Raw genomic sequence first — 72,089 nt, 5'->3', positions numbered from 1 at the left:
GTTGAGATGTACACTTGAAATATGTATGGTTTTGTGAACCCGTGTGACCCCAATAAATTCAATTTAAAAAAGAAATGCATTGGATCTGTAGATTGCCTTGGGTGGTATGGATTTTAATGATTTTAATTCTTCCTATCCATGAGCACAATATATTCTTCAATTTATGTGTCTCCTTCAATTTCGTTCTTACCTGTCTGAAAATTTTCTAAGTTCAGGTCTTTTACTACCTTGGTTATCTCTACTTATTTTATTTTTCTGATGCAATTGTAAATGGGATGGTTTTCTAAGGGTCCCTTTCTGATAGTTAATGATCTGTGTATAAAAAATACAACTGATTTTAAGTATTAACTTTGTGTCCCATTACTTTACTAAATTTATTGACCAGTTCTAGTAGTTTTTTGGTGTAATCTTTAGGGTTCTCTATATACAATATCATTTCATCTGCAAATGACAGCTTTACTTCCTTTCCAATTTAGATGGATTTTATTCCTTCTTCTTTTTTGATTTCTGTGGATAGGACTTCCATTACTGTATTGGATGAGAGTGTTGAATATGAACATCTGTCTTGTTCTTGATCTTAAGGGAAATGTTTGTTTTTTTGCCCATTGAGTATGATGTTGTCTGTGGGTTTCTCATACATGGCCTTTATTACATTGAGATATATTCCCTCTATTCACACTTTGCTGAGAGTGTTTATCATAAATGGGTGCTGAATTTTATCAAATGCTTTTTCTGTATCTATTGATATGAGCATGTGGGGTTTTTAAAAAATATTTTTATTGATTTCAGAAAGGAAGGGAGAGGGAGATAGAAACATCAATAATGAGAGAATCATTGATCAGCTGCTCCTGCACACCCCACTGAGGATCAAGCCCACAACCTGGGCATGTGCCCTTGACTGGAATTGAACCTGAGACCCTTCAGTCCACAGGCTGGTGCTCTATCCACTGAGCCAAACTAGCCAGGACAAGCATGTGGTTTTTATACTTGATTTTGTTTATGTGGTTTATCATGTTTATTAATTTGTGCATATTGTACCAAATTGCGTCCTCAGAATAAATACTGCTTGATCTTGGGTTATGATCTTTTTAATGTATTTCTAAATCCAGTTTGCTAATATTTCTGTTGAGAATTTTTGCTTCCATGTTCATCAAAGATATTGGCCTATAATTTTTTTCTTTGTAGTGTCTTTATGTGGTTTTCAAGTTAGGATAATGCTGGCCTTATAAAATGAACTCGATAGTCTTCCTTCCTCTTGAATTTTTTGAAATTATTTTAGGATAGGTTTTAGTCCTTCTTTGATTGTTTGTTAAAATTACCCTGTGAAACTATCTGATCCAGGACTTTTGTTTGTTGCAATTTTATTGAGTAACTAACTAGTGGCTCAGTGCACAAAATTCATGCACATTAAAAGGGAATTAATTAGAGGAAATATTTTAATATTGCTATTTTCCCTTTCTCTATAATAAAAATGTCAGAGATAAAAGAAAATTAGTAAAATGTATATGAAAATCTTCCTCCTGTCAGGGTCGGGGGCACGCTGCAGGATCCAGAGTCAAGTTCCTGCCCACCCACATGCACCTTGAAATCGTGTGAGACGCATACCCGGCCTGTCCCACCCCCATTGGGCGAAATCCAGACCCGGCTGGTCCCATCCTCATCAAGCCCTGCCAGGTGAGGGCAAAGCCTCAGGGCCCCTGTCAAGCCTTGCCAGGTGGGAAGGAGCAGCCTTAGGTTCTCCATCAAGCCCCACTGGGTGGGAAGCACAGCCTCAGGACCCCTGTCAAGCCCCGCTGGGCAGGGGGGCGCAGTCTCAAGTCCCCCGGCCTGTTGCCAGGTGGGAGGCACAGCCTTAGGTCCCCCCATGCACCCTCAAGTCCCCTAGCCCAGCACCGAGGCGGGGGACATGGCCTGAGGCCCCCCATCAAGCCCTGTTGGTTGGGGGGCATGGCTTGAGGTCCTCTTCAAGCCCTGTCAGGTGGGGGGTGTGGCCTGAGGTACCCCACCCTGGCCCAGCACCACACAGCCTCAGGTCCCTGCTGAATTGCTCATCATGGCTCCTTATGGGAACCCCACCTCCATTGTGGGCACAGCCATCTTGTGTTATGGGAACCCTTCCTTCACTGTGGGTGTAGCCATCTTGTGACAGTGTGATGAAGTGAGGGTCAATTTGCATATTACCTTTTTATTAAATAGAACTAGAGGCCTGGTGCATGAAATTCGTGCATCGGGGTGGTGGTCCTTCAGCCCTGCTTGCACCCTCTCACAATCTGGGATGCTTGCCTGCCAGCCTTCCTGATTGCCCCTAACCACTTTTCCTGCCTGATTGCCCCAACTGCTTACCTGCCTGCCTGATCGCCCCAACTGCTCACTTGCCTGCCTGATCACCCTTAACTGCCTCTGCCTGCCTGCCTGAGCACCTCTAACTGCTCATCTACCTGCCTGATCACCCCTAAATGCCTTGGCCTCTGCCCCGCCACCACAGCTTTGTCCAGAAGGACATCTGGAATGATGTCCAGAAGGTTGTTTGGCTATCCGGTCTAATTAGCATATTACACTTTTATTATTATAGATAGTTGCCTTGCTCCAAGCTGTAAGGACCTGCTTGTCATAGAGATAGAAAAGTTTTAATTTTTACTCTTGATTATGACAATTAACTTACACAGATGGCCAACAAAAAGATGACTTATCAAAGAGTGTATAGCAAATGGTGCTGTTAAGTTCTCTTCTGTGAAAATGTGCATGTTGCACATTGTATCTGCCTGGCTACATAAAAGAGTGAAGTTTCTGTCTGTCTTTGCAATCATATGAGTGAATTTTTTGAGACCCCCAACCCAGTTTGGTTTGGTGCTCACAGAATAATAGAGGTCTTTTTTTTTTCTTTGCTCCATTGGTGGAGATTTCCTAGAAGTTGCAAGATATCTTCCTTTTCATTTTTCCTCGACACTCTGACTTCACTTATATCTCTCACCTTTGCTTTCCCTCCAACCCCCACCTGCAACAGTAACTTGCTCCAGGTTCACTTTGCTCCACTGCCCTAGGACAGTGGTTCTCAATCTTCTGGCCCTTTAAATATAGTTCCTCATGTTGTGACCCAACCATAAAATTATTTTCATTGCTACTTCATAACTGTAATGTTGCTACTGTTACGAATTGTAATGTAAATATCTGATATGCAGGATGGTCTTAGGAGACCTCTGTGAAAGGGTCGTTTGACCGCCAAAGAGGTCGCGACCCACAGGTTGAGAACAGCTGGTCTAGGAGATCACACAATGCATCTGCCTCCAGAACTATGATTCCCAGTATTCCTGGTGTTCCCTGCACTCTTGGTTTCTGCTTCTGGTCCAGGGGCTGCAGACACCAAAAGGACTGGGAATTCCAGCCTGCTCTCCTGCTCTGCTCTCAAGCCTTCCTTCCCGCTCTCCCGCTCTGCTTTCCAGCCAGGCTTGGCATCCTGGGTTCCTCCAGCGACCCAGGACACCAAGTCTTCCTGCCGGCTCTCTGGCCAGCTCCATGGCTCCATCTGGTGCGGCCATCTTTGTTGCATCAATTTGCATATTCTTCCTTATTGGCTGTGGGTGCTGCCATCTTTATCGTGAAGTGATGGTTAATTTGCATATTATTCTTTTATTAGGATGCTTCAATTTAATTACTTTTAATCTGTCTATTGAGATTTTATGTTTCTTCTTGATTCTGTTTTGGAAAACTGTATGCTTCTAAGAAATTATCCATTTCTTTCAGATTGTCCAATTCGTTGGGATATAGTTATTCATAATGTTTTCTTATAATTCTTTGTATTTCTGTGGTGTTAGTTGTTACATCACTGTAATTTCTGACTTTATATATTTGCATTCTTTCCTTTTTTATGAGAATGGTTATAGGTTTATCAATCTTTTTAGCTTTTCTTTTGGCTTCAGTGGTCTTTTGTATTTTTTTTCTTTTAGTCTCTGTGTTAGTGATGGCAAACCTTTTGAGCTAGGAGTGTCAGCATTTTGAAAAACCCTAACTTAACTCTGGTGCCATGTCACATATAGAAATATTCATATTTTTTTGATATTTGCAACCATAGTAAGACTATCCTCACAGCTCTAGTCCATTCTGCACTTCCTCTGTCAGATCCATTGTGAGTGGCTGCAAAAGAAATTGTGCATTGCCTTTTGAAGAGGGTGCCTGCATTTCTAGCTGTGTGTTCCTGGCAGACAGAAACCTTGCTGCTTTTCACAGCCTGGTGTTATATGGGCACCTTTTCCAGGTCTGCTGTTGTCTGTTGTGGGCTGGGGAGCCCAGTTTGGGGTTTAAGCCCCAAACTTCTCAGGGGTAACCCCCTGCAGCTGAAATATCCCTCCAGAACTTTAGCTGCTGCTGTGGGAGCTCAGCCATTCCTTTCACACCTCTGCACTTCCTACAAGTCTCAATGTGGTCTCCTCTTTATATCTTTGGTTATAAGGATTCTTTCCAGCTAGACTTCAATTGGTTATTCAATTGAATTATTTATCTATATTTTAGTTGTAATTCCAGGAGAAGGTTATGGTCGCTGCCACCTAATCTGCCACTATGTTGGACCTCCTCACTGATTTTTTAAATCAAGATACTATGTGGGTTCCTCTTCCTGTTCCAGTTCCCCAGACTGTGTAGCCCAATGTCAGCCTTTACTCCTTTAAAAAAAATATATATATATATATATATATATATATATATATATATATATATATATATATATATATATATGTAAGGGAGGAAGGGAGAGGGAGAGAGAGATAAAAACTTTCTCAATGATGAGAGTTAGTCATTGATCAGCTGCCCCATTGGGATTGAGTTGCAACCTGTGCATGTGCCCTGACTAGGAATCAAACCATGACTTTCCTGGTTCATAGGCAGACACTCAACCACTGAGTCAAGCCAGCTGGGCTTTTCGGGGGGGGGATCTCTGTGGTCATGAGATACCTCTCTTTTGTGAGACACTTTACAACGGCTGTGGGTCCTGACTGGACATGTCTCTCTGCCTCTGTTACCTATCTTGCTGTGGCTTTTTAAAAAATATCCTCAGTTGTAAAGAACCTGTTCTAGTAGTATTCCAGTCATTCTTTGAAACAGTTGCTTTCTATATAGCTGAAGTTTTAGTGTGCCCATGGGGTAGATGAGCCCAGGATCTTCTTACTCTGTCATTTTGACCCCACCTTCAGGGGTGGTGAAACTTCTGAGTAAAAATGACAAATTGAACCCACACATTTGATTTTATTACCTCTTGAAACTGCACTAAAATAAGAGAAAATAGATTATTTTTAAAAGGCATAAATCTACAAGGAAGTGGGAAATAGGAGAGGAGATACAAGCAGTTCAGTTTTAGTTGCCACAATGCAGATGTAAAAGTAGAAACCAACATAGTGTGCTCAAGAAAACATAATCCTATGTTGGCAATTGGGGAAAGCTAATAACAAATAAGGTTTATGCTGAATAATTCTCAAAATTCTCAAGAATGTTGGCAAAATCAATGTGGACATCCTATAAATAATAGAGCAGGTTATACTGTGGTAACCAGAATCTCATAGGTTTAAAACATAGAAATATTTCTTTGCTCCTCACACTACATGTAAAACATAATTACTAAGGGAATAAGACTTATGGTGGGCTCCATCTTAAGACATATAGGGGAGGGCAACTGTAGGTCAACAGTTGTGAGTACACAAAACACAAACTTTATTCTTGTGTTATTATTTAGTTATCAATTACTGTATTATTTATTCTTATTAACCTACTTTTTCCCACCTCTGTACTTTCATTAATTGTCATAACAGGAATAAAAAAGTAACATGACAAATCATACATTTACATTTAAACATTCTGACTGAAAATGACATATTTCATTTGCTCACATCTTAAGGACTAAACAACTCACATGGTTGTGTTTAATCTTCAAAGGAGGTGGGTAAGTGAAGTGAGGCTGAATTGTTATTGTGCTGTCCTATTGTCCACAATAAGGGAGGCAAAATAAGTAGTATTACTTGAAAACTGTTTAATAAGTAGTTTTGAGCCCTAGATTTCCTCTCCACTCTATATTGCCATGGTTCTAGACAACTCTACTCTTCCAACCTGTCAGAAACATGGGCATTTATTTTGGGAGGAGGATAAAACAAAAGATATCTAGACTGAATAACGACAGGTATAGTTGAGGATAAGGCTATTGTACAACACTGAGACTACCTTCCACAAGCCTTCTTACTCCACTGTACTCCCAGAAAGGTAGCAGATAGGCCTTTGCTTTTTCAGCAGAGAACTGGAAAAGTATTTTGGGGACAATATTACCATATTTAAATGAAAGCTTATAACTATATTGGCAGTCCAGTGATAAAACTTAAAATAAAGTTCATGGCCAACAAATCACAAATTTGAACTTAGAGAATCCAATCATCAAAAAGAATTAAGAGCATACCACTAATAATTATGAGGAAGCTGAGAAGGCTCACAAACAGAAAATGAAATTTAGAGTAAATAGAGGTTATGCATGAAAAGATACAAACAAATAAGAATAGTATATTATACAAATTGAACGTTCAGAGAAGAAAAAAATCTCATGGGACTTAAAAACATAATCGCAAATAATTAAAAAGAATCTTGATAGAAAATTTTTCAGATAGTGAGGAATTCTCCTAGAAAATAGAACAAATCAACAGAGAAGTAGAATATAGGAGAAAATGATAAGAAAATTAAGAGGACCAAGCCAGAAGATGTAACACCCATATAATAGGAGCCCTACAGGGAGAAAACAATGAAAATAGAAACAGGGAAATTGCCAAATTATTAAAAAAATTTTTAAGAAAATATCCCAGGACTTAAAGTCATGGTTTTCTAGAAAAGGCCCATAAAATTCCTAGAACAGTGGATGAAAATAGATCAACACCAACTGAGATCATTTTAAAATTTCAGAGTGTTTGAAGAAGAGATGTTAAAGCTTCCTGAGAGTATAAAAAGGACACTTATAAAAAGGTCAGGAATTAGAATTTTTTTTTATTTCTCAATACACAACACTAGAATCTAGATAATAAACAAGCAATGCTTTCAAATTTTTGAAGAAAAAATATTACCAACCTTGAATTTATTTTTTTCTTTTTTTTAAGTTTTATTGCTTAAAGTATTACAAAGGGTATTACATATGTGTCCTTTTTTCCCCCGCCCTTGACAATCCCCCATCCTCCTCTACCCCTCAGTGTCTTATGTCCATTGGTTATGCTTATATGCATGCATACAAGTCCTTCGGTTGATCTCTTACCCCACTCCCTCCTGCCCCCCAACCCTTTCCGGCCTTCCCGTTGCAGTTTGACAATCTGTTTGAGGCAGCTCTGCCTCTGTATCTATTATTGTTCATAAGTTTATAATCGTCTCTATTATCCATGAATGAGTGAGGTCATGTGGTATTTTTCCTTCATTGACTGGCTTATTTCACTTAGCATAATGCTCTCCAGTTCCATCCATGCCGTTGCAAATGGTAAGAGTTTCTTCTTTTTTACAGCAGCATAGTTTTCCATCGTGTAGATGTACCACAGTTTTCTAATCCATTCATCTACTGATGGGCACTTACAACCTTGAATTTATGACCAAATTTATGGTAGCGTGAAAGTATTTTCAGATATGTAAAGTGTTATGGATTGAATTGTTTCCACCTGAAATTCAGATGTTGAATTCTTAACTGCCAGTACCTCAGAACATAAACTTATTTGGAAATAGAGTTGTTAAAGATATAATTTTAGTTAATATGGTATCACACTGGAGTAGGGTGCACCCTTAATCCAATCTGATTAATGTTTTTATAAAAAGGGAAAATTTTGACAAGGATACACACACAATGAGAATGCCATATGAACACAAAATCAGAAATTGGGGTGATACACCTATAGGAAAAGAATGCCAAAGGTTGTCAGCAACCTACCAGAAGCTAGGAAAATCCTTTGGAACATGATTTTCCCTCATAATCTTTAAAGGCCATACAAATTGCCGACCCCCTAATTTTGGAATTCAACTCTCTGGAACTGTCGGACAAAACATTTCTGTTGGTTAAACCACTCAGTTTGTTGTACTTTGTTATTGCAGCCCAAGCAAACTAATATTGAAGTTAAAAACAATTACCTACCATCTACCATTTGACATTAGCAACTGGAAGATGTACCCCACAAAAATTAAGTAATAAATGATGAAAATTTAAAGACATATGATATGATACAGGAAATTGGAAATACAACACATGGAAGGTCCAAAAGTAATCCTTATGATAATGGTGAAGGAAGAGCCCAGCTTTGCACCAAGTATTGAGAGTAACCAGTTTAGATTGGTTTAGTAAAATTCAGACAGACATCTCAAGATTTCTGCTGCTAGGAGACCATTTAGTTCTGTAGCCTGAGGGAAGAATCCCAAGGTAAGTTTAATCCAGGTTCTTCTGAGTACTAGGCTTTCCTAGATAAGTGCTCTTGAAATTTCTATTTTCCCCTTCATGCTGTCTGACTCAATTGAGAATTATGACACAATTCTCACCCTGCCTATCTACATTAGACTGTGAAATGTATTTAAAATAAAAATTTATTGTGTTAATCTTTGGAAATTTTGTTATAGTCACTATTCTACCCTAATAAACCACAAGATAAAATGTTTTGCTTCAAAAGCCCCTGAGAGGAGATTGGCTATGGTGGGTTTAGAAAAAAAATGATATATAGATCAGCTCATTCCTTTTCAGATGTCCAGTCACTGACCCACACTACTGTCCTGCCATATATCTTCATATTGGTGAGGCTAGGTTTCCTGGGGCTCACTCAAGGGTTTTCCTAGAATGAGTTTATAAACTTTCAGAAAAACTGAAGCTAGACTATGAAACTCAAAGACTCTTTTCAACTTTTATCTGTGTCAGTATTCTCTTTTCCTTATACAACCTGGTCTATGATTACTCTCTAATAACCTTTCTTATTCATTTATATTTAAATATTTGTTCAAAATAACACAACATTTGATAAAACCACAGATTAATGATGATTAGAAAAGCAAATAAAAAAGTCTGAGAAGGTCAGAAGATATGGCTAATGTTCTAAGCAACAGACTTTTTGTATTCTCTCTAAAACTTTTCCATGGTTTAGTAGCTTACCTCACACTCCCCTCCCTTCTGACATTTCAGACTGTCTAGATTATTCCAGTCCACACTGAGTGCTGAAATTAATGCTGAAGGAAATGTAAAAATAATAAAGTCTACCTTCTGTGTTTTACAGGTGCACAAAGACACATGGATATTAAATGGCTGAGCTGGTATTTGAACTGAGATCAGTTTGCAAACATGTCCTTTAAATATTTATCCTCTACTGACTCTTCAGACCAAAAGTCTAGCAAAGTGGAACTTCATAAAAAGGGTCTACATAATCTAGAGAAAGTAAATACCTGGATTGAAGTGGAAATTTGTGGATGAAAAATAACCAAATATATAATGAAGCCTTTTGGATGGTATCAATAGAAAGGCATTCAGGAAGAACATATGAGGACTTTTGTAATTTTGTAGAATCTTAAACTTTTAACAATGTCTACATTTGTTTTCTTTTCATTTTTCAATGGTCAATAGCCTTAAAACACAAAGGATGTGTGAGCTTTTTGAAGAGATAGGAAGGGAGACAGAAGTTGGATAAATAATGCCCTACTTTTCCACCAGGTATAATATTAAAAAAAGATAGAGAGAGAGAGAGACTTTCCCAAAATATTCTTAGTAATGATATCCCTGATTATATACATGCTATGATCTGGGAGTGATGGATTCTACTTCCAGTAAGGACATAAAAATAACAATTAGATAGAGCTTTAACTGACAAGTCAACCAAGAACTAAAATGACAGTATTTATTCACATTTTGGAATGTTCTGAAGCATGCTGGGCCACTATTTAGGTCATACTTGGGGTCCCATGGCAGGTCTTGCAATTGGTTGTTGTAGCAATAGTTGATATGCTATATTTTCTTTACTGCCTATTCCTTTTCCTTATCTTGGATGAACATCTGGGTATGGTGTAATAAATGGAAAATTTTAAACTAGATATAGAAGAGTAATAGAAGACTAAGTGGATCTTTAAAACAGTGAAGATGGTGCTTGATAATGCCAACAGTTTTTGTATTAAATTAGGACAAAATACAGCAAAAGAACCCTACAGTAAAACCCATATCATATCTAGTGGGTTAAAATTCCTGATTCGCTGTGTTAACTCTAGGTGCCAGACATCTGACAATTAATATCTTATCCATTATAGGTGGCCCTAATCTCCAAAAATTCCTGGGTTACAGGATAATAGTTTTTCTTGCCTAAAAGAAGAGAAGCTGTCTTTAGAAACATATGCAAAAGTGCCACTTCCATGGGTTTGAGCTTTCTTGGGAAAGTATGATCCTATCATAGGATTGATAATATCAAATTCAATTATTTGCAGCTAGTTTGTTTCAGGATATACCATAGTTAAATATATTTTTAAAAAGTATTTTTCAGCTTCTGAATATTTTAGAATAATTTTTTCTCTTTCTTGAATAGGTGAGTTTGGGGGGCAATATTAGAAAATAACCTCAATATTAGCATCCTTTGATATAAGGTAGAAGCTTGTTGTAATTTGTTCTACCTCATTTTGCCCATTTGAAAAAGGGAGTGTCCAGTTTATTCATTTGATAAAAATCCTATATAATAAAGAGCTAATATGCAAATAGTCATCACACCCTCATGCCGTAATGCCCTAATGGCTCAGACACTCAACACTGGGGAGAGAGGAATAGGGACAAGCCAGGAACAAATGAGCTTGCAAGAGAGGAATAGGGATCAGCCAGGCTGCAGCCCAGGAGAGGGACAAGCCACCTGCTCCATGGTCCCGGGCACCAGTGGCTGCGGCTGCAGCTGTGGCCTGGGAGAGGGACAAGTCACCTGCCCTGGGGTCTTGGGTGCCAGTGCTGCGGCTGTGGCCTGGGTGAAGCCACCTACCCACAGTCCCCTGTGACTGCGGCTGGCCCGGGCAAAGCCAGCCTGGATCCTGGGTGCCTGCACCTGGCCAGAGGGAGGGAATTCTGGGTCCTAGGTGCAGGGAGAGGCAGAGGCAGTTAGGGGCAATCAGGTCAACAGGGGAGAAGTTAGGGGTGATCAGGCTGGTAGGAGAGCAGTTAGGGGCGATCAGGCAGGCAGGCAGAGGTGGTTAGGGGTGATCAGGCAAGCAGAGGTGGTTAGGGGTGATCAAGCAGGCAGGCAGAGGGGTTAGGGGCAATCAGGCAGGCAGGCAGGTGAGCAGTTAGGAGCCAGTGGTCCCGGATTGTGAGAGGCAGTCGGACATCCCCAAAGGGGTCCTGGATTGGAGACAGTGAAGGCTGGACTAAGGGGTCCCCCCTACCACGCATGAATTTCATGCCCTGGACCTCTAGTACTATTTATAATCATGGTATTTTAGAAACAAACTAAATGCCCAATTTAAGAGGAAACATGCCAGTTGTTAAGATCGATATCCAAAACTGTTTCAAATTAAAGACCAGCAAAAATATAGAAATAATTTAAAGAACAGTAATCATGACTATGCTATATAAGTGATACAAACTAGAATATTAAATTATATGTAACATATGATTATAATTATGTTGAAATGTGTACACAGAAAATATACTGTAGAGACTTTTTTCAAACTTTTAGCAATAGTTCTCTGCCATGTTTATGGGACTAGAGATGATATTTTTTCATGATCTTTTCTATATTTCCAAAATTTTCTATAATGGACAGATACCTATTTTATAACCACGGAGTTATTGAAAAGAAAATAAGGAAGAAAAAAAGAAACAGAGAGATCTAATTGACCTTCTTTTCCTTTTTCTATATAATCAAGAAAACCTACACAGAGAATTATTAGGGATGGTTTCCAGGGAATCTCCCTTAAATGCAAATTCTAGACCCTAATACAAGTTAGCTTTTGCAAGTAAAATACATTTGTGTCAGTTATAGGTGTTTTTCAAAAGCAAAGAGAGGGAGGAAGGAAAGGTTTTATTTCAGTGGAGCAATACTGCCACCAAAAGAAAAATATTAAGGAACCCTCACAAGAGAGAGAACGAGAGAGAAGAGGAGGAGAGGAGAGGAAAAGGAGAAGAAAACTTTCTATGTAGACTAACTGATTTCACCTTTGCCAAAGACTCACCAGAGAACATAAAGGAACCAGTCGTACCCAGCTCAGTAGTTATTAATAAGCTAGTATGGCTTCCCTTCTCTTGAGCCATTTAAATGGGGGGAGATATCTGAGAGGCTGGGAGTCTTCACCAGACAAAATAAGAAACTATGTAAAGAGAATGTGATGATAGAATGCAGAAAGCAAATATGTCAGAATCAAGATCTATGGGTAGATTGCTAAACAATAGCTATAAATTGTGCTTCGTGGAGTGCTAGGGGTTCAGCGAAAGTGGTTCAGGAAACTCCTCATTTTAAACAGAGTGTCCTAGGAGAGAGAGAGAGAGAGAGAGAGAGAGAGAGAGAGAGAGAGAGAGAAACATCAATGATGAGAAAGAATAATTTATTGGCTGCCTCCTGTATACCCCACACTGGGGACTGAGCCCACACCCGGGCATGTGCCCTTTTCTGGGATCGAACCTGGGACACTTCAGTCTATAAGCCGACACTCTATCCACTGAGCCAGTTAGGGCTTATATTTTTTTATGTATTGAATTTCCACATGAAATTTTGTTTGAAGAAGAACAATATCAAAATAACTAACCTAGAGCATCACCAGTTTTTTTATGCTGGCTTTTATATGTTTACAGGGTGATAAAGTATGGGAGGTTCAATCAGGTTTGTGGGAATAGGACTGGAGGATGTAGCTCCCTCATTTGGTCCTTTCCACAGAATTAGATGAAATCTGGATATCCCTAGATTTGATCATGTTTTAGAAGACACTATACATTGCTGGAAGTAGGAGTTGAATTCCCATTATGTCATTATAGCTAACCATACTACTACTGGGAATTCAAAACTCACTTCTCAATGTACTTCAATGTATCATGTGCAGTTAATTAGACAAGGCACAGGAGTTATCAGGGAGAGGAAGGCCCTGACCATTTTTAGCAATGAGATGATATGATAAAAATTATATTTTCATTATATTAAAGGCTTCTAAATCTCATCTTGAAAAATAAACATTTAAAAATAATAACCCAAAAATGAACAACATAAACTGATGAACAAAAATAGATCCAGAGTCATAGAGGCATCAAACAGACTATTCAACTTAAGAGGGAAGGCAGGGGAGCAGGGAGGGTAAGAGACCAACTGAAGGACTTGTATGCATGCATATGAGCATAACCAATGGACACAGACAGTAGGGGCATGAACTCAGGGGGGACCCTCAGCCTGGCCTGCACCCTCTTGCAGTCCAGGAGCCCTCAGGGGATGTCTGACTGACAGCTTAAGCCCGCTGGAGTGGGCATAAGGTGGCAGTTAGACATTCTTAGCACTGTTGTGGAGGTGAGAGAGGTTCCCGACACCGGTGCTGCACTCGCCAGCTGTGAGTCCGGCTCTGGCTGAGTGGCGCTCCCCCTGTGGGAGTGCACTGACCACCAGGTGTCAGCTCCTGCATTGAGCGTCTGCCCCCTGGTGGTCAGTGCACATCACAGCAGCCAGTCATTCCATCATTGAGCAGAACCTAGTCCTCCAACATCCCCCTAGGGGTCCTGGATTGCAAGAGGGTGCAGGCCAGGCTCAGGGACCCCACCAGTGCATGATTGGTGCCAGGGAGGGACGCGGGAGATTGGCCAGCCAGGGAGGGTCCAGGGGAGGGCTCCAGGGTATGTCCGTCCCCTCTCTCTCAGTCCTGATTGGCCAGACCACAACAGCAAGCTAACCTACGAGTTGGAGAATCTGGCCCCTGGTGGTCAGTGCACGTCATAGTGAGTGGTTGAGTGGCTTTAGCATATCATTAGCATATTATGCTTTGATTGATTGAATGGCTGACCAGACGACTAGACACTTACCATATTAGGTTTTTATTATATAGGACTAGAGGTCCGGTGCACAAAAATTTGTGCACTCGGAGGGGAGGGAGGGTCCCTCAGCCTGGCCTGTGCCCTCTCACAGTATGGGACCCCTCGGGAGATAACGACCTGCTGGCTTAGGCCTGCTCCCGGGTGGCAGAGGGCAGGCCCAATCCCTAGGTGCAGCCCCTGGTAGAGCTCAGAGCAGGGCTGATTGGGGAGTTGGGGCGCCTTCCCCTGTCATGCACAGAGCAGGGCAGATTGGGAGGTTGCGATGCCACCCTCAGTCACGCTCAGGGTAGGGCCTATTGGGGGGTTGGGGCACCGCCCCGTCACACTCAAGGCAGGGTCAATGGGGAGGTTGTGGCGCCACCCACTGTCACGCACAGAGCAAGGCCCATCAGGGGGGTTGGGGCTCCGTACCCTGTCATGCACAGAGCAGGGCCGATCAGGGGGTTGAGGAGCTCCCCCCGTCAATCACAGAGTAGGGCCGATAGGGGAGTTGGGACACTGCCCTGGTCACACTCAGGGCAGGGCAGATCAGGGGGTTGGGGCACCACCCTCTATCACCCACAGAGCAGGGCCGATCAGGGGGTTGAGGCGCCGCCACTCTCACACTCAGGGCAGGGCCGATGGGGAGGTTATGGCTCTACCCCATCACACACAGAGCAGGGCCCGTGGGGGGGGGAGGGTTTGGGGCGCCGCACCCTGTCACACACAGAGCAGGGCTGATCAGGGGGTTGAGGCGCTCCACCCTGTCACACACAGAGCTGCAGTGCGATCAGGGGGTTTGGGCGCTGCCCCCTGTCACGCTGATCCCGGTGCCGGGATGCATATTACCCTTTTACTATATAGGATAGAGGCCTGGTGCATGGGTGAGCTGGCTGGTTTGCCCTGAAGGGTGTCCTGGATCAGGGTAGGGGTCCCCACTGGGGTGCCTGGTTAGGCTGGGTGAGGGGATGATGGCTGTTTGCAGCTGGTCACACACCCTTCAGGGTGGGGGTCCCCACTGGGGTGCCTGGCCAGTCTGGGTGAGGGGCTGAGGGCTGTTTTCAGGCTGACTGAAGCTCCCAACTGCTCCTTTTTTTCTTTTTTATTCTGGGCCAGGTTTAGCTCTGGCTCCAGCACTGAGGCTTCTGCTGCTGAAAGAAAGTATCTGGTTTGTTTCAGTTCTATAATCGAAACACTGTATAACTCCAGCTCTGAGATCCCGGGCTCGCTGAAAGCAGGTTTCTGGGGTTTTGTTTAGCTTCTATATTTGTTACAATGTTTCTTAAACTTCAGGCTCAGAGGCCGGCAAAACAGGCGGGGAACGTTGGTTTCCTCTGTCACTGAAGCAAGCAAGCCTCATGTTAGTTTCAAGCTGCCTGGCTGCCGGCCACCATCTTGGCTGGCAGTTAATTTGCATATCTTGCTGATTAGCAAATGGGAAGGGTAGCAGTCGTACGCCTATTACCATGTTTCTCTTTTATTAGATAGGATAATTAGGTAAAATATGAAGTAACAAATTATTAATAGTGAAATAATGAACTGGCTTTTTAACAACTTTCTTTGGCTTTTAATCTCATTTATTATACTAAAATAAATCAATATAGTTAATTATTTAACTGTATAAAATACTGCCATTTGATACAACATGGGTGATCCTTGAGAATATCATACTAAGCGAAATAAATTAGACAGAAAAAGTTAAAAACCATATTATTTCATTCATATGTGGGATATAAAACTGAAAGCAACAAACAAACAAGGTAAAAAGCAAACAAAAGTTCACAGACACAGACAACAGTATGGTGTTTTCCAGAGGTAAGGGGGGAATACTAAAGAATAAAAGGAGTTAAATATACAGTGATGAAAGTTGATTCAACTCTGCGTGGTACAATACAAAGAGCATGTATCAGAAATGTACACTTGCAACCTATATTGTCTTACTAACCAATGTCATCCCAGAAATTCAATAAAAATAAATGTTGTAAGAGGAAAAATGAAAATAAAATCAAAAGAAACTATAGAGGTGATCAAAGTATATATGGCTAAATATTCTTATAATTATGGTTTGGAAAAAGAGGTTTTTCTCTATTTGTGACCTAAAAGCCACACTCTATAATGGAAATAATTGACAGGTTTGACTGTATAAAGATTAAAAAAATGTTTAATAGTAAATAATAATAAAATAGAATAAATAAAATTTAAATAAAATACATGTATAACACTGGAAATTATTTGTAATATGCACTACAGGCAAAGAGGAATATATTTAGTATCAAAGGAACTCTTGCCAGTTAATGAAAAAATTGATGAAACCCCTGTATTAGTTAGCTTACACTAAGTTATACCAAGATAAAAAAAATAGCCTCAAAATGTCAGTAGTTTACAACAGCAAATATTCATTTTTTGCTCAGGCTACATGTCCCTCTCAGGTCAACTCTGTCTCTTCACTTCTCTCCTGATCTTTATTGAAAAATGCAAGCTGAAAGAGTAGCTTCTATATAAAACACTGCTGATCTTGTGGCAGAGGAAAGTTGGTAGATTAGACTAGTCTCTTAAGCCTTTCTCCAAAATGGAATATGTCATGTCTATTTGTATTCTATTGGCTATGGCTATTCACAAAGCCAAGCTCAATATCTGTGAGAGAGGAGCTTAAGCCTCTTGCATGGAAGGGCTCCATTAGGAAGAATAGCAAGCATTTTGAGCAATAATACAATCAATTCAAACTCTATAGAAAATTAGACAACATAGCACTCAAATATTTGTAAATTCTCAATATCACTTATAGTCAGTCAAATGCAAATTAAAACAATCATTAGCATCTTTCAGATTGAAGTTAAATCAAAAGAAAATTTTTTAAAAATGATAATTATCCAATGTGGGAGAGAATCAGGAAAATGAGTATTTTTAAACAGATTTTAGGAATGTAAATTAGTTAAGCATTTTTGAAAAATAATTTGGTAATATTAATAAAAATTTATAAGTTCATATAATTTCAGCCAGCATTTCTACTTATCAAGATTTACCCTACAGACCTCTGACTTCTAGCATCTACTGTTAATGATACTGATGACAAATATGTCAGACTAGATTTCACTTCTTTCAAGTCATCTAGCTCTTCCCCAAATTTAAAATTTTCAGGAGTTCTTATTTATACATAGTCCAGATTTTATTTTGATGCATCATGTTTCAGGGCCTTTTTCCTATTCATCACAGGCACCTCTCAACAGTCCATTTAAATTTTGGCCATTTTGGCAATGGAAAACTTTGTATAATTTCTTGATAGTTGCCTTTCCTTTGATTTTTCTTCTCTTCCTTCTGGAACTCCATCAAGATGGATGCTGGCCACCTTGAATTATTTCTCAATATCTAATATTTGTCAAAATAACCATCTATTTCTTATTTTTCTTCTCTCTTCTTAGACATTTTCATATATTTATCTTCAAATTTGTCCTTAGTGATAATTTAAATGATTCTGTTTAGTGGTTTTGTGATCTATGCAAAGAGCAATGAAAATTTAATTATGATATATAAATTTAATTTTATTTAATTTTATTTTTCAATGAAACTTATTGGGGAGACACTGGTTAATAATATCATATAGGTTTCTAGTGTACATTTCTATGATGCATGATATGTATATTGCCTTGTGTGCCCACCATCCAAAGTCAAATCATCTTTCACCACCAATATTTAGCCCCCTTTACCTTTACTACTGCCACCTATCTTGTAACCTCCATACTGTTGTCTGTTCCTATAAAGTTCAGGTTTACATCCCACAAATGAGTGATATCATATGGTCTTATTTTTTTTCTGACTGACTTATATCACTTAATATAATATTCTCAAGGTCTAACTGTGTTGTTACAAATGGCAATATTTTATTTTTCCTTATAGCTGAGTAGTATTCCATAGTATATATGTACCACAACTTCTTTATCCAATCCTCTATCACAGGACACTTTTGTTGTCTCCATGACTTGGCCACTGTGAATATAGGGGTGCATATATCTTTGCAAATAAATATTTTCAAAATTTTTGTGTAGATGACCAGAAGAGGGATTGCTGGCTCATAGAGTAATTATCAATTTTTTTGAGAAATCTACATACTGTTTTCCATAGTGGCTGTACTAGTTCACATAATAGAAGTAAATGAGGTTTCCATTTTCTCCACAACCATTCCAACACTGGTCAGTACCTGTCTTGTTGATAAAAACCATGATTGTTTGTTTGGTATTGAGTTGTATGTGTTCTTTTTATATTTTGGATATTAACCCCACGTTGGAGTTCTTTGCAAATATCTTCTCCCATTAGGTTGGTTGACTTTTTATGGTTTGTGGTTTCTGTAACACTAAAGAACATTGGTATCTTTAAAAGTGTAAAGATAATGGTAGAGCTGACAGAAGGTACTAGGTAGAAAATGTGAAAGAAATAATAGGAACACTGTAAGCTTCTTTTCTTTCACATCTCAACATATGGAATAAGACTTATATTATCTTGATATTAAATCTGAAATAGACATTACAAAAAAGTAAAATCACAAGTCATTACCTTTCATAAACATAGATACAAATAAACACCTATGATAAACATAAGCAGATCACAACAAGGTATACACAAAATAAAATGCATCACGATTCTGGAATTCATTCTGGGAGTGTAAAGTTGGATTAATACTTTAAAATTTTTAAAAATAATTTTCCACATTATTTAAATAAAAGAGAGAAACCCTAGCCCTAGCTAGTTTGGCTCAATTGATAGAGCGTTGGCCTGCAGACTGAAAGGTCCCGGGCTCTATTCTGGACAAGGGCACATGCCCAGGTTGTGGGCTCAATCCCCAGTAGGTGGTATGCAGGAGGCAGCCAATCAATGATTCTCTCTCATCATTGATGTTTCTAGCTCTTCCTCTCTGAAATCAATAAAAATATATTTTTTAAGAAAAGGAAAGAAACCTTAGGATCATCACAATAAATTCTTTGATAAAACTCACCATCCTTTCTGATAAAAACTTTCAACAAATAGCAACTGAAGATAACGTCCTTAATCTGTGTAATCTGTCTATTCTTTTCTCCTCATCTATATGACTATTCTCATACAAATACCAAACTGTATTAATTACTGTAGCAATTATATATTTTTGAAATTATGTGGTATTAGTTATTCCACTTTGTTCTTTGTTTTCAAAATAGTTTGGCTAATCTAGTATTTTGTATTTTCATGCAGATTTTAAAACCAAATTTGACTTATAGAAATATAACTGCTATGATCAATTTTAGAAAAATTGACACCTTAATAAAATTGTATTTTCCAATCTATGAACATGATTAAGCTTTTTTAGGTCTTCTTTGTTTAACCCTTGCAATATTTTATAGGTACCAGTGTGCAGGTTTTGTATACCTTTCATTAAATGTATCTTTGATAGTGTAGTATAACTATTATATAGCTATGTTTAATATTTTTATAATCATTTACTGCTATTTTGTAGAAGCCTAATTTTTATATAGACTTTATATCTTATCAACTTGCTAAATTTATCTGTAGGTCTGATTGTTCCTTTAAAAATTTCTTATGATTTATTACCTACATTATTTGCATATGAAGACAGAACTTTTACCTCTCCAATATTTATGTCTGTTTTTACTTGCCTTACTTCACTGGTTAGGACTACAGTACAATTTTTAAAATGTTTTTATTGATTTTAAAGAGAGAGTAAGGAATAGGGATAGAGAGATAGAAATATCAGTGAGAGAGAAACATCGATCAGATGTCATGTTCCCTACTGGGGATTGAGTCCACAAACCAGGCATGTGCCCTGACCTGGAATTGAATCAGTGACCTCCTGGTTCATGGATCCACACTCAACCACTGAGCCATATCAGCTGGGTCATAGTACTATTTTATTAGAGTGGTATGAATAGAGAATTTTGGTTAAAAGAATTCCATCCCATATTTTTACTGACTTTAATTATTGTATTGTTTTTCTTTGTTGTTCATTAATTTATTTTTAAACTTGAGGCCCACTGCATGAAATTCATGCATGGGTAAGATCCCTAGTGGCTATTGGCTTGGTGGTAATAAACTTTCTATCTTTTTTTTTTTCCTGCAAAGCTCTTTATTTCAACTTTGATTTCGAATGATGGCCTTGCTGGATATAGCAGTCTTGGGTTCAGTCCCTTGGTTTTCATTACTTTATACACTTCATGCCACTCTCTTCTGTCCTAAAAAGTTTCTATTGAGAAATAAGTGGACATTCTAATGCAGTGGTTCCCAAAGTGGGACACACACCCCAGAGGAGGGCAATTTGATTTTTAAGGTGGGCAATTTGAGAATGAATTATTAAAAGTGATTTTTATGCATTTCTTATGGTTCTGGGGGCCTCATATATGTATATAAATATATATTGTGACATACTTATGCATTTCAGTTCTCTATATGTTTTGAAATTTTATTTGCTATTTTTTCATATCACTTCATATTATTATTATTTTTAAACAATTTCTTAGTTATTTCTTTCTCAGTACTTCTACTGTCCTTTTATTTTTCTCTTTCATGGATTCCCTGTTCTTTGGAAGCTTGTTTAAACCAAGTTATTAACCTTTTAGGCTACCTCCACATAAATAGGAGCTCACTTTTTGGATAATAAGAATTATATGTCACAGGGAAGGGGGCAGCAAGTTTTAGAGATGCTTAGGTGGGGCATGGCCAAAAAAGGTTGGTAACCACTGGTCTAATGGGAGCTCCCTTATAGGTAACTTTCTGTATCTCTCTTGGAGCCTTTAAGATTATTTCTTTGTCTTTAATGTTTGCCATTTTAAGTATTATGTGCCTAGGTGTGGGTCTTTTTGGGTTCATCTTGGTTGGGACTCTCTGTATTTCCTGAACTTGATTAAATATTTTCTTCACCAGATTAGGGAAATTTTCTGTCAATATTTCTTCAAACAGGTTCTCTAATACATTCTCAGATTGTTTTCCTTCTGGTACCCCTATGATGTGAAAGTTGTTACATTTCATGTATCTAACTTTGAATTCTTTATGTGACTAAGTGCTTGCCTCCATTTCATTTAGTTCCTTTTCTGGCAAGTCCTCCTTTTCTTTCATTTGTGGTTTGGTTTTATTTCTTTGTCTTCCCATTTTTGCTTTCCCATTGCATTTATTTCTATGTATTAGATTAAACTGCTATGACTCCCAGAATTTGTAGGAAGGTCTTATGTAGTAGGTGTTTTGTGGGAACCAGTGATGCACTATCTTAGATCTCCTGAGCTGGGTGCTCTAGGAAAGCCCCTTTCTTGGGTTATTTGGGTTCTGATGTAGTTGGATCTTGCATGTTATTTTCCAGTTTATAGAAGGAAACTCCTGTTAGGATGTCTTACCATGTGGCTCAGCCTGACCACATTGTGCAAGCTGTTGTGTAGGTGCTGACCGAACAGAACAGAATACAACACAAAGAAAACAGAAACAAAATAAACAAAACAAAAACATACACAAGACCCCTCAACAAGAACAAAAGCAACCACCAGAGAAGAGAGAATTAAGAAAGAGAAAAGAGAGCAAGAATGATAGAAGAAAAGAAAGAAAAACTATGAGAAAAAAATAAAACAAACAAGGCACACAAACAAACAAACAAAACACAAAAAAAATGGTGGCGGGAGAAAAAAGAATATGTATGTGCAGAGCTGAAAATAAGAATAAAGAATTAAGGGAATAGGTGAAGAAAAACATTTTAAAATATAAGTGGAAGACAAGAAAAGCAAATATTTTTGAAAAAGAAATTAGAGGAGAAGTCAGATAGAGCCAAAATGAGAAAATAAAAACAGGTAAGAAAGCAGGAGAAAACGAAAAGAGAGGGGAAAAAAGAGTAGGGAAAGCGAATAGCAAAATTAGATATATGATTGAAAAAATAGACTAGAATAATAAAAAATCAATAAAGCAGAGAGATAAAAAAGATAGATTTACAAAGGAAAAAAGGGAAGAGAAAAATAAAAGAAAAGAAAAGAGTTTAGTGCCTCATGAGTGCTCCCTTTGGATCCTACTCTTCTGATGACTATGGCTGATTGTTCTGTCTTCCAATTTTGGCTTCCCATTAGGTACTGAGGGCCTAAACACTGTCAGGAACTGTCCTCCTTTGGCTTTCAGCGACCTGTTTGAAGTTTTAAGAGATCCATAGTTTGGGTCTGTCTCCACAGGACTTGGCTACAAGCAGGTGTGGCTAAGCTGTCCTTTAAAGTTGGTTTATTAGCAGCATGGGGACCAAGGCTGGGTCAGCAAACTTCCCCTGGTTCCTGGGGCTCTGTCTCTGTCCACTTTTGCCTGCTAGCCAGCTGTCAATCTTAATCACTCAAAAATCTATATCTTAAAGGGATTTCAGCAGGGGAGGTGCACTTTAGATTTCCTGGAATGTGGTTGGTGTGTTTCCCTGTCTTAGAGCTACTCCACTGTGAGTCCCTAAAATATTACTCTTCTGTGGACTAAAGGGACCACATGCTAACCTGACAAGCTCAGGGAAGGCCTGCATGACAGTCTTGCAAACTCAGAGACCTAAAGTAACCATAAAAAATGGTCTGGAATTAAACTTTAACTAAGAGCAGTTATGGTGGGTAGTCACCTCCTAGGCCAGTATCTTCACTGACAAGGTGATTCTTTACCATAATTGAGCCTATCTGTCTTTTTGCATCTATGATAACATACCCTTGAAATGTCTGGGTAACTTGTAACTTCCCTTTTTCTGGACCCCTTGGGCACAACATAATGTGCTGTGCTCCAGGACAGATACCACAAATTCCTTCATTGTTATCATGTTAGTTGTTCTTACACCCACCTAAGTATGTGTCTATCATTTTAGTTTTTATCCAACCCCAAGGATTTCTCCGCTTTGCTTCCTCCAGCCTCTCTAGTCTGTCTTCAGCGGATTTCATGTAACCCACCTACGTCCCTTTTCTTTGATTACAATGTATAAATCCAGATGTAACCCGCCATGCTTGGGAACATTGTCTCAATCCATTGAGGTTCTGCTTCTCAGCAATTGTCTACAGTTTGGCTCAAATAGGCACATACAACAATATTATGGTTACCCCGAGAAAGAGTGTTTGAGGTATAGAAAAGGGTAAAGGGTGCCAAACATTTGGTAACAGAAGATGGTTTTACTTTGGATGGTGGGCACACAATGCAATATACAGATCATGCATCATATAAATGTACACTTGAAATCTATATGATTTGATTAGCTAATGTCACCCCAAAATTTTAATAAAATAAATATTTAAATATAATGCCTACTAGTGGCCCGATGCACAAAATTCATGCATGGGGGTGTGTCCCTCAGCCCAGCCTGCACCCTCTCCAATCTGGGACCCCATGGGGGATGTCCGACTGCTGGTTTAGGCCCGATCCCACAGGACATCCCTCTTGCAATCCAGGACTGCTGGCTTCTAACTGCTCACATGCCTGCAGGCCTGATTGCCCCTAACCACTCTGCCTGCCGGCCTGATTGCCTCCAACCACCCCCCCCCCCATTCTGGCCTTATCACCCCTAACTGCCCCACCCTTGCCAGCCTGATTTCCCCTAACTGCCCCCCTGCCAGCCTGATCGCCCCCAACTGCCCCCCTTGCTGGTCTGATTGCCCCCAACAACCCCCCCTGCCAGCCTCCTTGTCCCAAACTGCTCCCCCTGCAAGCCTGCTAACCCCCAACTGCCCCCCTTGCCAGCCTTCTTGCCCCCAACTGCCCCTCCCACTGGCCTGATCTCCCCTAACTTCCCCCCCTGCTGACCTGCTCACCCTCAAATGCCCCCCCTCAACCGGCCTGCTCTCTTCCAACTGCTCCCTCTGCTAGCCTGATTGCCCCCAACTGACCCCACCCTGCCAGCCTGATTACCCCCAACTGCCCCCCCCACCAGCCTGCTTGCCCCCAACTGGCCCCCCTGCTGGCCTGATCACCCCAAACCTGCCTCTGCCTCAGCCCCACCACCATGGCTTTGTCCAGAAGGTCTCCCGGAAGGTCTCTCAGTCTAATTAGCACATTACCCTTTTATTAGTGTAGATAAGTATGTAAGTTCTTTGGTTTATCTCTTCTCATTCCCCCAATCCCACATCGATGTATGTCAGTCTGTTCCATGCCTCCCTGCTTTCGGTCTTATTTTTTGGTCAATTCATTTTGTTCATTACATACCACAAATAAGTGAGGTCATGTGATATTTGTTTTTCCCAGTTTGGCTTATTTCACTTAGCATAATATTTTCCCGCTCCATCCATGCTGTCCCAAAGGGTAAGAGAGCCCTGGACATGAATAATAGGGTAATGAAGACCTGGGTGGGTAGGGGCTAGGAGAAGGATGGAAAGGGGGTGGAAATGGGAGATATTTGTAATACTATCAACAATAAAAATATATTTTAAAAAATTAATACCTAAAACAATGAAACTCCTAGAATAGCATATAGGAAAAATCTTCTTGATAGGTGTCTTATGAAAAATAGTTCTTATTTTATTTTTGTTCTTGCAAATGGTGCTATTTTATTTTTTATTTTTATAAGTCTTTTTTATTGTTTAAAGTATTATATATAGTATTACATATAACTCCTTTTTCCCCATTGAACTCCCCCCAACCCACTCCCACTGCCCAACATATGCCCTCACCCCCCTAGTGTCTTTGTCTATTGGTTCTGTGTATACAAATATACAAGTCCTTTGGTTGATCTCTTAATGCCCCCTCCCGCCTTCCCATTGAAGTTGACAGTCTGAGTTCTCTTTATATTAATCTGAAATTTTATGATAATTGTCCTTTTTTATTGAATTCATTGGGGTAACACTAACCAGGGGTGGGCAAACTTTTTGACTCGAGGGCCACAATGGGTTCTTAAACTGGACCGGAGGGCCGGAACAAAAGCATGGATGGAGTGTTTGTGTGAACTAATATAAATTCAAAGTAAACATCATTACATAAAAGGGTATGGTCTTTTTTTTTTTTTTTTTTTTTTTTTTAGTTTTATTCATTTCAAACGGGCCGGATCCGGCCCGCGGGCCGTAGTTTGCCCACGGCTGCACTAACCAATACAATTAAACAGATTTCAAGTGGACAACTCTATAATACATCAACTGTATATTGCATTCTGCATTCACCACACAGTCAAGTCTCCTTCCATCACCATTTACTTCTGCTTTATACTTTTCAACTTCTCTGAACCCCCACTTTCCCTCTGGCAATAACCATATTGTTGTCTGTGTCCATGAGGTTTTGGGTTTTTTTTGCTTAATCCCTTCACCTTTTCACCCAGTCCCCCAAACCTCTCCCCAATGATAGCTGTCAGCCTGTTCTCTGAACCTATGACTCTGTTTCTATTTATTTTGTTAGTTTATTTTATTCATTAGATTTCAAATATACTGAAATCATATGGCGTTTGTCTTTCTCTGATTGGCTTATTTAACTTAGCATAATGCTATCCATGTTCATCCATACTGTCACAAAAGGTGATATTTCCTTCTGTATTTTTTTTAAGTTTTATTGCTTAAAGTATTACAAAGGGTATTACATATGTGTCCTTTTTTTCCCCCGCCCTTGACAATCCCCCATCCTCCTCTACCCCTCAGTGTCTTATGTCCATTGGTTATGCTAATATGCATGCATACAAGTCCTTCGGTTGATCTCTTACTCCCCTCCCTCCTGCCCCCCAACCCTCCCCAGCCTTCCTGCTGCAGTTTGACAATCTGTTTGAGGCAGCTCTGCCTCTGTATCTATTATTGTTCATAAGTTTATAATGGTCTCTATTATCCATGAATGAGTGAGGTCATGTGGTATTTTTCCTTCATTGACTGGCTTATTTCACTTAGCATAATGCTCTCCAGTTCTATCCATGCCGTTGCAAATTATAAGAGTTCCTTCTTTTTTACAGCAGCATAGTATTCCATCATGTAGATGTACCACAGTTTTCTAATCTATTCATCTACTGATGGGCACTTAGGCTGTTTCCAGATCTTAGCTACGGTGAATTGTGCTACTATGAACATAGGGGTGCATATATCCTTTCTGATTGGTGTTTCTGGTTTCTTGGGATATATTCCTAGAAGTGGGATCACAGGGTCAAATGGGAGTTCCATTTTTAGTTTTTTGAGGAAACTCCATACTGTCTTCCATAGTGGCTGCACCAGTCTGCATTCCCACCAGCAGTGCACAAGTGTTCCTTTTTCTCCACATCCTCTCCAGCACTTGTCGTTTGTTGATTTGTTGATGAGAGGCAGTCTCACAGGTGTGAGATGGTACCTCATTATTGTTTTGATTTGCATCTCTCGGATGATTAGTGACTTTGAGCATGTTTTCATATGTCTCTTGGCTTTCTGAATGTCCTCTTTTGAAAGGTGTCTATTTAGATCTTTTGCCCATTTTTTGATTGGATTGTTTATCTTCCTTTTGTTAAGTTGTATGAGTTCCCTATAAATTTTGGAGATTAGGCCCTTATCAGATATGACATTGGCAAATATGTTTTCCCACACAGTGGGTTTTCTCGTTGTTTTGTTGATGGTTTCTTTTGCTGTGCAGAAGCTTTTTTATTTTGATGTAGTCCCATTTGTTCATTTTCTCTTTAGTTTCAAGTGCCCTAGGAGCTGTATCAGTGAAGAAATTGCTTCGGCATATGTCTGAGATTTTATTGCCTTTGGATTCTTCTAGAATTTTTATGGTTTCCCGTCGTACATTTAAGTCCTTTATCCATTTTGAGTTTATTTTTGTGTATGGTGTAAGTTGGTGGTCTAGTTTCATTTTCTTGCATATATCTGTCCAATTTTCCCAACACCATTTATTGAAGAGACTATCTTGACTCCATTCTGTGTTCTTGCCTCCTTTGTCAAATATTGAGCATATTGTTTCGGGCCGATTTCTGGGCTCTCTATTCTATTCCATTGATCTATATGTCCGTTCTTGTGCCAGAACCAGGCAGTTTTGAGAACAGTGGATATTTCCTTCTTTTTAATGGATAACTAATAGTCCATTGTGTAAATGTACTACTGCGTTTTTATATAACCATCTACTGATGAGAACCTGGGCAGATTCCAAATCTTGGCTATTGTAAGTAAATAACACTGCAATGAACATGGGGGTGTGCATATATTCTTTCAAATTAGTGTTTCAGGTTTCTTGGAGTGTATTCCCAGAAGTGCAAACACGGGGTTACAAGGAAGTTTCATTTTTTATTTTTTGAGGAAACTCCATACTGTCTTCCACTGTGGCTGCACCAATTTGCATTCCCATAAACAGTGCATGAGGGTTCCCTCTTCTCCACCTCCTTTCCAGTGCTTGTTGTATGTTGATTTATTGATGATATCCATTTTGACAGTCAGGAAATGACATCTCAATATAGTTTATTTTGTAATTTTCTGATGATTAGTGACATTTCCCATTTCTTCATATGTCTATTGACTGTCTGTATGTCCTTTTTGGAGAAGTGTCTGTTCAAGTCATTTGCACATTATTATTAGAGTATTTGTTTTAGGTGTGTGTTAAGTTTCATAAGTTCTTTTTTGAAGTTTTTAGAAATTTATCTTTATTGTTGAAAGTATTACATATGTCCCCTTTTTTCCTCTACCTTGCTCCCCTCCACTCAGCCCAAGCCTTCATTACACTACTGTCTGTGTCCATGGGCTATATATTTAAGTATTTAAGTTCTTTGGTTTTTCTCCTTTTGTCCCCCCTGAACCCCCACAAGATATGTCAACCTGTTCCATGCCTCAGGATTTATTTTTTAAAATATATTTTTATTTATTTCAGAGAAGAAAGGAGAGGAAGATGGAGATAGAAACATCAATGATGAGAATCATTGATATGCTGCCTCCTGCATGCTCTGGGGATCAAGCCCAAAACCCAGTCATGTGCCCTGACAGGGAATCTAACTGTGACTTCCTGGTTCATAGGTCGATGCTGAACCATTGAGCCATGCTGTCCAGGCAGTATTTAATTTTTTAGTCAATATATTTTGTTCATTAGATTCCACAGGTGAGATCATGTGATATTTGTCTTTACTTGATTGGGTTATTTCACATAGCATAATAATCTCCAGGTCCCTCCATGCTGTCTCAAAGGATAAGAGATCCTTCTTTTATGGCTGTATAATATTCATTTGTGTAAATGTCCCATTGCTTTTTTATCCATTCATCTACTGATGGGCACTTGGGCTGTTTCCAAGCTAGTGTAAATAGCGCTGCTCTAAACATAGGAGTGTATCTAGTCTTTCTGATTGATGTTTCAGGATTCTTAGGATATAGTCCTAGAAGTTGGGACACTGGGTCAAAGGCAGTTCCATTTTTAATTTTTTGAAGAAACTCCACACTTTTTCCATAATGGCTCTACAAGTTTGCATTCCCATCAGCAGTATACTAGGGCTCCCTTTTCTCTGCAGTCTCACTAACACTTGTTGTTTCTTGATGTATTGATGGTAGCCATTCTGGCAAGTGTGGAGTGATATGTCATTGTGGTTTTAATTTGCATTTCTCTAATGATTAGTAATGTTGAACATTTTTTTATATGTCTATGGGCCATCTGTATGTCCTCTTTGGAGAAGTGTCTATTAAGGTATTCTTCTATTTTCTTTTTCCGTTTAATTTATCTTTATTGTTGAAAGTATCCCCTTTGACCCCCTTTGCCCATACCACCCCAACCCAAGGCCTTCACCACACTATTGTCTGTGTCCATGGGTTATGGATATTTTCATATAAGTTCTTTGGTTATCTCTTCCTGCCCACCCATCCATCCCCACCTTCCCTCTGAGATTCATCAGACATTATCTTCCTTTGTTGAGCTGTATGAATTATTTATATATTTTTGAAATTAACCCCTTATCAGATGTATCATTGGCAAATATGTTATCCATATATTGAGTTTCTTTTTCATTTAGAGGGTGGTTTTCTCTGCTGTGAAGAAAATTTTCAGTTTGATGTAGTTCTGTTTTTTGTTTTTTGTGGTTTTTTTTTATGTTTCCTCTATTTCTCTTGCCCTAACAGATGTGTTGGCAAAAATTCTGCTACTTGAAATGTCTGAGATTTTATTGTCTATGTTTCCTTCTAGGATATTTGTAGTTTTATGACTTACATTTAAGTCTGTTATCCATTTTTCGTTTATTCTTGTGTATGGTGTAAGTTGGTGGTCTAGTTTCATCATTTTGCATTGGGCTGCCCAGTTTTCCCAACACCATTTGTTGAAGAGACTGTCTTTATGCCATTGTATGTTTTTGCCTTCTATGTCATATATTAATTGGTTTTTATGGCTTGGATCAATTTCTGAGGTTTCTATCTTGGTCCATTAGTCTACATGCCTATTCTTTTGCCAGTAACAGGCTGTTTTGATGACAGTGGCTTTGTAGTATTACTTGATATCAGGTATTATAATCCCTCCAACTTTGTTTTTTCCCCCCTCATGATTGCTGCAGCTATTCGGGGTCTTTTTTTAGATTCCAGATTAATTTTTGAAGAGTTCATTTTAGGTCTGTGAAATATTCTGCTGGTATTTTAATGGGGATTGCATTGAATCTATAGATTGCTTTACGTAGTATGGGTATTTTAATGATGTTGATACTACCAATCCATGAACATGGTATGTTCTTCCATTTGTTTGTCTTCCTCTATCTTTTTTTTCAGCATCCTGTGGTTTTCTGAATACAGGTCCTTGGTCAAATTTATTTCTAGGTATCTTAATTTTTTTTGTTGCAATGGTAAATGTTGCAATTGTTTTTTTTAGTTTCTCTTTCTGTGAATTCATTATTGGTGTATAAAAAAAGCCATAGACTTCTGGGTGTTAATTTTGTATCCTGCTACATTCAAAAATTCATTTATTATGTGTAGTAGTTTTTTATGGAGTCTTTAGGGGTTTTTTTATGTGCAATATCATGTCATCTGCGAATAAGGACAATTTTACTTCTTCTTTTCCAATTTAGATGCCTTATATTTCTTCTTCTTGTTTGGTCACCATGGCTAGTACCTCCAGTACTATGTTGATCAGGAGTGGTAAGAGTGGGCATCACTGTCTTGTTCCTGTTCTTAGGTTAAATGGTTTTAGTTTTTGCCCATTGAGTATGATGTTGGCTGTAGATTTGTCATATATGGCTTTTGTTATGTTGAGGTACAATCCTTCTATTCCCACCTTGCTGAGAGTTTTTTTTTTTAATCAAAAAAGGGTGTTGGATTTTGTCAAATGCTTTTTCTGTATCAATGGATATGATTATATTGTTTTTAACTCTCAATTTTTTATGTAGTGTATCATGTCTATTGATTTGCAGATATTGTATCATCCATGCATCCCTGGAATAAATCCCACTTTGTCATGGTGTATGATCTTTCCAATGTAATGCTGGATTCGATTTAGTAGAACTTTGTTGGAATTTTGGCGTCTATATTCATGAGGGATATTTGCCTGTAATTCTCTTTCTTTGTATTGTCTTTATCTGGTTTTGGGATTAGGGTAATGCTGACTTCAGAGATCAGAGAAAGAGCTTGGAAGTGTTCTTTCCTCTTGAATTTTTTGGAATATTCTGAGGAATATAGGTTTTATTTCTTCTTTGACTGTTTCATAAAACTTCCCTGTGAAGCTGTCTGGTCAAGGTCTTTTGTTTGTTGAAAGTTTTTTGATTAGTGCTTCAAATTCCTCTATAGTTTTCAGCCTATTCAGATTTTTTTATTCTTCCTGGTTGAGTTTTGGAAGGTTGTATTTTTCTAGAAATATGCCCATGTCTTCTAGGTTGACCAGTTTGTTGGAATATAGTTGCTCATAGTATTTTTTTTATGATTCTTCATATTTCTATTGGACTGGTTGTTACTTCACCTCTTTCATTTCTGCTTTTGAGTATTTGGGTCCTCTCTCTTGTTTCTTGGTGAGCCTGGCTACAGGTTCATCAATCTTGTTTTTCCTTTCAATGAACCAGCTCTTGGCTTCATTGATGTTTTGTATTTTTTTAAATATACTTTTTATTGATTTTTTACAGAGAGGAAGGCAGAGAGATAGAGAGTAAGAAACATCGATGAGAGAGATAAACATGGATCAGCTGCCTCCTGCACACTCCCCACTGGGGATGTGCCCGCAACCAAGGTACATGCCCTTGACTGGAATCGAACCTGGGACCTTTGAGTCTGCAGGCTGATGCTCTATCCACTGAGCCAAACCAGTTTGGGCAATGTTTTGTATTTTTTTTTTGTCTCTATGTCATTTATTTCTGCTCTGATCTGTAATATTTCCTTCCTTCGACTCATTCAGGGCTTTTCTTGTTGCTCTCTTTCTAATTCTTCAAGTTGTACAGTTAGATGGTTTATTACCAGTTTGTTTGTTTGTTTGTTTGTTTGTTTGTTTGTTTTTTGAGGTAGGCCTGTAATGCTACGAACTTCCCTCTCAAGACTGCTTTCACTGTGTCCTATAGATTTTGGATTGTTGTGTTTTCTTTTTTTTTAATTAAATCTTTTTTAAAAATTAAATCTTTATTGTTCAGATTATTACATTTGCTCCTCTTTTCCCCCCCCCCCATGTCTCCCCTCCTCCCAGTTCCCGCCCCACCCTCCGCCCTCACTCCCCACCCACTGTCCTCATCCATAGGTGCACGATTTTTGTACAGTCTCTTCCCACATCTCCCACACCCCTTTCCCCCCCAAGAATAGTCAGTCCATTCCCTTTCTATGTCCCTGATTCTATTATAATCACCAGTTCATTCTGTTCATCAGATTATTTATTCACTTGATTTTTAGATTCACTTGTTGATAGATGCATATTTGTTGTTCATAATTTGTATCTTTACCTTTTTTCTTACTCTTCCTCTTCTTAAAGGGTACCTTTCAGCATTTCATATAATCCTGGTTTGGTGGTGATGAACTCCTTTAGCTTTTCCTTATCTGTGAAGCTCTTTATCTGACCTTCAATTCTGAATGATAGCTTTGCTAGATAAAGTAATCTTGGTTGTAGGTTCTTGGTATTCATCACTTTGAATATTTCTTGCCACTCCCTTCTGGCCTGCAAAGTTTCTGATGAGAAATCAGCTGACAGTCATATGGGTATTCCCTTGTAGGTAACTGAGTTTCTTTCTCTTGCTGTTTTTAAGATTCTCTCTTTATCTTTTGCTCTTGGCATTTTAATTATGATGTGTCTTGGTGTGGTCCTCTTTGGATTCTTTTGTTTGGGGTTCTCCGCGCTTCTTGGACCTATAAGTCCATTTCTTTCACCAGGTGGGGGAAGTTTTCTGTCATTATTTCTTCGAATAGGTTTTCAATATCTTGCTCTCCCTCATCTTCTGGCACCCCTATAATTCTGATGTTGGTACGCTTGAAGCTGTCCCAGAGGCTCCTTACACTATCCTCGCATTTTTGGATTCTTTTTTCATTTTGCTTTTCCGGTTGGGTGTTTTTTGCTTCCTCGCATTTCAAATCATTGACTTGATTCTTGCGCTCCTCTGGTCTGCTGTCAGGAGTCTGTATAATATTCATTAGTTCAGTCCGTGTATGCTTAATTTCTAGTTGGTTCCCCAACATAACATCGAGGGTCTTATTAGTTTTCTTGTAGATCTCATTAAGTTTATCGGCGGCTTCTAAACAGTTCTTGAGAGACCTTAAAAGTGTGGTTCTGAACTCTATATCTTCCCTTGACAATTTTGTCCTGTTTCTTTGTCTCCGCATTTTGTTATGCTTCCTTGGTGCACCCCCTAGTGGTCTTTGTTCGCAGTCTTATAGTTAAACCTTGATTGTTGTAGCTAATAGCAGGGAGGGTTTGACCTCCAGGCCAAGTGGCTATGAGAATCAGCTGTGTCAGCAGTGAGAGAACTTCTGTCCTCTAGGGAGGTGCTAATCTAGCCTTTGCCTGAGGCTATCCGGCAAATGCCTCTGTGCAGGGCTTGGGCAGGGCGGGTCGAACAGGATCAACAGGGTGGGCCGGAGAAAGCCGTTATGGCGGCTCTCAGTCCTGTCCCCAGGGGCTCTGCCTCTCTGAGTTCCAGCACCTGCTGCAAAGCTGGGAGAGAAAGCTGCACTCGCTCTGACCGAAGCCAGACAGTCCCGCTTCTCCCGTTTGAGTCTGGGTCCCTAAAGACTTGCCGGGATCTGGTGCTCAGAGTCTGCGACTCCCTCCCGATTGAAAACGCCAACCACGCCTTCCGCCGCCAGCCCGCTCCGCACACTCCGCACCTCAGAATTTGACTTCAGCACTGCGCCTCCTCTGAGTGTCCGTATGCGTTTCTCTTTCCTCCTAGTTGTAGGACTTCCACTCAGCCAGCGTTCCTGTGGTTCTGCGTGATGTGCGTTCCATCTTTTAGTTTCACTTTTGAAGTAGTTGTTCAAAGTAGCAAACTCCAGCGTTAACCTATGCCGCCATCTTGGTTCTCCTCTACATGTGTCTCTTTTTTTTTTAATTAAATCTTTATTGTTCAGATTATTACATTTGTTCCTCTTTTTTTCCCCCATAACTCCCCTCCTCCCAGTTCCCGCCCCACCCTCCGCCCTCACTCCCCACCCACTGTACTCATCCATAGGTGCATGATTTTTGTCCAGTCTCTTCCCGCATCTCCCACACCCCTTCCCCCCCTCCCCAAGAATAGTCAGTCCATTCCCTTTCTATGTCCCTGATTCTATTATGATCACCAGATTATTTGTTCACTTGATTCTTAGATTCACTTGTTGATAGATGCATGTTTGTTGTTCATAGTTTGTATCTTTACCTTTTTCTTCTTCCTCCTCTTCTTAAAGGATACCTTTCAGCATTTCATATAATACTGGTTTGGTGGTGATGAACTCCTTTAGCTTTTCCTTATCTGTGAAGCTCTTTATCTGACCTTCAGTTCTGAATGATAGCTTTGCTGGATAAAGTAATCTTGGTTGTAGGTTCTTGGTATTCATCACTTTGAATATTTCTTGCCATTCCCTTCTGGCCTGCAAAGTTTATGTTGAGAAATCAGCTGACAGTCATATGGGTATTCCCTTGTAGGCAACTGAGTTTCTTTCTCTTGCTGCTTTTAAAATTCTCTCTTTGTCTTTTGCTCCTGGCATTTTAATTATGATGTGTCTTGGTGTGGTCCTCTTTGGATTCCTTTTGTTTGGGGTTCTCTGCGCTTCCTGGACTTGTAAGTCTATTTCTTTCACCAGTTAGGGGAAGTTTTCTGTCATTATTTCTTCAAATAGGTTTTCAATATCTTGCTCTCTCTCATCTTCTGGCACCCCTATAATTCTGATGTTGGTACGCTTGAACCTGTCCCAGAGGCTCCTTACACTAGTTTCGTATTTTCGGATTCTTTTTTCATTTTGCTTTTCCAGTTGGGTGTTTTTTGCTTCTTCGCATTTCGAATCTTTGACTTGATTCTTGCTCTCCTCTGGTCTGCTGTTGGGTGTCTGTATAATATTCTTTATTTCAGTCAGTGGATGCTTATTTTCTAGTTGGTTCTTTATCACAGCATCGAGGGTCTCATTAGTTTTCTTGAGGATCTCACTACATTTATCGGCAGTTTCTAGAAAATTATTGAAAGACCTTAAAATTGCGGTTTTTAGCTCTATATCCTTCATTTCTGTCATGTTTCTTTGTCTCGGCATTTTTTATGCTTTCTTGGTGCACCCCCTTGTGGTCTTTGTGCGCAGTCTTGTTGTAGTTAAGCCTTGATTGTTGTCGGCAATACTGGGGGTGATTTGACCTCCAGGCTAACTGGATATCTGTTGTGTTTTCATTGTCATTCGTTTTCAGGATGTTTTTTATTTCTTTTTTATCTCTTTGGTAACTCAATCCTTGTTTAATAGTATGCTAATTCAGCCTCTAAGTGTTTGAATTTTTGTGATTGTTTTTATTGTAGTTGATTTATAATTTTTTGACATTGTGACCTGAGAAGATGCTTGATATGATTTCAATCTTCTTGAATTTGGAGAGACTTCTCCTGTGTCCCAGTATGTGGTCTATCTTTGAAAATGTCCCATGTGTGCTTGAGAAGAATGTATATTCTGCAGCTTTGGGGTAGAATGTTTTGAAGATGTTGATTAAGTCCATCTGATCTGGTGAGTCATTTAGGATTGCTGTTTTTTTTTGCTGATTTTTTTTCTAGAGGATTTATCCAGTGATGTTAATGAAGTATTAAAGTCTACTATGATTGCATTGCTGTCAATCTCTCCCCTGATATCTTCCAGAAGATTTTTTTTGTAATGGGTGCTCCTGCATTGGGTGCATATATGTTTACCAAAGTTATATCCTCTTGTTGTATTGATCCTTTTAGAATTATGAAGTGGCCTTTTTTTTTTTTCTCTTGTTATGGCCTTCACTTTAACGTCTATTTTGTCAGGTATAAATATTGCTACCCCAGATTTTTTTTCCATTTGCCTGAAAGATATTTTTCCATCCCTTTTTTCAGTCTGTGTGAGTCCCTTGTTCTGAGTTGGGTCTCTTGTAGACAGCATATATATGGGTCGTGTTTTCTTATCCATTCAACCACTGGATGCCTTTTGATTGGAGCATTTAATCCTTTTACATTTAATGTTATTAACTATAGGTACTTGTTTGTAGCCATTTCTATTCTTTAAGCCTGTGTTTCTTCCTCCCTTTCTATTTCTTCTTGTTACAGCATTTCCTTTAGCATTTCTTGGATTGCTGGATTGGTAGTGATAAATTCTCTTAGCCTTTTTTTTTTTTTTTTTTTTTTTTTGTCTGCGCAGCTTCTGATTTCCGCTTCAATTTTGATTGATAGCCTTGCTGGATAGAGTATTCTTGGATATAGTCCTTTGCTTTGCCTCACTTTGTATACTTAATTCCATTCCCTTCTGGGTTGGTGTGTTTATATTGATATTTTGATGGGGGATCCTTTGTAGGTAACTCTCTGCCTCTCTCTTGCAGCCCTTAAGATTCTCTCTTTGTCATTGTTTGCCATTGTAATTATGATGTGTCTTGGTGTGGGTCTTTTGGGGTTCATCTTGCGTGGGACTCTCTGTACTTTTGTGACTATTTTTTTCCCCATATCAAGAAAGTTTTCTGTCATTATTTCTTGAAATTGATTCTCTAATCTTTGCTACTCTTTTTTTTTCTTTCTGGCACCCCGAGTATACATAAGTTACTTTGTTGCATGTTGTCCTAAAGCTCCCCCAGGCTCTCCTCCTCCTTTTTATTTATTTTTCTAAGGTTGCTATTTATTTTATTTATTTTTTTATTGCTTAAAGTATTACAAAGGGTATTACATATGTATCCATTTTATCCCCCCGCCCTAGACAGTCCCCTAGCCTCCCCTATCCCCCAGTGTCTTATGTCCATTGGTTATGCTTATATGCATGCATACAAGTCCTTTAGTTGATCTCTTACCCCCCTACCTCTTGCCCCCCAACCCTCCCCGGCCTTCCCGCTGCAGTTTGACAATCTGTTTGAGGCAGCTCTGCCTCTGTATCTATTATTGTTCAAAAGTTTATAATGGTCTCTATTATCCATGAATGAGTGAGATCATGTGGTATTTTTCCTTTATTGACTGACTTATTTCACTTAGCATAATGCTCTCCAGTTCCATCCATGACGTTGCAAATGGTAAGAGTTCCTTCCTTTTTAGAGCAGCATAGTATTCCATCGTGTAGATGTACCACAGTTTTCTAATCCATTCATCTACTGATGGGCACTTAGGCTGTTTCCAGATCTTAGCTATGGTGAATTGTGCTGCTATGAACATAGGGGTGCATATATCCTTTCTGATTGGTGTTTCTGGTTTCTTGGGATATATTCCTAGAAGTGGGATCACAGGGTCAAATGGGAGTTCCATTTTCAGTTTTTTAAGGAAGCTCCATACTGTCTTCCATAGTGGCTGCACCAGTCTGCATTCCCACCAGCAGTGCACAAGTGTTCCTTTTTCTCCACATCCTCTCCAGCACTTGTCGTTTGTTGATTTGTTGATGATAGCCAGTCTGACAGGTGTGAGATGGTACCTCATTGCTGTTTTGATTTGCATCTCTCAGATGATTAATGACTTTGAGCATGTTTTCATATGTCTCTTGGCTTTCTGGATGTCCTCTTTTGAAAGGTGTCTATTTAGGTCCTTTGCCCATTTTTTGATTGGATTGTTTATCTTCCTTTTGTTAAGTTGTATGAGTTCCCTATAAATTTTGGAGATTAGGCCCTTATCAGATATGTCATTGGCAAATATGTTTTCCCACACAGTGGGTTTTCTCGTTGTTTTGTTGATGGTTTCTTTTGCTGTGCAGAAGCTTTTTATTTTGATGTAGTCCCATTTGTTCATTTTTTCTTTAGTTTCAAGTGCCCTAGGAGCTGTATCAGTGAAGAAACTGCTTCGGCATATGTCTGAGATTTTGTTGCCTTTGGATTCTTCTAGAATTTTTATGGTTTCCCGTCGTACATTTAAGTCCTTTATCCATTTTGAGTTAATTTTTGTGTATGGTGTAAGTTGGTGGTCTAGTTTCATTTTCTTGCATATATCTGTCCAATTTTCCCAACACCATTTATTGAAGAGACTATCTTGGCTCCATTGTATGTTCTTGCCTCCTTTGTCAAATATTAATTGAGCATATTGTTTCGGGCCGATTTCTGGGCTCTCTATTCTATTCCATTGATCTATATGCCTATTCTTGTGCCAGTACCAGGCAGTTTTGAGAACAGTGGCTTTGTAATACAACTTGATATCTGGTATTGAGATCCCACCTACTTTGTTCTTTTTCAGGATTGCTGCAGCTATTCGGGGTCTTTTTTTATTCCAGATGAATTTTAGGAAAATTCGTTCTAGATCTCTGAAGTATGCCGTTGGTATTTTAATGGGAAGTGCGTTGAATTTATAGATTGCTTTGGGTAGTATGGACATTTTAATGATGTTGATTCTACCAAATCATGAACATGGTATGTTCTTCCATCTGTTTATGTCTTCCTCTATGTCTTTTTTCAACGTCCTGTAGTTTTCTGAGTAGAGGTCTTTTACCTCTTTAGTTAAGTTTATTCCTAGGTAGCTTAATTTTTTTCTTGCAGTGGTAAACGGGATTGTTTTTATAATCTCTCTTTCTGAAAGTTCACTATTGGTGTATAGAAATGCCTCAGATTTCTTGGGGTTAATTTTGTATCCTGCTACATTGCCAAATTCATGTATTAAGTCTAATAGCTTTTTGATGGAATCTCTAGGGTTTTGTATGTATAATATCATGTCATCTGCAAATAAGGACAGTTTTACTTCCTCTTTTCCAATTTGGATGCCTTTTATTTCTTCTTCTTGCCGAATTGCAATGGCTAACACTTCCAGTACTATGTTGAACAGGAGTGGTGAGAGGGGGCATCCCTGTCTTGTTCCTGTTCTTAGGGGAAATGGTGTTAGTTTTTGTCCATTGAGTATGATGCTGGCTGTGGGCCTGTCATATATGGCTTTTATTATGTTGAGGTATGATCCTTCTACTCCCACCTTGCTGAGAGTTTTTATGAAAAATGGGTGTTGAATTTTGTCAAATGCTTTTTCTGCATCAATTGATATGACCATGTGGTTTTTTTCTTTCAATTTGTTTATGTGATGTATCACGTTTATTGATTTGCAGATATTGTACCATCCTTGCATCCCTGGGATAAATCCTACTTGGTCATGGTGTATGATCTTTCTGATGTCCTGCTGGATCTGATTTGCTAAGATTTTGTTCAGGATTTTGGCATCTATGTTCATGAGGGATATTGGCCTGTAATTCTCTTTCATTGTGTTGTCTTTACCTGGTTTTGGTATTAGGGTGATGCTGGCTTCATAGAATGAGCTTGGAAGTGTTCCTTCCTCTTGAATTTTTTGTAGTAGTCTGAGGAGGATAGGTTTTAGTTCTTCCTTGAATGTTTGGTAAAACTCCCCTGTGAAGCCATCTGGTCCTGGGTTTTTGTTTGATAGAAGCTTTTTGATGACTGCTTCAATTTCTTCCATAGTTATTGGCCTGTTGAGATTTTTAGATTCTTCCTGATTGAGTTTTGGAATGTTGTATTTTTCTAGGAATTTGTCCATTTCCTCCAGGTTGTCTAGTTTGTTGGAGTAGAGCTGTACATAGTATTTTTTAACAATCATTGGTATTTCTATTTGGTCTGTTGTTATTTCGCCTCTATCGTTTCTGATTTTATTTATTTGGGTCCTCTCTCTCTGCTTCTTGGTGAGTCTGGCTAGAGGTTTATCAATCTTGTTTATCCTTTCAAAGGACCAGCTCTTGGTTTCATTGATTTTCTGTATTGTTTTTTTGGTCTCTATGTCATTTATTTCTGCTCTAATCTTTATTACCTCCTTCCTTCTGCTCCCTCTGGGGTTTTCTTGTTGCTCTCTTTCTAATTCTTTGAGTTGTAGAGTTAGATGATTTACTACCATTTTTTCTTGTTTTTTGAGATAGGCCTGTAGAGCTATAAACTTCCCTCTCAGGACTGCTTTCATTGTGTCCCATAGGTTTTGGATTGTTGTGTTTTCATTGTCATTAGTTTCCAGGATGTTTTTAATTTCTTCTTTGACCTCATTGGTAACCCAATCAATATTTAATAGCATGCTATTCAGCTTCCAGGTGTTTGAGTATTTTGGGTTGTTTTTATTTTAGTTTATTTCTAATATTATGCCATCGTGGTCTGCGAAGACATTTTTTATGATTTCAATCTTCTTGAATTTGGGGATACTTTGTTTGTGACCCAATATATGCTCAATTTTTGAATATGTCTTATGAGCATTTGAGTAGAATGTGTATTCCCTGGCTTTGGGGTGAAGTGTTCTGAAGATGTCTATTAAGTCCATCTGATCTAGTGAGTCATTTAGGATTGCTGTATCTTTGCTGATTGTTTGTTTAGAGGGCTTATCCAGTGCTGTCAGTGGTGTATTAAAGTCTCCTACTATGATTGTATTGTTGTCGATCTCTCCTTTGATATCTTCCAGGAGTTTTTTTTTGTGAATTTGGGTGCTCCTACATTGGGTGCATATATGTTTACCAGGGTTATATCTTCTTGTTGTATTGATCCCTTTAGTATTATGAAGTGGCCTTCCTTATCTCTTGTTATGGCCTTCACTTTGAGGTCTATTTTGTCCGATATAAATATTGCTACCCCAGCTTTCTTTTCCTTTCCATTTGCCTGAAAGATATTTTTCCATCCTTTCACTTTCAGTCTGTGTGAGTCCCTTCTAATGAGGTGGGTTTCTTGTAGACAGCAGATGTATGGGTCATGTTTTTTTATCCATTCAGCCACTCGATGTCTTTTGTTTGGAGCATTTAGTCCGTTTACGTTTAAAGTTATTATTGAAAGGTACTTGTTTGTAGCCATTTCTTTTTTTGTGTGGCTGTTTTCTTTCTGAGCTTTTTATTTCTTATACCAGTCCCTTTAGCATTCCTTGCATTGCTGGCTTGGTGGTGACAAACTCCCTTAGCCTTTTTTTGTCTGTGAAGCTTCTTATTTCCCCTTCAAGTTTGAATGATAGCCTTGCTGGATAGAGTATTCTTGGATTCAGTCCTTTGCTTTGCATCACTTTGTAAATTTCAGTCCATTCTTTTCTGGCCTGATGTGTTTCTGTTGAGAAATCATTTGACAATCTAATGGGAGATCCCTTGTATGTAACTTTCCATCTCTCTCTTGCAGCCTGTAAGATTCTCTCTTTGTCCTGAACATTTGCCATGGTGATTATGATGTGTATTGGTGTGGGTCTTTTCGGGTTCACCTTGTTTGGGACTCTCTGGGCTTGTGTGACTTTTTTCTTCCCCACCTCAGGAAAGTTTTCTGATATTATTTCTTCGAGTAGGTTTTCTAATCCTTGTTCATCCTTCTGTTGTTCTGGTACTCCTATTATTCGTATGTTGTTTCGTTTCATGTTGTCCCAAAGCTCCCTTAGGCTCTCCTCCTGTCTTTTAATTTTTTTCTCCAATTGCAGTACATTTTGGGTGTGTTTTGCTTCCTTGTCTTCTAATTCACTAATTCGGTCCTCCGCTTCTCCTAGTCTACTGTTGATACTTTCAATGGAGTTTTTCATTGCAGCTATATCACTCTTCATTTCTTCTTGGGTCTTACTTAAGTTGTTGATTTTTTCATCTGTTTCTTCTAGCTTCTTCCATATGTTATCAATTTTTTCATCTGTTTCTTCTAGCTTCTTCCATATGTCATCGATTTTTTCATCTGTTTCTTCTTGCTTCTTGCAGAGGTTGTCGATTTTTTCCTCCATCCGGTTTATGCACTCCAGGATCCTTATTCTGAATTCTTTATCTGTCATGTTGCATGCCTCTGTATTACTTAGCTGCTTTTCTGGAGAGTCCTCCTTCTCTTTCCTTTGGGGGTTTCTTTGTCTACCCATGTTTGATCTCACTGACATATCTAGACATTGAGTCGTTCAGTGGTTGCTCCCTTGGTGGCAGGGACTCCTTGGTCTGTGGTTGCTCTTCGGGCAGTTGCGTTAGCAGCTGCTCTTCAGTTGGCAGCAGCTCCTCTGGTGGGTGCTGTTCACAGCTGTGGTGGCTCTTCTGGCTGGTGGGGCGAGGTTTCACGTACAGCTGCTGTTCCTCAGCAGAGGATGTGGTGCTCAGGAGGTTGCTGTTGCTTGGATCTGCTGCGTTGATTTAAAGGCACAAAATACAACACAACAAGGCACCACGTACCAGGCACTATACACAAATATATTCATGATATTAATAACCCAAATAAAGGTGACCACCTGAATTAAGAGAATTAGGGGATAAGGAAGAAGGAAGAGAAAAAGATAAAAGAGAAAAAAGAAAAGAAAAGTAGGGACCAAAAAAAGAGTGCAAAAATGAAATTGGGAAAAAGAAGGGGGGAAAATAAAAGCAAGAAAAGAAAAGAGAAAAAAAAAAGAGCAAAAAGAGAGAATGAAGTGGAAGAGGGGAAGAGACTTTTTATATGAGGAGAATACTCCTATAGAACAGCCATTAATCCCAACAAATTCCAGCAACAGCTCCCTGGATATGAATGCAGACTAGAAACAACCAATAATATAATGATGAAAATAGAATGGAGAACACTAATCCCAAGATAAAATAAAGAGAAAATAAAATGGCACTTTAAAAAATGGTAAAATGATAGCAGTAATAATACTGGTTAAAAATAAGAAGGTAGTAATTAAAAGGGTAAAATCAGGTGATGGAAAAAGAAGAAAAGAGACAAAAAAAGAACAGAAAAAAAAGAAAAAAAATTGGTTTCTTAGTTAAAAAGTGAAAAAAGAAAAAAAAATTGCAGTAGTGAAGGTCCTTCATTTCTTCTATTCTTCAGTGTGGCTCGCCTTAGACCTTCCAGGTATCCAGGAGAGTGTTGAGTTTCCCTGCGATATACTGTTCCTCTGTGTTGTAAACCACAGTCCTTATTTTAAAGCATGCCGCATTTATTTCCCAGACTGCCTTATTTTGTGTTTAGCAAAGAGTCAGTTTGTTGGTCAGCCTCTGGGTGGCAGTGTTCTGGGGTTGGCCTCTGAGGCTATAGTGCCTCTCTGTCCAGTGGAAGTTCACTGCCCAGAGCTGACTGCATAATAGTTAGTTACTGGCGCTATGTTGTTGCTGGGATTGAAAATCCCTCTATAGGCCAGACCCTGTTAACTCCCAGGGACTGATCAGGTTATCTTAATCCTTGATCTCGTACAGGGTGGAATCTGGGTGTGGCTGTGCTCCTTGCCTGGGGGCTGGGGGGAGGAGTATCACTCTCCGGAGAGGGCGGCTGCCCCAGTCCTGGGCTCAGGGGTGTCTCAGCACTCAATTCACTGCCACCTCTCCCGGCTCCCCCTCTTTCCCCAGTCTCTCCCCAGATTCCACTCCTCCGCACATTCTCCCTCTCTTCAGCACAGGTGAGTGTCTGTATCCGAAATGTCCCATGAACAGGATTCAGTGAAAACAAACAAACAAACGCCGGCCGCGGAAACGGGGAAGGCTTGGTTTCTGTAAGCTTCTTCTCTTACCGGGACTGCATGGTCAGGTCAGCTCTTCAGGCTGCCCCCTTTAGGCTCAGTCCTCCGTGATCACAGAACCCAGCTCTCAATTACCCCGGCGGCGCCAGGAATTCCGCGGTTCTCCTTTCCCCCGTCAGGGGCTGTGCCTGTCCCAAGGGACGCGGCTGTCTGCCATGCGGTCTCCCTCTGACTCTCTGGGCTCAGAGGTCTGGCAAACTTTCCTGCCCAAATCCCTGGTTTTTTTACCTTTCCATGGGAGTTCTGCTCTTCCCGGCTGCAAACCCTCTCACCAGCTGAGCAATTTCGCCAATTCAGTGTGAGTGTTACTAGTTTCAGCTGCTCACTCCATTTGCTCCGGGACAGGACCTGGGACGCGTCTGCCTATATCGCCGCCATCTTCCATCTCCTCCAGTTGCTATTTAGATTGGGCTTGTTTCTCTACCTTATCTTCTAACTCAATAATTAGGTCCTCCACTTCTTCTAGTCTACTGTTGAAACCTTTCATCGCATTTTTTATTGTAACTATATCCCTTTTAATTTCTTCCTGATTTTTGCATAGGTTGTTGATTTTCTCGTCCATCTGGTTTATGAGCTGTATGACCATTACTCTGAATTTTCCCTCCTGACATATTGCATGCCTCTATTTCACTTACTTTCTTTCTTGGTGATTTCTCTTTTTCTTTCCTCTGGGGTTTGTTTCATTGTCTCCCCCATTATAGCTATAACCAGAAGTTCCAAGCACCGAGTTGCAGGGGCCTGAGTTGTGTGTGGCAGGAGTGTTGTGCCACCCGAGTATCACAGAAGAGCTCAGACACTGAGAAGTGTGGCTGCTGTGGTAAGCAGGAGCTGTGTGCACCAAGAACGAGAGTCCCCATGCGCACTGAGAATTGGAGTCACTGGCGCTTGGTGTGGCTTTGCGCACACACCTAGAATCAGGGTCCTCACATGCGCAACCTGCAAAACAGAGTCCCTGCATGCATGCACTAAGAATCAGAGTCCCCAAGTGTGCGTTGGGGATCAGAGCATGTATGCGCACCTGAGAATTGAGAATTGCAGTCTCTGGTGCTTGATGTGGCCTCACGTGCACTCTGTGATTCAGTGTTCCCTTGCACATGCGATGAGAAACAGAGTTCCCGTGTGCACATGCTGAGAATCAAAGTCACTGGCACTCACTTTGACCTTCAGCACACATGCCTTAATAAAAGTCCCTGGCCTGCTAAGCTAGCAGCGTTGCAGAGCTATTCAGTGTCAATAGTATGCCCATTCATCTGCCACTGGTCACGCAGGTCCTATGCCACTGCAGCGGGCCAACGGGGAGGGGGATGCACTCTGTGATTTACAGAAATCTGTGGCCAGGTGGATGTCTGGAGTCTTGGTGTCCCTGGGTCTGCATCTATGGTAGCAGGTCTTTGTCCAGAGTGGATGTAGGGTCCCGGTTTGCATCTGAGGCTAGTCTGGGTGGTGGTGAGGCTAGAATACTAGTCACAGCAATTCTGCCCTTTAAGATGGCGTGGTTTCTGTGCCAGCACCAGCTGCCTGGGAGTGTTTGCAGTGGCAGTGGAGTCTCGCAGTCTAAGACTGCCCAGTCTGTCAGCCCCCAAAAGTCCTGCAGGATCTAACTGTCCCTAGCTCACACACACACACACACACTCACCACACACTCCCCTTTTGCTCCCTCACTCTCTCACATACTATCTCTCCCTGCCGTCTTGCTGGTCACCATCTTCCTTCCTTGACCTTCAATTTTAAATGAAAGCCTTGCTGAATAGAGTAAACTTGGTTGCAGCTTCTTGCTTCTTCTTACTTTGGAAAATTTATTCCAATCCCTTCTGGCCTGAAATGTTTCTGTTAAAATCAGCTGACTGCCTTTTGAGAACTCTTTTATAAGTAATTAACTTTCTGTCTTTTGCTTCCTTTAAGATTTTCTCTTTGTCTTTAAGCTTTGTGACTTTATCCTGTGTCTTGGTGTATGCATCTTTGGTTTCATCTTGATTGGGACCTTCTGTGCTTACTGTACTTGTATGACATTTTCTTTCACCAGTGCAGATATGTTTTCAAGCATTATTTCTTAAAATAGTTTCTCTATCCCTTTCTTGCTTTCTTTTCCCTCTGCTACCCCTATAATACAAATGTTGTTATGTTCCATGTTGTGCTAACATTCTTTTAAACTATTCTTATGCTTGTGTGTGTGTGTGTGTGTGTGTGTGTTTATCGTCAGTGTATTCCAAATTCCTAGTTCAATCCTTTGCTTTATCCAGTCTACTGTTTATTTCTTCCAGTGTAGTCTTTATTTTAGATACTGTATTTTTCTCTTCAGATGGGTTAATTTCATGGTCTCTAATTCCATTTGTATGCTATTGAGGATCCTTTAAACAATTATTTAGAACTCTTTTTATGATAAATTGCTTGCTTCTATTTTTTTAGCTCTTTATCTTAAGATTCCTTCTCTTATTTTCTTTGTGGTATGTTTCTTTGTCTTCCCATTTTGGTTGTCTCTTTATGATTGCTTCTGTGTTTAATATATAACTCATATGAGTTCTAGTCTTGGTGGGTTGGCCTTATGTAGTATGTTACATGTGGGACCCAATGGTGCAGTATCCTTGATCTCCTGATCTGGGTGCTCTAGAAATGTTCCTTGTGTGTATTTTATGGGCCCTCCTATTGAGTCTTGATTACTGTTGGCCTATTTGTGGGAGGTATTGACCTCAGGCTGGCTGACTGTGAGGTTCAACCCCTACCAATGGCATATAAACTGCTGTACTGATGCAACAAAACAAACAAACAAAATATAATAAAACATAAAACAAAAATACCAACAAAAAAAGAATAAGGATAAAAAATTAAGAAATAACAAAACAAATTTTAAAAATTAAGAAACAAAAAAGAATAAGAAAAGGGAGAAAGAAAACTATCATAATAAAAAAAGAAAAAAATAATAAATAAGAGATTGGAAACAGAAACAAAAGAATATGAAAATTAAATGAAAAAATATAGTAAGAAAAGGAAAAGAGAAAACAAATATTAAAAAAAGAAAAACTAAAGACAAATAAAAGAAAGAAAAAAAAAGTAACAAATAATAAGAAAATGGAGTTTGCCTCAGCAGGGTTTAATGTCTGCTGTGGTCTCCCTTTGGATTGCTCTTTGTGATGTTTTTTGGATTCTGCTCCCATGTTGTCTGAAGCTAGTCACTTGGTTTGTTGTTCCTGGGATTCTCTGAAGAAACTCTGGTGTACTCCTATGTCAGCCATTGCCTATGTCTGGCCCTTGGCAACCTCTCTGAGGCTACAATCAATTCACAGCTTGTGGCTGCCTCTGTTGGGCTTAGCTGCACATGAAAAGGGCCAGGCTGTGTTCCAAGGCCAGCTTTTACCTGCACTAAACCCAGGGGTAGATCAGCAAACATCTCAAGGTACCCTGGGATCTGCCTCCACCTGCCTTTGCCTTCTGGCTGACTGTTAGGCTTAGTCATTAAAAGGGCTTAGTATTTTAAAGGGCCACTGGCAGAATTGGGAGGTTGTGACTATTAGATCTCCTGTGTGGGTAGGTGATATTCAGATTTCAGGAAGCATAGTGTGTGTAATCCCCTGTCCCAGAGCCACATGTCTGAGTCTGTTCCAGATTTTCCCCTGACCTTGGCAGGGCAGAGTGCCTAGTAGCCAGGTGCATGGGGCCTCCAAAGCCAAGAGGTTGTATCTGACAGAGGACAAAAGGGTGTTTCCATTTGGTCTCCCATGCAGGGGAAGCACCAGCCTGGTTCCCAGAAAAGTGGGGAAAATGTCCCAGCCCCAAATCCAATCACTGACATCCACAGAGTCTTCCCAGGCCTTTCCCCTTCCCATATATTCCACTGTCTCAACAACAATTCTGAAGATTCAAGGTGGGGTGATCGGGATTTCTAAGTGTGGGGTAATAGGTTTTCCCCAGCTTGTTGCCACTCTGAGGAGTTTGCTCTGCCTAGGAAAGTTGGCTGCTACAGTATTGGAGGATACCCAGCACAGAGATTTCAGTGGCTGTTCCTTCACAATTCTCTTCCAAGCCACAAACCTCCGGTGACTCCATTCTGAACCACTGCCCCCTCCACCAGAACCCAGTGTGAGCAACTGTGAATGAAACTTTGCACATTAGCCCTTCATAGAAGCCTTTGTCTCCACCTGGCTCTGCCTCTCCTTGGTGGACAGAAACCCTGCCACTCTTCACAGTCAACTGATATGTGGGTGCCTGCCTCTGGTTCTGGTGTTCCAGTATGGAGAGCCAAGACTGGGGTCCAGGCTTCACTCTTCTAAGGGGGAATCATTTACAGCTGAGCTATATCTCTGTAACTTCAGCACTACCCATGGGAGTGGGGCCAACTCCCTACTGATCTCCCCCTTCCTACCATTCTCATGGTCCATTTATTTTCCATTAAAGTTTACATTCAATAGTATCCTGTATTAGTTTCAGGTGTATACCATAGTGGTTAGATAATCATGTAGTTTACAAGGTGAACCCTTAATATTTCCAGTGTCCACCTGGCACCATGCATAGTTGTTAAAATATTGGTTATATTCCTTATACTGTCCTTTGCATCCCCAGCACTACAAAATTCATATCTATATCCCTAATATGCAAATAGACCGAACAGCAGAACAACCGGATAACTGAACAACTGGTCACTATGACATGCAGGGTGCATGCATGGAACATGGCAGGCGTTGGCAGCAGGTGGCAGTGTGTGGAACATGGCGGGCGGTGGCCACAGTGGGATGTTGGAGCAGGTGAGCAGGGGCACCACACCAAAGCAGGGTGCCAGTCGCTGTCATCGGGTGAGCTTCTGGTGGTTACTGAATATTCTTTGCTCCTGAAGGGCAATTAGGACAGCAGCCCCTGCCATAGACACTGCTCGCATCAGCTGCTGGCGCCCGGCGCTAGTCCCGATCCCTCAGCGCCGTCAGTGTGTTATGCCCAGATTTCAAAGTTCCCAAGACCCCCAGGGAGCCAGTCAGTCCGATGCAAAAGCAAAGAGTCCTTTATTATGCAAGCCGGCCTGCGCTCCCCGTTCACCAGACCCACCGACACAGCGGAAAGTCCAGTGGCCGAGAGAGCGAGGCCTGATGGGACAGGGGGTTTTAAAGGGGGGTGGAGTGAGGGCAGGAGAGGGCACTGTGGGCCCGGCCGATTGGCCAGGCGCGAGTCGGTACAGGATGTGGTCATAGTGATGGCGTGCACTTCCCTTGATCACCATTGGTTAATTCAGAGAAATCCTGGGTGTGGCTAGCAGCGCATGGCCCCATCCCAAAATGGAGGACCCAAGGCAAGATGGAGGGCGCAGTCCTTGTCCGGCTCCTGCTGCTGCCGCTCAAACTCGCCACAAGGCAGGATGGCCCCCCACATGGGGCCCGGCGGTCGGCCCACGCAGGCCCCGGTCCCCCCGACCGGGCCCCGAGGGCCGCACGGACCCTTGGCCTCAGCGCGGGCAAGTGGGGAGCCAACCACGGGGGAAGGGAGGAAAGAGCGAGGCGGTGAGGCCTCCCGCTCCCATGACCTCCCCCGTGGTCGGTCGCCGCCAGGCCCCCACCCCTTGGCCCGCCGCCGGCCACCATGCAGCCGGTCCGGAGACTCGACCACTCCGGGGAGGCCAGGCGCGGAGGGATTTCAGAGCCCAGCGGCCAGACTCCTCCCCCCCGCACCGCCCGGAGAGGCAGGCGGTGCGCCTTTCAAGTGGGTGCGAGCAGCAGCTGCTAGCCCCAATCTCTCTTGAGGGTTTCTCCACCTCCCCCTGCTCCTGAGGGGAGATTGGAGTAGAAGCTGCTGCTGGCATCCACTGACAGTGCTGGCCTCGCTTGCACCCACTGTTAGCACCGGCCCTAATTGCTCCATGCTGTCAGCAGGTGCGAGAGGGGTGGGCACCATCAGTATATAGGAGCGGTGGTGGTGGGAGTGGGGCTGCTGACAGACAGGCGATGAGGGGCTGCAGAGGGAGGGGCCAGGTGGGGGCGTGGAGGATGGGCCGAGACCCGCCTCTGTGCCCACCACAGCCTCACAGCCCACAGTTACTTTCAAGGTGCACTAATTCATGCATAGGGCCCCTAGTTTGATAAATATAAGCAGAAGTGAGCTAGGTCTATGGAACAAAATCACCAAAACGAGAGTCAAAATACCTTGATAAATTTGCAGACTGAAACCAGTTTCCAGACCCAGATTTCCTTGCAAGAAGGATGGGGACATGTTTCCTTAAGGAAGGACATTGCTACAGTGTGAGAAATTTGTATTTAGACATTTAGGGGATTGATGAACACTGATTATGAACTGACACTAATATTTCTGGATACCCAAAGCTTTACTATTTACTCAAAGATTTATCTATTGGATACCAGTTAGATAGAGTAGTAACTTATGGAGGTCAAGTGATCACTGGAGATTTAGCAAAGATTGATCTCTCTGTGGCTTATTGGGTCCACAATCTCACCCTTTGGTTATATTCCCCTGATCCATCTATAATAATAAAAGCATAATATGCAAATCGACAAAACAGCTGTCCAGATGACCTTCTGGACAAAGCTGGGGCTGCAGCCACAGAATCAAGGCAGCTGCCGCGGCTGCAAGGGAGGGATCGAGGCAGCCACAGCGGCTGCGAAGGCCTACTCATGCACAAATTTCATGCATCGGGCCTCTAGTAACTGATAATTGGAGTAGTCATACTCAGCTACTAACAGCATCCTTGCGTTGGTTTCCTGACTTGCATAGTAAGGGATTTTATGGTAAGAAAAGCTAAGTGGAAATCATTATTATTGTCTCTACTTACAAATATAGTAAACTAAAAGGAATACAAGGTTCCTGAATGGATTGCCAACCTTAGTGCAGCATCAAATACTTAAAAATGTAAAATTAGTCGTTCCTACAACATTTCCATTCAGCTTGTCTATTTGGCTAGTACCAAAGACAGATGAATTTTGGATAATGACAGTAGATTTTGTAAGTTTATTCAGGTGTTAATTCCAATTGCAGCTGCTATTATAGATGTGGATTTATTGTTTGAGTAAATTAATACATCCCCTAGACCTGGTATGCAGCTAGTGATCTGGAAAATGCCTTTTTCCCTCTATAGTTGTAAGAACCAATAGAAGCAGTTTGATTTTAGTTGGTAAGTCTATCAATATACCTTCACTGTCCTACCTGAGGAATATATCAACTTTTGATGCCTGTGTCATAATTTAGTAATAAGGACCTCCATTGACTTTCTCTTCCACTGGATATCATCCTGGTCCATTAAACTGATAGAAATCTGCTGATTGGACCTGTTTAACAAGAAGCAGCACATACACTAGATACTTTAGTAAGACATGTGCTAAAATGAGAACAAGAAATCCCACAAAAATTCAGCCACCTTGCATTTCAGTGAAACTTCTAGTGGCCAACCACATCAAGATATCCCTTCCATAATGAAGAATATATTCTTGCATCTAGCTCTTCTTACCACTGAAAAAGAGAGAAAAAACCTTTGTGGGCTTCTTTGGATTTTGGAAGCACTATGTACCTCTTTTCGTATGCTACTCTTACTCATGAATGAAGGACTGATTTTGAGTGAGGCCTAGAAAAAGTGAAGTTCTTGTAACAGGTACAAGCTGCCATGAAAACTGCTCTACCACTTGTGTTATTTTATAGAACAGATATATGATAGTGTTTAAATAGTAAGGGGCATATAGAGTTGCTGTTTGGAGATTTGAAGACCCCACAGGTGACTCTAAAACTCAGGATTTTAGGGCAAAATCGTGTCATCTGTGGAGAATTACTCTCTTTTTTTTTCCTTTGAAGGCTTTATTTATTTATTTATTTAGTTAGTTAGTTAGTTAGTTAGTTGTCTAAAGGTTTACATATGTCTCCTTTTTCCCAAATTGACCCCCCCCAGCCATTCCCACCCCTGGCAAGCCCCCACCAGCCCAGTGTCTGTGTCCATTGGTTATGCTAATATACATGTATACAAGTCCTTTGGTTGCTCTCTAACCCGCCCACCTCCCCTGCCATTTGTTTCTGGTTCTATTTTTGTTCATCAGTTTATGTTGATCATTATATCCCACATAGGAGTGAGATCATGTGATATTTATCTTTCTCTGACTGGCTTATTTCGCTTAGCTTAATGCTCTCCAGTTCCAACCATGACGTTGCAAATGTTAATAATTCCTTCTTTTTCACTGCAGCATAGTATTCCACTGTGTAGATGTACCACAGTTTTCTAATCCACTCATCTGCTGATGGGCACTTAGGTTGTTTCCAAATCTTAGCTATTGTAAATTGTGCTGCTATGAACCTAGGGGTGCATATATCCTTTCTGATTGGTGGTTCTGGTTTGTTGGAATATATTCCTAGAAGTGGAATTACTGGGTCAAATGGGAGTTACATTCTCAACTTTTTGAGGAAAGTCCATACTGTTCACAGTGGCTGCACCAGTCTGCATTCTCACTAGACAGGAGATTTTTCTGACACTATAAGTGATGCTGTCTACTAAATATACCATATTCACCAACTTTTCAATCACATATGAAGATAGTGATATACCTGGTAATTCCTCTAACCAGCTCATGAAAAATGTCTCTCCACAAGAAATGTCAATGTTGGGGGAAAGGTTGACTTCATAAAAAATTCTTAGAAATACATTTTTAACACAAATAATTTATGTATCTGAAAATTCCTAATGATTGCAATTAAGTTGTCAAAGTGATACTGAAAACACTGTCTTCAGATGATTACTCAGCCTTTACATATTTCAGTCACCATGGTTACTGTGCTAGAACTCTCATACAATTGTTGTATTGATGATGTCATCCATGACAAAGTAATTAACATTGGAAGAGATGAACCTGTGAGTTCAGTATCTACTTAACATAGTGTAGGAAATGTTTTTAAGGAAACTGCGCTTATTTTCTTTGTTTTCACCACTGGAAGTTAAAACCAAGTTTCATAATTCAGAGATGAATGATTTATTTCTTGAAGTCCAAATTAAGAATACTTCATCTTCAGATGTTTTTATACAAAAGGTTTCCTTAGAGCCACCTGAAATGTACATTGCAGCAGAATTAAATAATGTAAATTGGGCTGGAGAAGATGAGTGTACTTTTGGGACAAGAACATTTTTGAAGTCAATGGAACAACGTCAATATTTGTACCACTTTCAGATCAAGCAGGAATTTTCAGAGAAATATGGTGCCATAAAAGGACTAACAGAAATGGGAAAATTGGATATAACTTGGAAAAGAAATCTTGGTGAAATGGCAATGCTACATACAATCCAACTTGAAAAAGAGTTTCCACGTTATGAAAACATGAGCATCTCTTTGGAGACAATTCCAGATACTGTAATTCTAGAAGAGCCTTTTCATATTACCTGCAAGATAACAAACCAGAGTGATAGGAAAATGATATTGGATTTGAAGATGTGTGATACAGATTCTATTCGTTGGTGTGGAAGCTCAAGAAGGTATCTTGGAGAGCTGCCTCCAAGTTCATCACTCTGCTTTACCTTGACATTACTGACCTTAAAAATGGGCCTACAAAGTATCTCTAGATTTAAGATAACAGACAAATTATTAAAGAAAACGTATGTCTGTGATGATGTTGCAAAAGTCTATGTAATGCCTTCCATTGTTAAAATAAAAAAATAAATAAAAATTCTAGTGTTGTGCTTTCCAGGAAGTTTGACGGTAAAGTTTTTCATACTTTTGCCAGAAGCAACATTCTACACTAATAGCAAATATACAGGCAGATTATTTTCATTTACTTGCCTCTGAGGATTAAACATTTGTTTATTTCAAAAACAAGAATTTGTTGGTTTACATTTTATATGGATTACTTTTGAATTACACACATGTATATTTCTTATATTTATGACTTCATTGAAATCATTACAGATGGTCAATGGACTCTTTTTTTTTTTTTTTTTAGAATGAGGCCACAATTTAAATATGATTATACATGCTTTCTAGAAATTCATAATAGCAATTGGCACTTGCTGTTTCGGTAAAGCTGGTATTAATACAACATAATATCTTAGAATTACATTGAGGATTTAATTAAAATAATTATTATGGTTTACTTGGTAATATTTCAATTTACCCTTTTTAATTTTTTTCTCCTTTCCCATTCAGTCAACAGAAAACTATCAGTGACAGTGCTTAATATAATTCAGGATGGTCCTCATAGTTTAAACTTGTTGACATTTGCTAGTTGGAAAAGACATAATTTTTCTAGTAGTATTCTAAATTATTGGATCTGTAGCCTTGTATTTATGAAAAATCCTGAACTGACTCTTTTCAATTAATCTTGGTAATGTTCTATGAACTGTGGACTTGGTTTATTTTCATCAGTTCTTATTCTTATAGGACACTTGCAAATTCTACTTGTATTACACAGGGTTTTTCTTTTTTAATTTTATTTTATTGAATTTATTGGGTGATATTGATGAATAAAATTATATAGGTTTCAGGTATGCAGCTCTATAATAAATAATATGTATGTTGTATTGTTTTTTAACACACCAAGTCAAGTCTCCTTCCATCTCTATTTATCCTGCCTTTACCCTCTTTTACCTCCCCACCTTTTCCCTCTAGCAATCATCATACTTTTGTCTATGAGTGTTTTTTTTCTATGTTTATCTCTTCACCATTTTCACCCAGTCCCAACACCCATTCCTTTTGACAGATGTCAGTCTCTTCTCTGTATCTATGAGTCTCTTTCTAATGTATTTATTTATTTTGTTCATTAGATTCTACATATAAGTGAAATCATATACTAATTGTCATTCTCTGACTGGCTTATTTTAGTTAACATAATATTCTCCAGATCCATCCATTTTGTCACAAAGGTAACATTTCCTTTGTGTGTTTTTTTCATGGCTGAGTAGTATTCCATTGTGTAAATGTACAACAGCATTTTTTTACTCATCTACTGATGGGAACTTGGGCTGCTTCCACATCTTACCTAATGTAAATAATACTATAATGAACATAGGGGTGCATATATTCTTTCCAAATAAGTGTTTTGGGTTTTTTTGAGGGTATATTCCTAGAAGTGGAATCACTGGGTCATAAGACAGTCAATTTTTAATTTTTTGAGGTTACGTCATACTGTTTTTCACAGTGGCTGCACCAATCTGAATTCCCAGAAATAGTGCATGAGGACTCCCTTCTCTTTGCATCCTCGCCAGCACTTCATGATTGTTGATTTATTGATGATAGCCATTTTGACAGGTGTGAGGTGATACTTCATTGTGGGTGTAATTTGCATTTCTCTGATGATTACTGACATTAACCATTTACTTTTAAAATTTTTTATTTAATTATCTTCCCCCATTGACCTATTCTAACCTGCCCCGACCTCCGAGCATTTATTTTTATATCAGATCCAGCAATACATTAAAAAGTCATGCACTATGAAAAAGTGGGATTTATTCCAGGGATGCAAGGTTGGTATAATATCTGCAAATCAATAAACATGATACACTACATAAACAAAATGAAGGATAAAAACCATAATATCATATCAATAGATACAGAAAAATCATTTAATGAAATCCAGTGCCAAGGAGTGTAGAAAATGGTGTCTGAATAGGCAGCAGTGTCGTGCAACTCCTCTTAGGGCCAGGCCAGAAAAGCAACTAAATTGGAGAACATCTACCCTGGATTAAAAAAATTAGACACAGCTGAGGAGACAATTTTCAATAAGAAAGGGCAGAAGATGCCTAGAGAATACCACATGCCAGCCATAACCCATGCGGAACCACCACCGTGCCCCAGCAGTGAGTGGTGCAGTACCTCCCAGAAGGCTCCCAGACATCTGCCCAGAGAGTGTGCCACCAGAGTGAGCTCCCACACCAGGCCTCGTAAGCAGCCCACTGGGACCCAGCGATCTAGGATCTGTCTCCAAGACCCCACAGTGAGTGCAATCCAGGAAGAACCCCGTGCCCCATCCCTACCCCTGACCCCAGAAACATGCTGCAGGCCTGACCGGGAGCCACCTGGTGCCCACTTCACCCTGGTCTCCAGGACAGTCCTCCTGGGGCCATCCAGAGAAATCCAATGTGCACCTCACTCAGGGTGACAAGAGAACTCATCACCAAGACATGTCATAATTAAAATGGCAAACATTAACAACAAAGAGAGAATCTTAAAGGCTGCAAGAGAGAGACAGAAAGTTACCTAAAAAGGTTCTTCCATTAGATTATCAAATGATTTCTCAACAGAAACACATCAGGCCAGAAGGAAATGGAATGAAATATACAAAGTGATGCAAAGCAAGGGACTGAATCCAAGAATACTCTAACCAGCAAGGCTATTATTCAAAATTGAAGGGGGAAATCAGGAGCTTCACAGAAAAAAAAAGGCTAAGGGAGTTTATCACTACCAAGCCAGCAATGCAAGAAGTGCTAAAGGGACTGTTGTAAAAAGAAGAAATAGAAAGGGAAGGAGGAACAAAGGCATAAATAGTAAAATGGCTACAAAGAAGTACTTATAAATAATAACCTTAAATAAAAATGGAATAAATACTCCAATCAAAATACATAGAGTGGCTGAATGGATAAGAAAACGATGGCCCATATATATGCTGTCTACAAGAGACCCACCTCAGAACAAGGGACTCACACAGACTGAAAGTGAAGGGATGGAAAAATATTTTTCAGGCAAATGGAAATGAAAAAAAAAAAAAGCTGGGGTAGCAATACTTATATCTGACAAAATAGACCTCAAAGTGGAGGCCAAAACAAAAGATAAGAAAGACCACTTCATAATACTAAAGGGATTGATACAACAAGAGGATATAACCCTGGTAAACATATATGCATCCAATGTAGGCGCACCCAAATACCTAAAAAAAACAACAACAAAAAAACAAACAAAAAAATAAAAAGAGAAACTTCTGGAAGATATCAAGGGAGAGAGCGACAACAATACTGTCATAGTAGGGGATTTTAATACCCAATTGACATCACTGGATAAATTCTCTAGACAAAAAATCAGCAAAGAAACAGCAATACTAAATGACTCACTAGGTCAGATGGACTTAATCGACATCTTCAGAACATTTCACCCCAAATCTACAGAATATACTAGTACATTCTTCTCAAGTGCACATGGGACAGAAAAAAAAATACTATGAACAACTCTATTCTAACAAACTGGCCAACCTTGAAGAAATGGACATATTCCTAGAAAAATACGACCTTCCAAAACTCAGTCAGGAAAAATTTAAAAATCTGAATAAGCCAATAACTATGGAGGAAATTAAAGCAGTAATCAAAAAACTTCCATAAAACAAAAGCCCTGGGCTGTACAGCTTCACAGGGTAATTTTACCAAACATTCAAAGAAATATTAAAACCTATCCTCCTCAGACTATCCCAAAAATTAAAGTGGAACATTTCCAGGCACATTCTATGAAGCCAGCACCACCCTAATACCAAAACCAGATAAAGACAATGCAATGAAAGAGAATTACAGGCCAGTATCACTCATGAACATAGATGCCAAAATCCTTAACAAAATTCTAGCAAATAGGATCCAGCAGTACATCAGAAAGATCATACACCATGACCAAGTAGGATTTATCCTAGGGATGCAAGGATGGTATAATATCTGCAAATCAATAGACGTGATATATCACATAAACAAATTGAGAGATAAGAATCACATAATCATATCAATTGATGCAGAAAAAGCATTTGACAAAATCCAACACTCTTTCTTGAAGAAAAAAAAACTCTCAGAAAAGTGGGAATAGAGGGATCAGACCTCAACATAATAAAAGCCTTATATGACAAAGATACAGCCAACATCATACTCAATGGGCAAAAACTAAAACCATTTCCCTTAAGAACAGGAACAGTACAGGGATGCCCACTTTCACCATTCCTGTTCAACATAATACTGGAAGTCTAGCCACAGTGATCAGACAAGAAGAAAAAATAAAAGGCATCCAAATTGGAAAAGAAGTAAAACTGTCATTATTTGCAGATGATATTATACTGTACATAGAAAACCCTAAAGACTACATCAAGAAACTAGTAAATTTAATAATGAATTAGGCAATGTAGCAAGATATAAAATTAACAACCAGAAATTTATGGCATTTGTATACACCAATAATGAATTCTCAGGAAGGGAAACTAAATTACGATCCCATTTACCACTGCAACAAAAACTTAAGGTACTTAGAAATCAACTTAACCAAGGAGGTAAAAGACATGTACTCATAAAATTACAGGACATTGAAAAAAGAGTTAGATGAAGATATAAAAAACTGGAGGTATATACTGTGTTAATGGATTGGTAGAATCAATATTATTAAAATGCCACCCAAATAAATCTATAGATTCAATCCAACCCCGATTAAAATATAAAAGGTATACTTCACAGATCCAGAACAAATATTCCAAATATTTATGTGTAACAAAAAGTGACCCTGAATAGCCAAAGTGATTCTGATAAAGAAGAACAAAGTTAGAGGGATCACAGTACCAGATATCAAGTTATACTAAAAGCCACTGTAGTATACAGACTGGTATAGGCACAGAAACAGGCATAGAAAAGAACAGAGACCCCAGAATTTGTCCCAACCCATTATGCTCAATTATTATTTGACAAAGGAGGCAAGACCATACAATGGAGTAAAGACAGTCTCATCAATAAATGGATCTGGAAAAAATGGACATGTACATGCAAAAAAAATTTAAACTAGATCACAAACTCACACCATACACAAGAATAAACTCAAAATGGATAAAAGACTTAAATGAAAGATATGAAACCATAAAAATCTTAGAAGAAACCATAGGCAGAAAAGTCTCAGACATCTCTCATAGTAACATGTTTGTGCATATATTTCCTAGGGCAGTGGTCAGCAAACTCATTAGTCAACAGAGCCAAATATCAACAGTACAATGATTGAAATTTCTTTTGAGAGCCAAATTTTTTAAACTTAAACTATATAGGTAGGTACATTGTTATTAACTTAATTAGGGTACTCCTAAGGCTTAGGAAGAGCCATACTCAAGGGGTCAAAGAGCCTCATGTGGCTTGAGAGCTGCAGTTTGCCAACCAAAGTCCTAGGGCAAGGCAAACAAAGGAAAAAAACAAACAAATGGAACTACATCAAAATAAAAGTCTTCTGTACAGCCAAAGAAACCATTTACAATATGAAAATGGAGCCTACTGTATGGGAGAACATTTTTGTCAATGATACATTTGATATGGGGTTAAGTTCCAAAATATATAAGGAACTCATGCAACTTAACAAAAGTAAGACAAATAATCCAATTAAAAGTGAGCAAAGGACCCAAATAGACACTTCTCCAAAGTGGACATATAGATGCTCAAAATCAGTAATCATCAGAGAGTTGAAAATTAAAATGACAATGAGGTATCACCTCATACCTGTCAGAATGGCTATCATCAACATATCAACAAATGACAAGTGCTGGCAAGGATGTGGAGAAAAGGAAACCCTCATACATTGCTGGTGGGAATGCAGACTTGTGCAACCAGTATGGAAAACAGTATTGTTTCTTCAAAATATTAAATATGGAAATGCCATTTGACACAGCGTTCCCACTTCTAAGAATATATCCCAAGAAACTGTAAACACCAATCAGAAAGAATGAATACAGTCCTATGTTCATAGCAGTGTAATTTATAATAGGTAAGATCTGGAAGCATCCCAAGTGCCCATCAGTAGATGAGTGGGGAAAAAAAATCTGTGGTACATTTACACCATGGAATACTATGCAACAGCAAAAAAGAAGGATCTCTTACTCTTTGAGACAGCATAGTGGGATGTAGGGAGTATTATGCTAAGTGAAATAACCCAGTCAGAGAAAGACAAGTATCACATGATCTCATTCATATATTGAATCTAATGAACAAATAAACTGATGAAAAAAAATAGATCCGGGGGGGGGGCGTTGGTGGGTGTGTGTGGGGGGAAATAGATCCAGAGGCATGGAACAGATTATCAAATCTAGACTGAAGAAAACTAGAACACTAATTCAAAAAAATATCTAAACCCCTATTTTTATTGCAGCATAATTTGAATAGCCACTATTTGGAAAGAACTTAAATGTCCATCAATGGAAGAATGGGTAAATAAGAAATTATATATATTATATACTAGTAGAAAATGTGCATATGCAATGGAATACTAGTCAGTCCTAAAAAGAGAATGAAATATTGTCATTTGCACCAACTTGGATGGACCTTCAGGGTATTATGCTAAGTAACATAAATCAGAGAAAGCAAATACCATGTGATATCACGTATATGTGGAATCTTATCAACAACAAAACTTAAATTCATAGATACAGAAAATAGATTGTTAGTTGCCAGGGGGGAGAGAAATGGGGGACAAAATGAGTAAAGGTATTTAAGAGGTAGAAACTTCCAATTTCAAAATAAGCAAGTCACAGGGATATAACATACAGCATAGTTATACAGTCAATAATATTGTACTAAATTTCCATAGTTACAGATGGTAACTAGACTAATTATCGTGATCATTTAACAATTCATACAAATGTCTAATCACTCTGCTGTACACATGTATCTAATGCAATAAAACATGCCAATTATACTTTAATTTATAAAATAATAATGAACTGAATTCAACAGTAAATCTAAAGGATTGCACACCATAATCAAGTGGGATTCCTTACTGGGATGCAAGAGGAATTCAACATATGCAAATCAATAAGTGTAAAACATGACATAAGTAGAATTAAAAATCAATCATAATCTTTTTAATAGATCCAGAAAAAGGACTTGACAAAATACAATATTATTTCAAGCTAAAAATCTCACAAAATTAGGTACAGAAAGAAAATAGCTCAACATAATAAAGGCCATATGTGGCAAGCCCACAGTTAACATCTTACTCAACAGTGAAAGGTTGAAAGCTTTTTCTCTAAGATTGGAAAGAAGACACTTGTTTTCATTCTTGCTACTCATATTCAACACATACATGCAAGTCCTAGTCAGAGAAATTAGTCAAGATAAAAATAAATAAATAAAAAGCATGAAAATCAGAAAAAAATGAAGTATACTTGTCTTCGTTTGCATATGATATAATCTTACATATAGAAAATCCTACAAAAAACACACCAAAATACCATTAAAACCAATCAACATATGTAGTAAAGTTGCACAGTACAAAAATCAACTTATAGAAATTAGTTGTATTTCTATATACTATTAAAACATGTGCAAGAGAAATAAAGAAAATAATTTCATCTATAATAGCATCAAAATAATAAAATACTTAATAAATTTAACCAAGGTAAAAGATCTATACACTGCAAAACTATGAAACTTTGATAAAAGAAATGGAAGAAACACAAATATGAATATATACTATTATGAATTATAAGAATTAAAGAAGTAAAAATGTTCCTACTACCCAACACCATTTATAGAGTCAATGCAATACCTATTAAAGTTCCAATGGCATTTTTGACAGTAATAGAAAAAAACCCTAAAATTTGTTCGGAACTGCATAAGACTCCAAATAGCCAAAGTAATCCTGAGAAGGTAGAACAAATCTTAAGGCATTACACTTTTTTATTTCATACTATACTTCAAAGCTATAATAATCAAAACTGTATGATGCCCTAACCGGTTTTGCTCAGTGGATAGAGCGTCGGCCTGCAGACTAAAAGGTCCCAGGTTCAATTCCGGTCAAGGGCATGTACCTTGGTTGCAGGCACATCCCCAGTAGGGGGTGTGCAGGAGGAAGCTGATTGATGTTTCTCTCTCATCTATGTTTCTAACTCTCTATCCCTCTCCTTCATCTCTGAAAAAAAAAAATCAATAAAATATATTGCCGGAGTCCATTCATTGTCTTCACTAGCTGAGTTTAGACAGAGACCCCCCAAAAGCTAGTAGCCCTTGAAAGTCCTAGTAAAGGTCAGGGCTTGAAAGTCCTAGCAAAGGTCAGGGCTGTGCACCACCCAGTTAATCTAGGAACCACTCAGTTAATTTAGGTAATAATAGTTGAAGCATCCCCACCTTAGTTCCCTTAATTCCTTAGATACTTATGTAGATCATTGTTGATTATTGTTAATCAGATACTCCCAGAAGTCTATTGATGAGCTAATCAGTTACTCTGCCTACATTCGGAAATCTATTGATGAGTTAATCAGATACTTTTGTCTATTCCTGGAAATTGTTTGCTGATCTGTGTGTCATTGAAACTTCCTTACCCTAAGGGCTACTCCAGATCAATAAAAGATTGGAGCAGCCTGAGCATGGGTGGAAGTCCCTCTCCTTGAGTTGGACTTGCCCGCCTGGACCTCCAATATTGCAAAATTATCTCATGTCTTTTTCTCTCATTTGTTGTGCGGCTCCTCTTTCAGGTACCGAACCCTACTCCACGCGGGTCGTGGAAGGAAACACTCGACAATATATTCTTAAAAAAAGTTTTTTTAAAAAACTGTATAGTAATAACATAAGAATAGACACATAAACCAATGGAACAGAATTGAGAGCACAGAAATAAATCCTTGCATGTACTGTTAACTAAGATTTTACAAGGGAGACAAGCATACCCAATGAGGAAAGGACAGTCTCTTCAATAAGTGGTGAAGGGAAAACTGAATAACTACATGCAGAAAAATAAAATTGGATTTCTATCTTATGCCACTCACAAAAAATTAATTGAAATTGTTGAAAGATTTAAACATAAGGCCTGAAGTGAAACATGGAAGAATCTCCTTGTCTTTTTTTTCTTTTTTCTGACACTATTACAGATGTCCCTCATTTTGACCCCCTTTGCCCACCTCTACCCAGTCCTTGCCATGCCCTCCAGCCTTCACCATACTATTGTCTGTGTTCATGGGCTATGCATATATGCTCTTTGGCTAATCTCTTCACCTTACTTTTATATTCCTTTCGACAATATTTTTTTGGGTATGACATCAATACACAAGCAACAAACGTAAAAATCAAGTAGAAGTACAGCTAGGTAAAAAGCTTTTGAAGAGCAAAAGAAACTGTCAACAATATGAAAGGCAACCTACACAACAGAAGAAAATATTTTCAAATAATATATCTGATAAGGGGTTGATATTCAAATAAAAACTCATGCAACTCAATAGAGAAAAAACAATTCAAGTAAAAAAAATAGGAAGAGAAATTGAACACATGTTTTTTACTAAGAAGATATCCAAATGGCCAACAGGTACATGGTTAAATGTTCAACTTCACTAATCATCAAGGAAATGCAAATTAAAATCACAACGTGACATCACCTCACAACTGTAAAAATGGCTGTTATAAAAAAGACAAATGATAACAAATGCTGGCAAGGCTTTGGAGAAAATGGAAACTTTGTGCACTGTTAGTGGGAATAAAAATTCTTATAGCCACTTGGAGAAGTATGGAAATTTCTAAAAAAATGAAATTAGAACTATTATATGATACAGTAATCCAACATTTGGGTATATATCCAAAAGAAATAAAACCAAAATATAGAAGAGATATCTGCATTCCCATATTCATTGCAGCATTATTCACAATAGCCAAGATGTTGAAATAACTTGTTTCCATTAACAGATGAATGGATAAAAATGATGTGAAAGACATATATTATTATTAATGATATATATATATATATATTACATATATTATTCAGCCATGCAAAAGAAGGAAACTTTGACATTTATAATGAATCTTGAGTGCATTATACTAAATAAAATATGTCAGACTGAGAAAGACAAATAGTGTATATTCTAGCTTATATGTGGAATATCAAAGTTAATCTCATAGAAACAGAGAGTATAGTAATGGATACCAGGGGTCTGTGTGTGTATATGTGTGTACAATGGGGAGATGTTTGTCAAATGACACAAACTTTCAGTTATAAGATGAATAAGTTCTGGGGATGTAATGCACAATATGGTGACTATAGTTAACTGTATTGTGTACTTGATATTTGCTGAAAGAATAGATCTAAAATGTTATCATCACAAAAAAAGAAATAATTATGTTACTTGTTAGAAATGTTGGCTAATGCTATGATGGTAATCATTTTCTAATGTATAAGTATATCAAATTATCTCATGCCTCAAACTTACACAATGTTATATGTCCGTTATCCTATCTAATAAAAGAGAAACATGGTAATTAGCTGTACCTCCACTACCCTTCCCATTGGCTAATCAGCAAGATATGCAAATTAACTGCCAGCCAAGATGGCGGCCAGCAGCCAGGCAGCTTGAAGCTAACATGAGGCTTGCTTGCTTCAGTGACGGAGGGCACTTGACACCTGCATATGCAAATTAACTGCCAACTTTGTCAGATAATTTGCATAGTCACTCGGATTGGGTGGTGGGCCTGGCTAGTGGGCGTGGCTTCAGCATAGTGGAGGGATTGCTAATTTGCATGTTTGTCTCTTATTATATAGGAGATATCTAATCTAATAAAAGAGAAACATGGTAATTGGCGTACGACCGCTACCCTTCCCATTGGCTAATCAGGGCAATATGCAAATTAACTGTCAGCCAAGATGGCGGCCGGCAGCCAGGCAGCTTGAAACTAGCATGAGGCTTGCTTGCTTCAGTGAAGGAGGAAACCAACCTTCCCCGCCTGCCTTGCAGGCCTCTGAGCCTGCAGTTTGAAACATTTTAACAAATATAGAAGCTAAAAAAACAACAACCCAGAAACCAGCTTTCAGCGAGTTAGGATCTCAGAGCTGGAGTCAGAGCTGGAGTTATACATTGTTTCGATTACCTACTTTCAGCAGCGGAGGCCTAAGAGCTGGAGCCTCAGAGCTAAAGCTGGCCCAGAATTTAAAAAAGAAAAAAAAAAGAAAAAAAGGAGCGGTTGGGATCTTCCGTCACCCGCCAGCCTGAAAACAGCCCTCAGCCCCTCACCCAGACTGGCCAGGCACACCAGTAGGGACCCCCACCCTGAAGGGTGTGTGACCAGCTTCAAACAGCCATCATCCCCTCACCCAGGCTGGCCAAGCACCCCAGTGGGGACCCCCACCCTGAATGGTGTGTGACCAGCTGCAAACAGCCATCATCCCCTCACCCAGACTGGCCAGAAACCCCAGTGGGGACCCCCACCCTGATCCAGGACACCCTTCAGGGCAAACCAGCCAGCCCCACCCATGCACCAGGCCTCTATCCTATATAGTAAAAGGGTAATATGCCTCCCAGCACCAGGATCAGCAGAGCCGAGAGGCCTCCCGGTACCGAGATCAGCATGACAGGGGGCAGCGCCCAAACCCCCTGATCGCCCTGCGGCTCTGTGTGTGACAGGGGGTGGGGCCACAACCTCCCTATCAGCACTGCTCTGTTTGTGACAGGGGAAGGCGCCCCAACCCCCCCCCCCTCCACGGGCCCTGCTCTGTGTGTGACAGGGTAGAGCCATAACCTCCCCATTGGCCCTGCCCTGAGTGTGAGAATGGCGGCACCCCAACCCCCTGATCGGCCCTGCTCTGTGGGTGATAGAGGGCGGTGCCACAACCCCCACCCCTCCCATGGGCCCTGCTCTGTGTGTGATGGGGTAGAGCCATAACCTCCCCATTGGCCCTGCCCTGAGTGTGAGAGTGGTGGCACCCCAACCTCCTGATCCACCCTGCTCAGTGTGTGACAGGGGGCGGTGCCCCAACTCCCCTATCGGCCCTACTCTGTGAGTGACAAGGGGGAGCTCCTCAACCCCCTGATGGGCCCTGCTCTGCGTGACAGGGGGCAGTGCCCCAACCCCCGGATTGGCCCTGCTCTGTGCGTGACAGGGGGTGGCGCTGCAACCTCCCCATCAACCCTGCCTTGAGTGTGACTGGGGGCGGTGCCCCAACCCCCCAATCGGCCCTACCCTGAGCATGACTGGGGGTGGCATCGCAACCTCCCAATCCTCCCTGCTCTTTGCATGACAGGGGGCAGCGCCCCAACTCCCCAATCGGCCCTGCTCTGAGCCCGACCAGGGGCTGCACCTAGGGATTGGGCCTGCCCTCTGCCACCCGGGAGCAGGCCTAAGCCAGCAGGTCGTTATCTCCCAAGGGGTCCCAGACTGGGAGAGGGCACAGGCCAGGCTGAGGGACCCCCCCTCCCCCCCCCAGTGCACAAATTTTTGTGCACCGGGTCTCTAGTGTATATATATATATATATATATATATATATATATATATATATATATATATATATCAGAGTCTGTAATGTCCAAAGTGACCAAAGGCTCTACCAAACACCCGAAGCCAGGCATTTCTGGGTCGCCATGGAACAGACTGCCACGCTGCGGGCGCTTTAGTGACCCAGAACTGAGTGCTGAAGGGGCTGCAATCAGGCCTGGACAGAGGCTGGGAGAGAAAAGTAGGGTCTGATTGCAGCCCCCGTAGCAGTCAGTGCTGGGTCGGCATGACTGAAGTTAATCCTGCAGTCAATGAACATAGGGTCAATTACCATTAAATGAACATAGGGTCAATTAATATTTCTTTGAGAGGAGTTGAGAATATAAAGTACAGTGTAGAGCAATTACCTATATTATTTCACATAAAACTCTTTTCAACTAAGATATTTTCCTTTATATAAAACCAGTGGCCCAGTGCACGAAATTCATGCACATTAAAAAGGAATTAATTAGAGGAAATATTTTAGTATTGCTATTTGCCCTTTCTCTATAATAGAAGTGTCAGTGATGAAAGAATATTAGTAAAATGTATATGAAAATCTTCCTCCTGTCAGAGTCTGGGGCGTCCTGAGTCACACAGTCAAGTCCCCCCTAACCGTGCGAGCCTCAAAATCACGCGAGACCCAGACCTGGCTGGCCCCACACCCACTGGGCAAGATCCAGACCTGTCAAGCCCCACCGGTTGGGGTTGCAGCCTCAGGTCCTCTGACCTGGTGCCAGGGGGTGGGGTGCAGCCTGAGGTTCTCCGGCCCAGTGCCAGGGCAGGAGGTGCAACCTGAGGTCTCCTGTCAAGCCCTGCAAGGCAGGGGATGCAGCCTAAGGTCCCCCGTCAAGCCCTGCTGGGTGTGGGGTGCGGCCTGATGTCCCGTGGCCGGGCACTGGGGCAGGGGGTACGGCCTGAGGTCCCTTGGCCCAGTCCAGGGTGGGGGTGCAGCCTGAGGTTCCCCCGCCCAGTGCCAGGGTGGGGGGCCTGGCCTGAGGGCCCCCATCAAGCCCCACCAGGAAAGGGGGAGTGGCCTCAGGTTCCCTGTCCTGGCCCAGCACCACACAGCCTCAGATCCCTACTGATTACTCATTAAGGCTTGTTACAGGAACTCAACCTTTGCTGTGGGCACAGCCATCTTGTGTTACGGAATCCCTGCCTCCACTGTGGGTGCAGCCATCTTAACCTTTATGGTATGACAGTCAATTTGCATATTCCCTCTTTATTAGATAAGATGTTTCTTTATTGTTGAAAGTATTACAGATGTTCCTTTGTTTTAGGTGTTTTTTTTCCCCCATTGATCTCCTCCACCCTGCATCCACCCCTTTCAGGCCTTCGCCAGACTATTGTCTGTGTCCATGGGCTATTCCTATCTAACACAAAAAATATAGAAAGATTTAGAGAAAATAAAATAAAAGATATGCCAGGTAAATATTGTACAGAAGAGCTGAAGTTGCTATATGAATACTGGATACAGGCTTGAAGCCAAAACACAACTCATGATATAGTTAGTCACTGTAACATAACAGAAAGGTTCCTTTCACTGAAGAGATAAGATGGTTCCCAATACTTTTACACATAATAGAATAGTGTGGGGGTTCAAAATAAGCCTCACCAAGATGTGTCTCAGTGGTATGTAGATTTTTGAGCTAAGGGCAATTTTAGCTTCAGGCTCAAGTGAAAATTCTGCCCCTCCCTTTAACTACCTAAAAAAAATTGAACTAGAGGCCTTGCCCATAATAACACATTATCCTATATAATAAAAGGCTAATATGCAAATCGAGTAAACAGCAGAATGACCAGTCGCTATGACACACACTGATCAGCAGGGGGCAGATGCTCAATGCAGGAGCTGTCCCCTGGTGGTCAGTGTGCTCCCACAGGGGGAGCATCACTCAGCCAGAAGCCGGGCTCATGGCTGGCTAGCACAGCAGCAGTGGTGGGAGCCTCTCCCGCCTCCCCAGCAGCGCTAAGGATGTGCAACTGATGGCTTAGGCCCGCTTCCCATAAGGCTCCCAACTGTGAGAGGGTGCAGTCCAGGCTGAGGGACCCCATGCCCCAGAGTGCACAAATTTCATGCACCGGGCCTCTTGTATGTTTATATGGAAATTTATAGTACCCAGTATAGACAAAGGAGGATGCCTAATTAATTAGATGCCCTGATATATTTTAATGTCACTACTTGAAAACTGATTGAAAGAAAGCTGGACTGCCTTGCCTTAACTTGTCTTGCCTTGACAGGGTGGGGTCAGTTGGGCTGGCTGGCCAAGATTCCCCTCCAGTAAGAGACGCTTAGATGCCTTAACTGGTGAATCATGGGATCCCACTTGGTAGGGGATGTGGTACTATTTCTGGAGGTAATTGGGTGTTTAGGGATCACACCCAGCATCCGTTATCTGGAAGCCCAATTGCCCAATGTCAACTGGCAGAGTTCATATTGCTCATGCCAGGGCATCCAAAGTCAGACTCACCAAAGATCAGAAACAAGATGCAGGTGTTGGGAGAGGTTGGGGTTCCAGGCACTAGTTCTTGGGGGTACAAAGTAGATGCCTAGTTAAAGACCTTAACCTATTCAAATGCAATAATTTTTTTCAGAATGTTGAACTGGAAAAAGTTGGACCTCTTGATTGGCCAGGGAGGTGTTGGTCTGAATAACTGGACTCAATTCACCCTAATTAATGATACCTTGATATTTTGATGGCTGAAGAAGCCAAGGAGCATGCCAGGCAGAACATACAAATGGTGACTGACTATCGTTAGGTAGGGGAAGGCTCCCTCCACCTTTAGAGGCTGTGTGGGTGGTTTAGAACCACTCTAAGATCCCCTGGTCTTGAGGGCACCAGCTACCTTAAATCTGTTGATGCTGTGTGTTCTGTTCATGTGTGGGCCACCTAAGGTCAGGATCACTGAATTTAGGAATAAGAACAAAATGTCTGGAGAGGCGGGGTTTCCTAGACACTAACTCTTGAAGATATAAGTAAAATGCCTAATTAAAAACCTTAACATATTCAAATGCATATATTTCACCTGGAGCCTGAGCTGGAAAAAGCTGGACTCCTTGTCTGATTAAGGAAGTGTTGGTTAGACTGACTAGTCAAGGCCTCCCTCGATAAGAGATACCTGGACATCTTGACTACTGGAGAAACTTGGGACTCCATTAGGAAGCACACCAGATGGGGACTATCACCAGCCAGGGATGGGTCCCCTCCACTTCATGAGGCTGTGCAGTGGTTGGGGACTGCCCCCAGATTCTCTGGCTTTGAGGGTACAGGCTGTCCACGGCTGTCAGCTGATGGGGTGAGTACTGTACATGCACATGCTATAGCCAGTCAGACTCACAGAACTCAAGGAACAGTAGGCTGATGTAGGGGGAAATCAGGGGTCTCAGGCACTGGCTCCTAGGGATACAAGGCAGATGCCAAATTAAAAGACCCAAACTACCCAAATGCAGATATATCCTTTGAATTCTGAGCTAGAAAAAATGTGGATTCCCTTCCTGTCAAGAAAGTGGCCAGTCAAGCTGACCAGTCAAGGTTCCTTTCAATGAGAAACACTTGGACATTTTGACTGGCGAAGTACCGGAGATCCTGCTGTGGGGAAAGTTCATATGGTGACTGATTATCCCCCAGTGGGGAAGACTTCCTTCATCTTTGAAGGCTGTGTAAGTCCTTAAGAACTACCCCCTGATGATCTGGCCTTGAGGGCACTTGCTGCCAAAATCAATGAAAAGGCTTTGTTCTGCCCATGTGCAGGCTGGCACAAGTCAGACGGACCAGGAACAAGAGGCAGGTGTTAGAAGAGGACAAGGGTACCAGGGTCTGGCTCATGGAATGTGAGGCAAATGTCTAATTAAAAGCCATAACTTAGTCCAGCCAGAGTGGCTCAGTTGGTTGGAGCTTGAATCCTTGTCAGGGCATGTACCTGGGTTGTGGGTTCAATCTCTGGACAGGGCACATACCAAAGACAACTGACAGGTGATTCTGTCTTCTCTCTCTCTCTCTCTCTCTCTCTCTCTCTCTCTCTCTCTCCCTCTCTCCCTCCCTCTCTCTAAGCATAGTGAAGCCAGTTAGGCTGACAGGCTATAGTTCAGTTCTTCCAACCAACAGAGTCACTCTGACTAGCTACAGTTCCTCCCAATAAAATAAACCTGGATATCTTTTTTTAAAGGAAGAGAGGCCTCCGTGTGTACCCTGACCAGGAATCAAACAAGGAACCTTTCTGTGAATAGGATGATGCTCCACCAACTGAGCCACTCCAGACAACTTGACTGCTGGAGTAACCTGGGACCCTTACTGGGTAAGTCAAATGGGGACACCTTGTCAGGTTGGGGTGGGTTTCCTCTACCTCTATAGCAGCGGTTCTCAACCTGTGGGTCGCGACCCCTTTGGCAGTCGAACAACCCTTTCACAGGGGTCGCCTAAGACCATCCTGCATATCAGATATTTACATTATGATTCATAACAGTAGCAACATCACAGTTATGAAGTAGCAATGAAAATAATTTTATGGTTGGGTCACAACATGAGGAACTGTATTTAAAGGGCCAGAAGCTTGAGAACCACTGCTCTATAGGCTGTGAGGATGTATGGGGATCAAATTCAGCTCTTCTTGTCTGGAGCACCCTGGCTGCTGGAAAGTTGTATCCTGTTCATGCATGGGCCACCACAAATAAAGCTTACTGAATTTAGTAACAATAAAAAGATATCTGGAGAGGCTGGGGGTCCCAGATACTGGCTTTTGGAGGTATGAAGCAGGTGTCTAATTAAAAGCCTTAACCAACTCAAATGTGAATATTCATATTACCCCTGAAGAATGAATAGAAAAAAAGAACTGCCTTGACTTGCTAGCTGCACCTAGACATCTTAAATGATGGAGAACTTGGGACACAACTGGGCAGTACATCACAAATGGGGACTGAGTATTGCTAAAGGGGAGGTGGTGTTACCTCCACCTCTGGAAGATGTACAGATAGTCCTGGAATACCCCCAGTTCCTGTGGCCTGGAGGTTGGCTAATGGGATGTGTACTATGCAAGTGTGGGGCTCCACAGGTCAGGCTAACTAAAACCAGGCACAAGGAGCAAGTGAGGGGCAAGGCCAGGGGTCCCAGATGCTTTCTTTTAGTACAAGGTAGATGCACAATAAAGTCTTAACATATTCAAATGTGCATATTCTTCCTGTAGGATATTGAGCTATATCCTCAAGGGAAGATTGAGAATATAGCCCAATTCCCCCTCATAGTCAGTGGACCAATGTCTGCCTGGATAGCAGCCACAAGGAACAGAGTAGCACAGACCTGAATGTTTCCCATATCTTTGACAGCTAACAAGCCTCACCATAAGCTCTGTCCTTGGCCTGAGCACTGGCAGTTCTCAGAACAACTCCCTTCCCCTCTCTGTTGCTAATTAAGCCCCTAGCTTCCCCTGGCTGATTGTGGAAACTCACCCAACTTGCTGGCCACCTTCAGGTCTCCCCTATTGTGTAAGTAATAAAGGCTATGTCTTTACCCTATGGTCCCCTGAGTGGTTTTTTCGGACCAGCAAAGAACAGCATGCTGCTCTTGGGATTGGAACTCCTTTGTTACACCACCTGAAGACTGAACTTGAAAAAAATTGATTTCTTTGTTTTGCAAGAGTGGGGCCATTGGGCTGACAGGCTCCAATTCCCCTCAATAACAGACAGCTGGATATCTTAACTCCTAGAGAAGTCTGATATCCCACCAGGCAGCATATCAAAATGGTGACTGACAAGTCCCAGAAGGGTTATTTCTCTCAACCACTAGAAACTATGAGCCTGTTGGGGACTGCTCCCAGCTCCTCTGGCCTTGAGAGCCTAGGATCTCCTAAGCCAGCTGACAAGGTATTTGCTGTGCACATTCAGGCTTCTGCAGGTCAGGCTAACAAGGACCAAGGATTAGAGGCAGGTGTAAGTAGAGGCTGGGGGTCCAAGGCACTGGCTCTTCGGGTACAAGGCAAATGCTTAATTAAAAGCCCTAAGACTCTGCCCATAAATCCTACCCCTGGCCTCAGGCTTGATCTATATCTTATATAATATAATAAAGAGGGAATATGCAAATTGATGGTTACACCATAATGGTCAAGATGGCTGTGCCCACAGCGGGGGCTGAGTTCCCATAACGAGCCTTAATGAGTAACCAGCAGGGACCTGAGGCTGTGTGGTGCTGGGCCAGGGCAGGGGACCTGAGGCTGCGCCCCCCCGCCTGGTGGGGCTTGGCAGGATACCTCAAGCTGTGCCCCCTGCCCCAGTGCCAGGCTGGGGGACCTCAGGCCATGCCCCCTGCCTAGCAGGGCTTGACAGGGGTCCTCAGGCCACATCCACCACCCAGAAGAGCTTCATGGGGGTCCTCAGGCTGCACCCCCTGCCCTGATGCTGGGCCAGGGGACCTGAGGCCGCGCCACCCCCCCGCCCGTGAGGCTTGACGGGGAACTTCAAGGTGTGCCCCCCACTCCAGCCCAGGCCGGGGGACCTCAAGGCGCACCCCTAAGCCTGGGCCAGGTGACCTCAGGTCATGCACCCTGCCCCGGCGCTGGGCCTGGCGACCTGAGGCCGCACCCCCTACCTGGCGGACCTTGACAGGGGTGGGGTTGGCTGGGTCTGGATCTAGCTCAATGGGGGTGGGGCCAGCCAAGTCTGGGTCTCTTGTGATTTGGAGGCACACGTGGGTGGGCAGGGACTTTACTCTGGTTCCCATTATGTGCCCCAGACTCTGACAGGAGGAAGATTTTCATATACATTTTACTAATTTTCTTTCATCTCTGACACTTCTATTATAGAGAAAGGGCAAATAGCAATATTAAAATATTTCCTCTAATTAAGTCCCTTTTAATGTGCATGAATTTCATGCACCAGGTCACTAGTAGAGAAATAAAAAGCTTCCTGCTCTTCTTCCTCCTCTTTTAGAGATTAATTAGGGAGAAAGCCCAATAAGAATGATCTGGTAAAAAGCAAGGAAAAGCTAAATTTAAAAGCTTCTGCAGGTTCAGTCATTAAAGATATTGGTGAGGAGAAAAAGGCTATGATACTAAAACGTGCATATTCCCTCTTAAATTTGAGCACAAAAAAGCTAAACTGTCTTTCCTTGATAGGGTGGGGCCTGTTGATTGGCCAACCACAGTTCCTCCCAATAAAAAACACCTGGACATCTTGACTGTTGGAGAAGCT

Source organism: Myotis daubentonii, chromosome X, assembly GCF_963259705.1.
Source record: "Myotis daubentonii chromosome X, mMyoDau2.1, whole genome shotgun sequence".
NCBI lineage: Eukaryota > Metazoa > Chordata > Mammalia > Chiroptera > Vespertilionidae > Myotis > Myotis daubentonii.
The sequence above is the reverse complement of the archived record's forward strand: the minus strand, read 5'-3'. Positions refer to the sequence as shown.